Raw genomic sequence first — 72,089 nt, 5'->3', positions numbered from 1 at the left:
AATTGAATGAAAACTACTGACTGAATGAAAAGATTAACTACTTGATTGAAATATAACATGCAGAATGGAAAGAAAAGCAAAGAATTCAGAATGAAAAGGAAGCAAACTAAATTACTTTTGCAGAAATGAAACTAATGACAGCATGTTAGAAGTAAGAAATAGAAGAAAGAAATAAGTAATCACATATTACTTAGCCACCTGCCCAGAAACGGCGCCAAAAAGTGATGAGGACCAATATTGCAACAAGAATGTTGCAACTCTTGAGCTACCATATTTACTTTATCAACCCAGGGTTCGTACAAACTTGGAGGTGACAGTGTTGTGTACACAAGTAAAAGTGATGGTTCTACCTTTTGTCACTGTTCAACTAACGAGAGACCATCAGGGTTTTCAAGCCAGACTTCTATGGATTCAGAAGAAGCTTGGTTCCTTGACGAAAGAACTAGAAATCTATTCTAAGAGAGAGTTGATCTACTGTAACAATGAAAAAGACCGAAATTTAATGCTAAGGCACACCATTTCCTAATTAACTGCTAAGAGCTGTTCTTTGCAATAATGCTAAATTAACATGAAAAAAATGCTACTGTCCTAAGCATGGAAGTTAAAACATCAAACATCATTGTTATGCATGTAAAGGACTGTAATAAATCCATTTTGTCTTTTTGTGCTTTTCATGAAAAATCAAGTGTGCAAGCTAATCTCTTTTGGTGATGTGGCAGGTGGTTTAAGGATGCTGATGGATGGCTGGAAGGTTTAGGAGATGGTTGGAAGGGTTTGGGAGAGCCTTGGGTGACCTTGGGAGGCTTCCTAGATGCTTTCCCTCAATTCGGCCTCAAAACGGGCCACTATAGGAAAACCTACAGGATTTACTAGACATCTATAGGATTCCCTGTATTTCTACAGGATACGGACGAGAGAATAAAAATGGGTGTTGGAAGTGATGGAAGGATAGGGAAGGTGGTTTATGGGTGGAATGGAGTGAGACAAGGCCTAGGATCATTTAGAACCCAAAACCAAGTTTAGGAGATGGTTGGATTCTCTCAAAATGCTTAAGGAAATTTCTATGTAAAATGATGAAATTGGTGAAGGTTTTGATGAAAACAAGGAATGCCTATGGGTGGATGAAGTTGGAGGGTAGTTGCTTGCTATGAGACCTCTTTCTACTTATGGAGCACCTGCCCTGCATCAAACATGTGTAATTTCCAAAAAGTCATGTAAACAAGAAGAATTCTTATGAGCTAGAAAAGCAGAATTTAATGAACTAACTATCTACCTTATGCATGAGGAAATTTCTGAATAAAATGGAATCATGGATAAAATCTACTGCAAGAATGAATATAGAAGAGGTGGAAATGAAATAATACTTTTCAAAACTGATCAAATTCTAGTTTAAGTACAACAAACTCTAAATCTTATGAAAGAAATCGAAATCTGTCTTTTTGGGGCTACATAAGGGTCTTTTCCTCAAATCATGATCCCAGAAGGAAGAAGTGATGCCAAGACACCTACTGACAGCTTTTTGGTGCTTCTTTGATCCCTTCTAACCTGCTACTGAAGTAAAGGCACAAATGGAAGAAAAATAATAAACAATTAATCAAATCTACATTACTTGCAATAAAATACTTTTAAAAGCAGTTTAACCATGAATCTGAGAAACTAAGCTAAGCATAAAAATACAAGAAGAGGACCCTTTGTTGCTGGGGTTGGGCCCTAACCCAAGAGCTTCAGCGTTCTAAGTTCAACTCAGTACTTGATTAATAAAAAGCTCATTCTTATTACCAAAACAGAAAATTACATCAAAGTCTTCCACAAGTCTGGAGCTCGAAAATAACTAGAGTTTTTGCAATAAAAAAAATTCTAATCCTAATGAGGATCTATGCCTCTCTACTTATACAATTGAATTCCCCAACTAATTCCTTAAATTTAGGGAGGCTTGGCTCCCAAACTCGAGATGAACTAACTCTTTGTCTATCACTTGCTCGGCTACCTTCTAATCTTCATGACTTGGCTGCTTGCACTCCGAGCTGGTGGGATTAATGGAGGATTATTCGAATGGGGGAGGAGTAAATGAGGAGGATTTACCTCCTACAATCTCTCTCCCTTGTCCCATCCGAGTTTCAAACCTTAGTCTTGCCAAAATTCCTTGATTCTCTCTTCCAAACCTATATTCAATGCATATTAGTCTACTAGGCATAATATCTCACTTTAACTCATCTCATTAAACAAAATATAATCAAAACATGTAATAAGTTGTGAGAAAAGTTGGTTTTACTAAGCTAGGTGGTGAATTAAGGCCCATATAATTATCCAATGATGAGGCTCATCAATTATTATATGATTCTAGGTTCAAATATTTTAAAGGAAAACTGATGACAAGATGGTTAGGCCCATACCTGATAGAAAAATGTCATGACAATGGAGTTGTTCAAATCAATACCATTGATGAGGAAGGGATCCCCTTTCTTGTCAATGGTTACAGGCTGGAGTTATACAGAAAACCTATGTCTAAGGAAGAATTCATCAATATAATCAGCAGAGAAGTCAATGTGATTGGGAGTGTCATAGCTCCCAGTCCACGACACTCATAGATACTTTTGTTGAAAAGAAAGAAAAAAAGAAGAAGGAAAAAGTGTTGGATGAAAACCTTTGAGGCATCTGAGGCCAACTCCTGGGTTGAAAACCTCTCTTGAGGCACCTAGGTCATGCCTAAATGTTGAAAACCACCTCTGAGGAAGTCTGTGTGTCTCAAGAAAAAAATAGAAATAAAAAAACACAAGAAAAGGATTTTTACCATGTTTGCTAACCTTTTTGTCATTTTGCAGGATTATATACAGTAGCATATTCCATGGCTACAAGGCAAAAATTCTCAATATTTCTTTCATTCTTCCATCCATACACTTCCTATCCATCATCTCCACTCATGTGATCACCTCTCTCCACCATCCCATTAGCCCAAAATTCAAGTTTCACCCCCTCTCTGGACTGCTACAGGAAGGACCTGTAATTACTACAGGAAGATCCTGTAGTGCTATAGGAGGGTTTTGAAAAGCTACAGGAGGGAGATCTGAGGACAAGGACAACCCAACAGGGACCCTATGACCTTGAAAATGATGAATAAGGTTCCCCCATCATGGTCCATCATCCATATATCACTCATCCATCCCATTTCACAAAAAATCACTCACTATTCATTCTTTGTCTTACCCCTATTAGAAATTTAAAAAACACATAGAAGCCATTATCTTAATTTCTACAAGTCTACACTACTCCCTCATGGTCCTAACATTTTCCTCAAGACTTGTTACAACTTACTATAACCCTTTGACCAAACAAGTACTTTTCCATCCACAAAATCAACCCTATCTCCTTTATCTTCTAAACAAGAAACAAAGACAAGATTATTTTTCATACCTGGTACATAAAGGACATTGTTGAGATGAACATTGTTACCAAATTCTAGCTCTATGGATGCCTTCCCAATTCCTTTTACTGCATAGTTATTGTTTTCTCCCAATTCAACCCTTTGAGACAACTTATTTTCCATCATTCTTGAAAGATTCCTATGCTCTCTGGTCATGTGTATTGATGTTCCGTTATCTACCAGTGACATGTCATAATCATCTACAAAAGAACCTGTCAAAGTAGAAAAGTAGAAGAAATCTTTGTCGCCCTTGGATCTCTTTGGTTTTTCGTCTTCTTCAACTTTTTCTGTGGAACCATGTTGCTTCCCTTTTCTTTTCTTGTTAGTCATATTAGGAAAATATCTCTTGAAATGTCACATCCATAACATTATATTTTAGATAAGTCTTTCTTATTTCTAGAATAATAAGTCCCTTTTCCTGACTTCTTATGTTGAGGTCCAAAATTCTTCTTTCCCTTGTTCTTGAAGCGTGCTGCAAGAGCTTGAACTTCTTCATCGTGACAACCTATATATATTAATATTAATTCTTCTTGAGCACATTATGTCCATAATTTCTCAAATGAAGGAGCTTATTTCCAACTACTTATGCCTACTACAAATGCATCCCAAGATCTAGGGAGACAATTGAGTGTTGTAATCACAAGTTCTTAATCAGAGATGGTTTCTCCAATAGTTGAAATTTGATCTCTGATTTGTGAAATCCTTGAGAAGTATGAAGCCATAGTATTGTCATTAATCATCCCTATATTTCAGAGCTCATTCTTCAAACTCATGGATTGACAAACATTTTTTATAGTATAAAGATTTATTAGGGCATCATATGTATTCTTGGAGGTGCCATGCTTTGTAGTGTAGGGAATGAGATGATCTCTAATGGAGTCGCCTATTAGACTCATGTCAATGATATCATCTTCCTTTAAATTTTCCTTTCCAACGACATTAGATGGTTCAATAGTCTCTCTTGTCACAATATCCAATACTTTGTTCTTCGCAAGTATAAGATCTATTTTGACTTTCCAAGCTCTAAAGTTTGATGCTCCCTCTATCTTATTGTCAAATTTCATGCAGGAATCGATATGAACCAATATACAAGAAGGAATTTAGTAATATGCTCTCTCTAAGGTTTCTGCAAAAATTATCTCAATATGTGTTCCTTTCATCACCAAAGCTCAAATACCATGTCAATTTTCTAGTTCAATTAGGGTTATCAAAATATTTCTGAAATTCTAATAATTAATTTTGATGTAGATCTTCTTTTATATTATGTCAATATATCATTCAGCAATTATATTTCATAAATTCAACAGTAGAAAAATAGAGATCATAATGCACAAAAGAGTGACAAGATTTACCCTGGGAAAACCCACTATGGGGAAAAACTCAACAACCTTTTCAATAGAACAAATATTTCTATTCAATAAGAGACACACCTAGACCTATGGTCAAACCTAATCTTCTCCTCCAAGTTAAGTCACCTAAACTAATCCTACATTTCGTTTGCCTGCCTAATCGAGAAATTACAGCCTCCCAGTTGTTAGAAAATAGGAAAGGAAAAAATATTTTATCTTGTTAATAATTACTTGTGATTTCCTTGAGTTATTATTATCTTTCTTATGTTCTTCTTTTATCTTAGTTCATCGAGTAAATACCAAAACCAAAATACGAAGATCAAGGATACCAAATGTTTGCACACAACCAAGGAAAAACATATGTATAAGGGAAAACCCAATAAAGAACTCTTCCTTCAATAATTCAAATGAGATAGACCAAGACCCTAGACCAACAGACCTTCCTCCTCCACCAAGTCAACCTTCCAATGAGATACAACAACCTTAAATAGTCTTTTCTTGTCCAACAGCTTCAACCCAACACCAACCTAGAAATTTTGGCCTAGCTTCACCAAAATTTTGGCCCAGCTTCAGAATTTCAGCCTCCCTAGCAATTACATAATTTTGACCCCTTTAGCAACTTCACAACTTCACATGTGTTGGAAAACAAGAGATAATTTTAACTTTTTATGCTTGTGAGAGACATCATTCTCTTTCACTATCATTTTCATATTCTTCCTTAGATATTCACACTTTTTCTTGCCCAGAAACTGCAAATCAAACTTATTGAGTGTGTGTGTCAAATGAGGTCGAGTTGGTGCCTTTATATAGTGATTATTCTGCCCAGTTTAGGACAACTTGGTGGAGGAGGTCTAATTAACCTATTTTAAAATAAAATAAATTTCTTCTTTGACAAATAAATCTTTACAATATGACATGGATAAGGACACTTGACATCAACCCTAGAAGCATTCAATGGAGACTTTGAGCTAAAACAAATTGACCCAAGCATGAAACCCGTAAGTCAATTTATAAAATAATAAGATTTCTTTTTCTTTATTTGATAAATACATTTTATTATGACTCAAGTAAAATTATGAAGATTGACACTAGTTACATTCTTCAACACTCCCTCATAACTAGGGATGTATTAATAATTACCTATATCTATATAGGTATAAGGAAAATCTCCAAAATTAACTACGAAGAGTTCTAGCACACTCAATGCTATAGACTAGATTCCTGGCCAGGGTAATCTATCCAGGTGGGACTAAGATGGACTAAATATTTCATCCACTATAGGTACAATTAGGCTTACTAACTAACCATCAACCCAGGGATCTAAGTGTGTATCCAAGGTCAGAGCTCCAAGACCAACACAACCCTCCCTCTTTGGGATCTAGACATCAAACACATAGGCCATCGAGATGTCCTCCCAAGCATCTTCCACTAGATTATTCATCTCCCTCTAATAAACTAGATATATTTGTTTGTCCAAGAATGCTCCCAAATTGTTCAACCTACTTATGGAGAGACAAACACAAGCCCCAATTAGTAGTAAATTTTCAAATATACATATACAAGTAAATACAAACCTTCAAGGTCCTTAATCATCCTAACGCCACTTATATAAAGTTATTCATATGCAACTAGTCAGAAGCTTTTCTTCTTTCATTTATTCAATAGCACCAAGACATCCTTAATACTTTGTAGTTCATTCATTCATTATCCAATTTCTTCTTCAAGGTATCCATCATGACTATCATTATATGCCCTCCCCCTTAACTAGGTAACCATGTTTCTTCTTAATTTAGAGAGTTTAGAAATTTTATTTTTCTATAACATCAGAGAAGCTTCAACCTTTCACAACTTTCATCAAGGTCATGTTTATCATCCTCGTCCTTATAGCTTTCTTCATCATTCTCATGATTATTTTTCAATTATGAATATCTCCAACATCTTGAAAATTATGTACCTACAAAACTTTAATAGAAATTACAACCAAATACAAAAAAATGAAGTTAACTATATCAAAATCAAGTCATTATAATGGAAACATAGAAAATTCAAACTTTAGACATCATATACCTAAACTTAGTTACTTTCATAATCAGCAAGAGACACATACTTCTAAACTTCAACTTCTTGCTCGGGTTTTGTCACAAACCCTAGACTACAACATAAAGCAACTTGATCAAGAAATCAATCTCATTCTATCTAGGGCCTCAATATTATTTTAAGACATATATGACAGATTCTACCCATGATCCATTACACACCCTAGATTCCATCTTAGAGACACACATCCTTAGATATCAACAATTCAATTATATAACAATTCTACTATATATTTTCAACTCTACTAGGCTTTGTTTCAAACCCTATATTTTATCATCATATCCTAGAATATCAAACTTCTACTAGGGCTTTGTTACAAACCCTAGAATTCACAAACTATCAAAAATTAGGTTAGCATACTCAAATATACATATCTAGGAATTCATGCACTAAAATTTCTCATCAATGTCTACTAAGTAAATCCAAGACACAAAAAACAAAGCATCAAAGATAGATAAACAACAATTTCATATAGACTAGGGTTTCGATCATACATAAGAATATATGCGTAGGGTTTCATTCCCAGGAAATCATCTTAGATAATATAAGGGTATTTCTTATAAATCTTAATTCACCAAACCCTAAATATCTAGGGCTTCAATACAACAAACCCTAAAGGACTAGGGTTGCAATCAAAACCATAAACATCAAAAGACTAGTATTTTATATATTTCATCAATAAACCTAAGTAGAATAGGGTTTCACAAATATCGATATACCCTTAGGTTAGGTTTTTACAGTGAACCTTTTAGGGTTTCACAAGAATGATAATATAATGAGAGTAGATTCAATCTAATGATTAATCACCATAACAAGAATCTTTTTTATTCAAAACACTAGACATAACGTTGTTAGTAATGTAAAAAAAAAAAAATGAATGAATATACCTTTATCATAAAGAGAAAAAAGCTTATGGTCTAAGACATACCTCGTGTTGTTCCTTACAAACCTTGTAGAACATTAAATCTTGAAGGGCTTCCTTTGCAACAGAACTTCTACCATGCTTCAAGTTTGTCCTTTGAGGTCTCCTCCATAACCCTTGAGCATTCAGCAAGCTTTCTTAAACAAGGAAATATAAAGAGAAGGGTTATTAGCATATAATACAAACACATCTTGATACTTATAGAGGAAACCAAACATAAAAGATAATATAAGGAGTAAGATACTTATCTTTGGTAAAATGGTGAGGGCTCCCTCTTAATCCAATATTGAGGGATACCTACATCTTATCAAAATAATTCAAAAATGTTCTAACAAGATGTTAGACCTATAATTTCTAGAAATAAAAACATAAAGGAAAATAATTTAAAACTTAAACAGAAGACTAAGAGCGATAAGAGAGAGAGGAATTAGTAGTATAAGTCCTTCCGATTATTCAGTCTTTCTCTTCTTAGGTGGTGCTTCATTGACAATATTTTTTTGATCCCTATCTCTCCTTTTATTCCTTGGGTTCTCAGGACAATTGCTTTTATAATGATCCATCTTATGGCAATTATAACATTCGATCTTGGATAGGTCAATCTTCTTCTTTGGTCCTTTGAACTTCTTGAAGGTTCCCTTATTTTTGTGATGAGCGGAAGAGGCATTAGAGATGCTTTCTTCTTCATCCTCCTTCTTTTTTTTAGTTATTGATACTTGAGATTCTTCCTGAATGCATGCATTCCACATTTGCTCGAATGTTGGAGTGTCCTTCCAATTGTTGATTCCTGATGCAAAGGCATTCTATGATGTTGGTAGTCCTAGAAGGGAAGTAATCACGAGCTCTTTTCAAGTACAATTTCATCTATTGCTTGGAGTTCATCTCTGAATAAAGATATCCTTATAAATAAGGATGCCACAATATCGTCTTTTGTCATCTTCATAGTTATTAATTCATTCTCGAGGCTTTCAATTTTACCAATATTCTTGATTGTATATAATTTGGATAGAGCCTCATACGTTTCTTGAACGGAATCTATGTTGGATATATATGGAATGAGGCTTTCTTTTACTCCATCCACTATTAGTTTCATAGCCAATATTTCCATTTCTATGAACTTTTATTTCTCTACTTCACTTGATTCATATGTAGGCTTCTTGACATTTCCTTGAACTAGATCCAAAATTGTATTCTTCTCGTAGATGAGATCTATCTTCTTTTTCCATGCCCTATAGTTGGAGGCTCCTTCTAATTTGTTTTCTCCCTTCATTGAGTTAGACATAGTTCTTGTAGATAGTAGGATTGTCTCCTTATATGATTCCTTTTAATAACCTTCCTTCAATCTCCTTTTATTCAATAGACCTTCAGGTTTCCTTTTTCTTCCTTCTTCACCTTAGCTCTGATACCATGTTAGAAAATTGAAAAGGAAGAAATAGTTTCTCCTGTTGATAATTTTTTGTGATTTCCTTGAGTTATTATTATATTTCTTATGTTCTTCTTTTATCTTACTTCATCAAGCAATTACCAAAACCAAAATATGAAGATCACAGACATGAGTTGTAGGTGCACAACTAGGGAAAAACCCCTATATAGGGGAAAACCTAGTCAAGAAGTCTTGTTTCAGTGACTCAAATGATATAGACTAAGACCCTAGACCAGCATACCTTCCTCAACCAAGTCATCCTTCCAATGAGATACAATAACCTTCAATAGTCTCTTCTTGTCCAACAACTTCAACCCAAAAATTTCGGCCCAGCTTCACCAGAAGCTTGGCCTAGCTTTAGAATTTTAGCCTCCCCAACAACTGAAGAATTTCAGCCCCTTTAGCATCTTCATAAGTGTGGGTAAACGAGAGAGAATTTTGAATTTTTGTGCTTGTGAGATACCTCCTTCTCCTTCACTACCATTTTCCTCATCTTCCTTAGAAATTCACGTTATTTCTTTGCCCAAAAACTGTAGCTCAAACTTGTTGAGTGTGTGTGTCAAATGAGGTCGAGTTACTCCCTTCATATAGCGATTTTGCTTCGCATTTTAGGCCGACTTGTTCATTTTAAGGTCAACTTCGTGGAGGAGGCCTAATTGACCTATTTTACAATAAAATAAATTTCTTCTTTGACAAATAAATCCCAAGAAGGGTTCTTTACAAAATGACATGGACAAGGACACTTGACATAAACCCTACAAGCCTTCAATGGAGGCTTTGACCTAAAAACAATTAACCCAAGCATGAAACCCATAAGTCAATTTATGTAATGATAACAATAATGAAATTATTTCTTTTGATAAATACATTTTTTTATGACTCAAGTAATATTATGAAGATCAACACTAGTTACATTCTTCAATACCAGCAACTATCCAGTATCCCAAAATTCCATCCCCTAAAGTTGTCCAGTAACCTAGAAAATTTTGGCCCTCCTAAAGTTGTTGCCCCAAAAAAATGTGAATCACGGAGAGAGACTTATATCCACACGTGCAAGTTGGTTAGAGAGAAGAGAGAGAAACTCAGACTTCTTTCTTTATCCTTCTTCGTCCTTCTTAACCTCCTTTGCTTGCCTCGAAGTTGCCTTGAGAGAAGAATGTGAATTTTTCAAATGAGGAGCTCAAGCTGCCTTTATATAGTAGTTTTTCTAGGGCGAATAAATGTGTCTCCTGTCCAAGGCTGACTTGACTTGGAGGGAAGCCGACTTCTCACTTTTTGGAGCCAAAAATTACATTTCAAAAATTCAAATTTACATCTTTTAAAAGTTGCAATTGGAATTAGACTCAAGGTACATTTCTCTTCATTTGGGAATTTTGAGGTCTAAAATGGGCCTCCTAAGGAAATTATAAAATAATAGTGGAAACAATAAAATAATATTAGATGACACCGTCAAATTTTAAAGGGAAAAAAGGAAAAACTATTTTTTCAATTTGTATTTTCAACTTATCTCCCTATGGGTTTACTCAAACTTCGAGCAGAAACACTCACTGGATGCATAATTTGATTCCTCATCCAAGGAGTACCCATGTTTCATACTTTTGATGTACCCTGCTACACGAAAACTAAGAAATACATGAAAAATGTGATTGCAATCACATTTTTTTATGTATTTCTCATTTTTTATGTAGTAGGGTCCATCAAAAGTATGTAACATGGGTACTCTTTGGATGAGGAATTAAATTTTGCTTCCAACAAGTACTCCTACTCAAAATTTGAGTAAAACCTTAGGGAGATAAGTTGAAAATACGAGTTAAAAAGGTAGTTTTATTATTTTATTATTTTTAAATTTTTTTACTTTTTTACTCCGAAAATGGTGAATCATCCCCCATGGTTGACATCATCACCTTGAATTGTATTGATTTTTATAAAGTTATTTTGATTGTACATTTTTCTTAGGAGGCCCATTTTAAACCTTAAAAGTCCCCTAATGTGACTCAAACATTTATAAATATGTTTTACAATGATACATACAATTACATCAAGTGGCCTAAAGTACATTATGAAGACTGACCATAGTTACAAATTCAACACTTATAAGTTACGAACCTTTCAAACCCTAAATTATAAATTGTTTGGATGACTTATCTTTGAAATTTGATCCCTTCTGAGTCTATGATTTTCTCCTATAGTACTCTAATATGTCTTCTATACAATTACATAGCTCTAATGAAGATTTGGTGTTCCAACTAAAAGTTATGGTAACTTTCCCAAAAGTAGTTGATTTTGGCTTCTTCCCAAAACTGAACATGTAAGGCTTGTCCCATGTCCAATTATTCAAAAATGATTTTGAAATTTTTAAGACATACTTCAATGTACATCTCCTTAGATATATGAAAATTTCACGATCTAAAGTGTCTTGGAGAAAAAATTATAGAGAAAATGATCACTCATTTGAAACTGATTTTAGGACCATTCACAAACCCTAACATCCATAGGATATGTGTTTGAAATTATAACAAATAAAAATATAAAAATTTTACCAGACATAGCCTGAGATTTTTTCTAAAGTTATTAAAACTTCATGGTTTAAATATTCCAAAAAAAAATTATACTAAAAATGCCAAAATAACTTGTGTGAAATTGATTTTAGGACCATTCACAAACCCTAACTTCCACATAGTACATCTCTAAAATTATGGTGAAACAAATAAAAAATATGTACCATAGGTACCTTGAGATGTCTTATTAATTTTCTACAAATTTCACTATCTAAAACATCTCCAATAAAACATTATAGTGAAATTTCTAGGATGACAAGTTTGACACTAATTTTAAGGCCAATCACAAACCCAACTTCCACAAAGTATATATCTAAAAGTATAGAGAAATTGAATCTAAAATTTTAACGAAATTTTCCCAATATCTCATCTCATATGCTCAAAATTCAATGTCTAAAACGTCCTTGAAAATCGTTATAGCAAAAATGACAAGATGCCCTATTTGAAGTAGCAAGACCCTAAGTTCATATGCTCTTATACCAAATGTTGGTATGAACCATGCACCTTAAAAATGATAAGAAATCAATAATTATAGTCTACTTCAAGAGGGAAGCCTCCTTTTACAATGAATATAATGTATAAGACAAGATTTGACAAACCTAAGACTAGGTCTCCTTAGAATATATATATAGGAGACAAAGTGTACAATTATAATGAAATGGTATGATGAAAGGTTCTAGCTAACATAACTAGATAACAATAGAAATGTAATAACTCAATATCTAGGACTTAATAATGGGTTTTAGGGTTATCATGTGGCTTACATATGGATTAACACTGAGACATGCACAATTATGTATTCATTCATGAGCGTACCTATCCTTCCTGTTTTGTCCAATACTTCCTTGTTTTCCTCACTTTGCTCGTATTCTTGGTCATTAGGATTATTTCCATCAAAATAAAATGGGAAAATTTAGTGTTATAGAAAATCCATTTGACAAATAAGCTTATCTACAGTAAATTGGAAATAAATAGCATAGTAATCAAGCATTCCCATGATTTATCCTTTTATAATTCAAGATTAAACTTGATTCAATATTGTAGAAATCATATATGGGCTTAGCAAGTTGCAAAAGAAATAAATGGTTGCATTGACAAGTGATTGATCATATTAATACCACATTGGTTAGGTGAGGTTAAAACACACAGTTCATAATTTTTTCCCAACACAATGAATATTGTGGCTTAAAGTGCACAATGTGGCTAATAGGACAATTAAATAAAATTTCACCTCAATTTCCACAAAAAAGCATAAACGCGTAGGATTCTTATGAAGGTGTCTAGATACATTACAACGATCTAGGTATATGGGCATCCAAGTATTAGGATTACTCAAATATCACTCACAACTTAATCCTATATTTAGATGTATACATAAGTAAAAACTCATCCATGGTCTAGATATCTAGACATTGAAGAGTTATGCTATAATGGTTCTTGTTGGATCCAGACATCTAGAAATTAAATAGTTATGCTATAATGGTTATTCCTAAATTCATAAAAAGAGCTAAAGTGTTCTAGCATTCAAGCATATAGGCATTGGTAAACATTGATTACAAGGCAAGTCTTAGATCCATATGTGATCATTCATTGTTAAATGGATCGAACATCTTGGCATCCAAAGTGTTTAATGGTGTTTCATAATATATTGATTCCAAACTCCAAATGTGATGTGCCTTATCATCAATCCAACTTAGCATTCACATCCACGACTCAATAATCAATGCTAAGCGGAATGACACCTCATTAGTGCCACATTAGTAGTCCAACTTATTAGCTTGTTATACCATCAATGAATGACAAAATGTTAATTATCATATATAAATGAAAAATTAAAAGAAAATGAGACTTAGAACTGATATCTTGTATCCAGAAGAAAAAAATCAAAAACTTGAAGATTACATATGTATTTTGATAGAAAAAAATTGATATCCACTACTTGCTAAAGGATTTTTTGTGAATGTATCCAGATCTCAATGATAGCACCTCATCCAACATCTAACGCAACCTAAAGAAATGCACTTCTTCTTCATCCAGGTCCATATTAGCCTTATTTGAATATTCGACATCCAACTTCAATAGCTCTAAAAATCATAACTTAAGTCCATATTTTCTTTTGAAATTAGCTTGTCCTTTCAAATCTTTGACATTATGCAAAAATAAAATTGAGATTGAATTGAACAAATAAATAAATTTTGAAGTAAAGATCATTGAAACAGATTAGAAACCTTGTGAAAATTTGTAAAACAAAATAACTTGAATCATCCACAAATGTGATAAAATCAAATTTAAATAATTACAAATCACTGAAAATTCATAACATAAGAAAAAAGCTAGAAGGGTCCCCATTATTTTGTGAAGAATTCATATCACAATGGCAAGAGGATTGTTTTGTAGGCTGCAACAATATGTTATATGAGCCACTTACATTTGACATGATGTGAAAATTGTTGAACAAAGAGAAAGGTTCATCACAAGGTTGATTTAACTTATTGAGTATGGGATCATAGAAGTTAAAGGGTCCAATCAGGGGAGAGTTAAAGCATGGTAGTGAACGTTCATCCATCAATTTGTCTTCACTACGATCATTATCCCTTGAGTCCTATGAATTTATTTCAAGGTATATGGGAAGAGTATGTTTTACTATAAACATCGTTCACCGAGTAGATGTTGGTTCTTTGTCTAGTGAAAAAAGATCGCATTATCTTCGTGATTAGCAAAGAGTTTGGTTAGCCATAGTGACAAAATAATTTTCAACACCAAGAAATAGGAGAAACTATGTCCAACTGGACATAGACAACCAAAAATCACACCCCTAGCAAATCTAAGATAACAATAAAAAACCAGAGGATAAAATTTCCTTCCACAAAACAACCCTTGAGGTGATAAAATCCCCAAGGACTAGCTAGCAATGGTATGAGAAACAATTATGCTAACCTCCTAGTAATAGCCCTTCCCACTACAAGTATTTCATTTAATTATAGCGCACTTCCCAAGGGTATTAATATAGTGATGTAATGTTTATCTCGAGTATCACACATACTTCCCATCCGTAGTCACATGTGTGATTCCTTAGAATTGGCCCTTGGGGTTACCATTTTGCAATCAAATCGCCAAGTGGAGCATTTTTTGGTTGATTTCACACATAAGGGTAGCATAGCTAAGCCTAAAATCTCATTGAAGCAATTCTCCACAAAGTACCATGTGCCTAGGAGGTCCTCATATGCATAGTAGTCTGTAAACACTCAAACAAATAGAGAGGGGATACCACCCCACTTTCCCAAATGTGACCTCATACTTGACTCTTATGTTCAAGGATATTTTCTAGAAAGCATTCTATGCCACTAATGGATTTTACACTCTTTAGCAAATTATAGTTCCAATTTAGGTTGCCTTGGAGATTTAACTCTCTAACCTTCACCAAGGCCCTAGATCCTAAGCTAGTTGGTTTTCCATAAATGAAATAATTCTAATAAATTTGAATTAACATCTATTTAGGGCTATTAATTAATTAAAAAGGTATGACATGAAACTAAAGTGATGGTGTAAATACTCTTGCTAATCCAAAAAAGTATGCAAAGAACAAATGCGAATTTTTTCCTTTCAATGAAAAATAGTTAAGGAAAAGAAAGATAATTTTACTTTTAGTTTGTATATTTAGAAGCAACCTCACCCACTCTTATTAACGAGTGTACAAGGATGGACATGATTCATTGTTACTTTGCATCAATATTCAAATGGTCAATAGCCTACTATTTTGACAAATCCATTCCCTTCCCAGCAACAAGAACAAATGGTTTCCCACTATCTTGCTTCTTTACGTAGGAACATGGTAGGACATAATTGAAAAAGAAACCTATCACCCGTGAATGTTTTCATGTGTGAGGAGGTAATGCATTTGATATGCAAGCCAAGAACTATGAGACTCCTAGGAGTGGTTCTTCTTCTAAGGACTTGAAACTCCCTATTCCTTCTAGTATACCTCTCTCCATACATAAGCCTTTGGAAATCATCATATGCCCTCCAAATTATTTCCTCCAATATTTGACTCAAAATCCAAAAGCATGGGTTTCCCATAATTATAGTAATATGGAATAATTGGCCTAGGAAGCATGTGCCTTGTGAAAATGTTGCAAAGTTGTCCTATGCAATGCAAAGCCTTATCGATTATGATAATATGGGTAGATTCCTTGAAGTCCAATCTTAATACCTTTTATATGGATGTTAGCTAGTATAGGATTTCCCATTATATTTCTTTCTAGATCTAGGTCCAGAAAGCTTGGAAAGAACATATTCCACTCTTGTGGATGAAGGATTCTTCACTTTCATTATGTCTACATCATGCTAGCGAGATTTTTCATTCCTTTGCATTTTTGTAGTCAAAAACTACACTCCAAACCTTTGACAAACACACTTTTTATCCACGGGGAGTTCTCCTAGAATTTTCCATTGAGTTTTGGGAAAAACGTTATCACTATCAAAGTCAAAGTAGTTGATCCCCCACTCAATTATAACTTTCTCCCTCAGTGCAACTAGTTTTATCCATGATGGCTATTGCTTCATCAATGATTCACATTATTCTCTTTCCACAAGTAAGATAGTTATGATCAACCAGCTTAATTTATGCACAATGGATAAGACAACCACTGCTAACGCTTGTGTGCCGCTTGTTATTGATACACCTTCCTACTACTCAAATTTAAATGTGAGACTATTTAAAAATTAGTTTGTGATTAGTGTCTCCCTAATTCTCGTGCCTAATAATAATGCTTTGGTCACTCATGTTAACATGATCTCTTTTATCACTAGTGGATCCCCTAGGCCTTCTAAGCCTTTTGTAGCGGCTGCAACACCCTCCAAAATTTTGGCCTATACTTAAATTTTAGAGGCTATTGTGCATCATGTGATCGATTGTTCTTCAGTCACTTATTTGGTAAGCTCATGATCTCAAGATTTCCTCTTCGATCTTAAGATTCGTTCATGCTTTTATCTTTATACAGTATGTGTCATCTTTGGGCATGGGGATTATCGTTTGTTATGCAAAGGGAAGATTGTTTTGCTTCAAGGGGAAATCTTTGTGAGAATGGATTATCCTCACCACATAGACTTGTTTCACAGTCATTTGACACACTCTTACACAAGTGTCACCTTTATCCTCCCAAAGTCTATCATCAGAGCCACACTTGCCTTAAGCTGCCACAAAGGTTGTTGAATTAAGCAAAGTATGTGTTATATGTTATGGATGTTCTATGTTGTATCAGTAAGTGTTCAAGTGTGTGATTGTAGTCAAGTTATATCACTGTTCACATCAGTTCCACTAATCCCACACTTAGCCAAACTCTATATTTTCCCTGACAACCTAGGCTCATCCAGCTTTCCTGAACTGCACACTTCACATATGTAACCCTCAATCTTTTCCCTTTCCTGCTGGAACTGTACAATGCGCAAAAATCCTAGCCTCCCTTAGCATTCAAAACTGCACAGTGGTTTCCTCCAGTGTCCTTCCCTCAGCCAGAATCCACTATCTCCAAAAACTGCACAGTTTTGTCCCTCAAACATTTTAGCTACCTAGTTCACCTCTCATCGTGAAACTGTGCAGATGTGTCCTCACAGGGCCTCATCCTAAAACAGTGCTTTGCATCCTAAAACTATGTAGTTTTTTCCCTCAACTGCATAGTCTGCCTTGCATCCTGAAACTGCACAAATGTGTCTTCTCAAGGCCTCATCCCACAGCAGTGACTTGCATCCTAAAACTCTGCAGTTTTGTCCCTCTATTTCCCAGTCTGCCTTACATTCTAAAATTGTGCAGATGTGTCCTCCAAGGGCCTCATCCCATAGCATTCATTGCCCGCTGAAACTACGCAATTATGTCTCTCAGGAGCCATGAAGAAATATGATGTGCTAGATGACTCTCAAGCAGCTGAGGAGAAACATAAGCAGACCAAGGAACCCAAGGTATGATAGAATATCAGGATCACATGAAGACTCCATCTGATGCATAACCCTTTGGAGGGTAGGTATGAAAAACAAAGCACATATTTCTAAATACACCTCTTAGTGTAGCTTCAAGGACTGCTTATCATTTTCATATCATTCTATCTTCAATGAAATGCATGATTGCAAGCACTGAAAGTCATTCCATGTGTTTACTCTACATGTCTTTCCCACTTTCTCTTGTTGGATCAATTGTCGTATTTTGACATGTTTGTTGGTTATATCATGTTTTCGAACCGTTCTGGTGACCTTTAAGGTTGGTCTTTGTGTGTACAAGTTTTCCTATCCATGTAAACATCTATTGCACTCATATACAAAGTTGTAAGAACTATCGCACAAGTGTCGTCACGGTCATCCAAAAGGTCTACCCCAAGTGTCGCACTTGTCGTTTTTAACTCTAGACAATCTTACAAAGGGAAATACTTTGTCTTGTTTTCCCACTGGTCTATGTTGTCATGATGTCAAAGTATTCTAAGTGTGTGGACACAATTTCGAGTCCTCACAAGTTCACTTGCCTCCCACACTCTACCATTTTCCTGAAAATTCCTTCTAACTGAACAACTCCACTTCACTGGACGCCGACTGAGCTGCATTGCACAATCTCACCCCTCAGTGATGTTGCTCTGTTGCTTGGAACTGTGTAGTGCTTGAGGCTGACCCCTAGGACAGTTGAAATGCGCAATCCCAGAGGTGATCATTTTTCCTTCCTTCTTAGAATTATGCAAAAACTACCTCAAAGCCCGACTTCAACTACGCACTTCGCAAGATCATTCATCAAGCCTCCTCCCTACCTGCTGGAACCCCGCAATGCACAGAGACCTAAACTTATTTGCGTCCCTATTCCTGTGCAGAGGTGTCCTCCTAGTGTCTTCCCTCAGTCGGGACTCACAACTCCCATAAATTGCGCAGAACTATCCTCTTTGGTCCCATTATTTCCCTATCTTGTCTTCCCTCACAACATTATACAAAGGTGCCCCAGGGTCCCACCTTACAGCAGCCACTAGTGACCTCAACTGTGCAATCCTACCTCCCAATAGTCACTGTGCATTCTTCCCTAACAGTGAAGATTGTGCCACGGAGTTCCTCAGTCAAGCCTGAGCTACGCTCTGCGCTGTCTCAGTGACCAACCTCCCTCACTGTCACCTGGAACTGCGTACTGTGCAGTCACTGGGCCCTCTTCCCCAGCCTGTCATCTGTTCTGGCCCTAGTCCATGGAAAAAAATGCATCATCTTAGACTAGGAGGTTTTGGATTTGATGCCATCCCATCATGAGTGAATTGTAGGAATAGGTACACTGATAGATCATGGCAAGACGACGAACGAGATGGAGAAGGAGCAAACATGCTAGAAGACTTATTTGCAATTGGATGGATGAAATAATCTCATCAAAGAACTAGCAAATGGAACACATGCATGAAACCATCTTACAAGACCAAGATCATTGAATACCCCGCAGCATCAAGCCATGTAGAGGAGAAGACAAATCACATCCAAGAACACATCCATCACTTAGCAGCAACAACAGCTTGAAATTACCACTACATCCAGCTACTCCATGTCAAGAGTGTCATGTCAAGTTGTGTCATGGGTTGTCAATGCCACATCACTACCATGAGCCATATATGTTGTAACTGAATGTAATGTAAAGTGAAATTCCAATGGACACACAATGAAGATGAAGAGTCGTGTGAGTTGAAAAGTCGTAGGAAGTTGAACGGTCATGAGGGTAGTCCAAGATTCACAAGGGTCAAGCATTACCCTTGGCTATATATAGCCCTCCCATTATATGAGCGAGGACTTTTCACCTTGCCTCCTCCCATGAAGCATAGAGAGTTTTTAGTTAGTTCTTTGAGGAGTGAGGAGTGGCTCCAATGTCCCACTATTGGGGCTAGTGATGTATGATGTACATATGTGTCTTGGAAATTTTGCTTAATTCAGAAGCTTGTTCAGGCCAGCACGTTTTCATGCATGTTTTGTAGATGTTTGTAAGACTATTCTTTCAGCATTTGTAATTCATGTTCATTTCACATGTACTAAGATAGTTGAACTATTTTGGTTGTTTTAGTACTTACCTTGTTGGGAATGTGTTGTATTGATTATCACTGTTGTCTCATCCTTGTGGACTACTCCACAAGATATTAGACATACCTTCCTCTCTTACTGGTTATAATGACCATCACATCTGTTGTGGACTACTCTGCTGGATGGTGGATGGGTCTTCCCTTGTACTTTGGTTTTAACAATTGTCGCGTCCATTATGGACTATTCCGCTAGATGTTGGACAGACCATTCCTGGTTCACGTGTGTCTCTTCTTGGGTGGTACTATTACCTCTCACTTAGAGGCTCATTTTTCTCCCCCTTTTTCAGTAAGAGAACCTTGACATAGTTACATTATGCACTCACCAGGCACACTTACCTTGTTGTTTGAAGATACCAGTGTAACACTCTCATGTACTAACAGCTAGAGCGAAGTCAAATCTTTGAGTGTATGGCAACCGGTCCTTTATACCATATGGGACTCCTACACCAAACAGTGTGAGGTCTAGTTGGGACTTCATATCGGTGAGATCCCTTTGGTTGATGGATTCCCAGCACTGTCAACATACCCTCAGGTGGCGCCTATAGAAGATAAATCCATGGTATCCTAATGTCGCTTCTAGTGGAATAGACTATCTCTCTAGTGGTATCGTTGCCTCTTGTTGGCGCTAATCAAAACTTCCAACACAATATGCAATTATATCACCATAATTTTCCTAAAGGAGTCGTCACCCCACCCATTTCACATTACTCCCTCACTATTTAGTTTCCTTCACCAAAGGCCATATTGGAGGTCATGGATTTAATTGATAAGCCATAGGAGCATATACCTCATGATTCCTCTATTATCCCTTATTTGGAAATGATGGAGCTTAGCACAAAAAATATTGAAATGGGCTAGGGAGAATTTCCTAGGTCATCTATTGAAATGCCACCCTCGCACTGATTCAAGTTTTATATTTCTTCTTCTAAACTTGCCACTAAATTGACCACTGCAAACACCCCAATCAAAAATTGTCTCATACTCTATTCATGCCTTAATGTCCATCATCAAGGAGTTGTACTAGCTAATGAGACCACTCACCCTTTATGTCTTTAGGTTGTCTTCATAATAATATTATTATAAGCTCTCACTGGAATCATCAACCTTTAGAAGGGTGGAAATGTGATTTTATGTGGCATGGTCCTAGCATGGTGTGTTGTATTTTACCAATAATGACCCACGAGTTCATACATGTTAATAGGAATCCTTCTCCTATGCCCAACAATGGGCACTACATGGTGTAACCTATTAGACTGTGTCATGCCCTGTATATTATGTATTTTGGTCTTGGTTTGATGTGTCATGTGAATGCATTTTATTTTTGTGTGTGGGTTTTTTTAGTTTGATGTTTATCATGGTTGACGCTTGATCGGTATATGTCAATAAGATTCCCTTGACTTGTCATAGGCACCCCCATGGCGAGAGGAAGAGGTTATAGATGTTAGTCCTACAGCTACATTGGCATTTGTCACACTAATTGAGCATTAATACAAACATCCATGTATAGAAAACATCGATTTTGAATCATATTATTTGAAATCGCAAGAACCAAATCATATGTAAATAGAATATCATATTAAAAAAATCAAGAAAAAATTATAAAATACAAAAATCCACAAATATATCAACCTATTCTTACCTTCTCCATGTGTTACTGCTTTCACTATGTAATTTAACCATGGGTGTAGTCTTTGTAGATGGTTTTTTCAAGGTGATTTGGCATTCTTATCGCAACATCCACAAGATTTGAGGAATGTATCTTGAACATTATCTTATATGGATAGGTATTTCCTTTTGTTTTCATTGCATTATTGATCATGTGTTTCCATCATTGTGCCTTAGGTTTGATCTTGTCAAGTTGTGACCTTAGCCTTTCCTCATTACACATTGAAACTTAAATAATAGAGCCTATTGAGATGAAATTAAAAACTTAAAGGTTTCATACAAAGTTTGAAAAAAAAAAATATGCCTTGTGGGCAATGAACTTAGTGTTTTTAGTTAGGTTTTGTAAAAAAAAAAAAAAAGGAGAGAAAAATAGACCATGAACAACATCACACAAACAACAATTTGATGACGAAGTTCACCCCTCCTGGGCTACATCTCCAGGTCCAGCTTCCAATGTTGGGCCTTTAAATTATATGCTCAAATATGAAATTACATCAGTTTGCATAGCTCAAATTGCAAAAATGATATTGTTCAAAACACCCAAAAACCCTTGTCTAGGCTCTTCTTGGGCTCAAAAAGGCTGAAGAATGACCAAGTTAGGCCTCTTTCTCCAATTCACTACTATTTGTCCTGCAAAGTAAAAAAACTAGCTAACTGTGCTACAAAATCCACTTTTTCGCTAATCGTCGAGCAACAATTTCACCTAGGACCAGCGGGATTCCCGTCATAATTGGTGCAATTTTTCACCTATTTAAGTGCACCAAATAGGCCTTAGCGTCGATTTTCTAGCCCTTAAAGGTGGTAACATGCCACATAGGGTTGAGGGGCAAGCTAACCGCCCACCCCTATTAGCTAAGCCCTCCACTTCACTGGTCTGGGTCACGTGGACATTAATATGGCTAGGGGCCAGGCTAACTGCAAAACCTCGCCAGCTTAGCTCCCGCATAATCTTATATGTTGCTGAAAGTTATGAGGGTCAGGGTTTATCCATCTTTCCCCTCCATTGTAGCTTCACGTCAGGCATATGGGTAAGTAATGTGAATGTGCCAACGGTTTGGGGGTAGGGGCCTGCTAGCCCGGCCCCTCCCCCCAAACCATCGGCACATTCACTTTAAATAAAACCAGCAACCATAATGTATTAAGAAACAAAGTTGTAGCATGGTGGTAAATCGTTAATCCGTTGTGCAGTAGGTCGAGGGTTCGAACCCCGCCGAGGTCGTTCGGGCGGCCTATAAAATTTTTGGTCAATCACATTAGGCCACGTGGTGCCCTCTCACTGGGCCACGTAGCACCTCCTCATTCGGCCACTTCAAACACCCAACCACCAATGAAATGTTGACAGGAACCTCGTACGGAACTGCCACATATCAGCATAGGATTGACCCATCTAACATCATACCCTACACAGTGAACTGATGATGTCATCATACGTCCTACCCAGTCAGCAGCCCAATCAACCCTGCAAGTTAACTTTTAACTATTTTCCAACAACTTCAAAACTCGATAACTTTTGCATACAATGTCAGATTGAGGCGATTCAAGCGACGTTGGAACCAGAACAACACACATTACCATTTGGCACTATTTTTTAGATGATTTTGAGCACTTCAATTTCTTAACATATTTTTTATCCCCTAGATCATTCCTCCCCAGTGGAATATTTTGGACCACCAAAACTCTGTTTTTATTTAGCATGTAAATGAGGTACAAATCCCTCACTTTATCGATCTCAATCCACCTTACTTTACTTGGATTAGTTCCTTTGAGCCCCACTTGAAGATACTCCACATCACCTCTGCGTCAAGTCTGGATTCTCCTGTCAAGAATTGTATCTTCCTGCAACTCATATAAATATTCAGGGGAAAAATATTCAATAGATGGAATATGAACATTCTCTACATGATCATCAATCAAAGGAGACTCATACAGTCTCAAATTTTCCACATTCACAACAGAATAAATTTGCATGTAAGGTGGAAAATCTAAATGGAAAACATTGTTACCAATCTTCTCCAAAATCTTGAAAGGACCATATCTGATTGGCTTGAGCTTTTTAGCTTCACCTTGAAGTCTTTCCTTGTTGATATACAGCCAAAATTGATCTCCCACTTGGAAATCATGATCAACTTGATGTTTGTCATGTCTTGCCTTGTACTTGGCTATTATTTTCTCAAGTTCTTCTTGTACACTTTTATGCACTGGTTGAATTTTTCAATGAAATTATTGGCTTTGTCCACATCACTATGTCCCTCTATTCCAATATCCTTACCAAAGATAAAATCCAAAAGAGACTTTGGAAAATAACCCAGACAAGATTCAAATGGAGATACTTGCGTAGATGAATGTTTACCATGATTGTAGGCATGTTGGAATTAATGCAAATGTTCATCCCAAAGTTTAAGATGCTTACCACAATATCCACGAAGGAGATGCACTATTGTTTTGTTTACCACTTTTGTCTGGCCATCAGTTTGTGGATGAAATGTTGTGCTCTTCTTCAACTTGGTGTCCATGAGTTCCCATAAACTTGACCAAAACTTCCCGACAAATCGAGAATCTCAATCAAAAATAATAGAAGTGGCCAACCCAAAGTGTACCCATACATTTTGGAAGAACATATTTTCAGTCCGTACAATTGTAACTTGTTTCTTACATGGCATCAACACACACATTTTGTTGAAACGATCCACAACAACATAAATATAATCATGACCTTTCTTTGAAATTGGTAGTCCTCCTACAAAATCCATAGAAATACTTCCCAAGGATGAAAAGGAATATGAAGTGGAGTGTACAAACCCAATTTCCTATTGCTAGGCTTGCTAGTAGCCTACACCAAATACCTCTGAATTTGTGCAATTGTTTTTTCTACACCAAAGTGACCAAAAATAAGAGAAGTGTGGGCTTCCCTTATGACATTGACTCTTTCACCCTGTGGAACACATATATTGCTAAGATGATACAACAACTTATTATGAACATGATAATCCAACACTTCAACATGATTGCCTTGAATCAAAGTTGCATAAACATCTTTAAAATCATCATCCTGAGCATATTGTTCAATATAACTTTCATGCATGATTGAGTTATGCTTAAGAATGACAAATGCTAAAAATCCTTAATAACATATCAGAAACTTTGTTATATATACTTTTCTTATACCTGATTACCAAATGGAAATGTTGTAGAAATCCCATCCACCTAAAATGCCTAGCTTGTTATAGTTTGGTTTGCGATTGTAAATATTGCAAAGGTTGATGGTCAGGATGAATAATTGTTTCCTTACCCATCAAATAGTGCTTCCATTTCTTCACAATTTGTACCAAAGCATACAACTCTTTATCATAACCTGGATAGTTAATTACTACATTGGTGAAGGTTTCAGAATGATAACAAATAGGCTTACCATGTTGCATAAAAGTTGCTCCAATGGCATAATCACTAGCATCGATTTGAATCTCAAATGGTTTCTTAAGATCTGGAAATGCTAGAACTGGTGTTGTACTGATTTTCTCTTTCAATGTATCGAAGGCTTTATACTGCGTGCCTCCCCACTGAAAGACATGTTTCACACTTTTCAGTGTATGTAATGGTGTTGCAATGAGTGAGAAGTTAGCTATAAATTTTCTCCAATATTGGGTTGCTCCCAAAAAGCTCCTAACCTTTGTTACATAGTTGGGTTTAGGTCAATTCACAATGACTTCAACTTTTGAGGGATCAATTTTAAATTCACCTTCCAATTATCACCTTCAACAATCCTTATCTGGTGATAACTGCTTCTCAAATCCAACTTAGTGAAATAAACAACATCCTTTAACTAATCTAGCAAATCATCAATATGAGGAAGAGGATAACGATTATTTACCGTGATTTTGTTCAAAGAACTAAAATCCACACACATGCGCCATGTATCATCCTTCTTTGGAACCAAGACGATAGGAGACCCACAAAGAGATGTACTAGCCCTAATGACCCCTTTGTCAAGTAGCTCTTGAATTTGCTTCTTGATTTTTGCATTATCCAAAAATGACATTCTGTACATGCCAATGTTTGGAAGAGGTGCATCCTGCTGCAATTGAATCTCATGTTGGATTACTATTTTAGGAGGCAACCCTTCAAGTTACTGAAACATTTTATCATATGTGTTAACAACTTCAACCAAATCATGCTTGAGTTTTGAATCACATCCTTGGAAAGCTTCAAATTCAACAGTATCTTTGGGTTTGATCATCAACAACACAAAATTCTTACTAGCATTAACAAGCCTTTTCATTTGACCAGCACTCACAAGAGATAAGTTCATCTTCTAGCGATGTGCTCTAACAATATACTCGACACCATCTTTAAAAATATGATATTTGTTCTCATGACAATATAATATGGATTTTTTGTCATACAAATATGGACTCCCTAAAACAACCCCGCGTATGTCAAGTGGTACAACATCAAGCTCTACCTCATCAATAAAGTTTGCAGTGATGGTGAGTTTTAGTTTACACTTTCTTGTCACTTGGAATTTTTCATTTTCACATACCCAACCCAAAGGCTAAGGTTTAGGATGAGATGTAGTTTCTAAGTTTAGTTTCTTGACAATAGCTTCACAAATAAGGTTAACTTGGGATCCATTATCAAACAAGGTATCAACTTTGGTATGTTTTGTAATGATCCTTATATGGAAAAGGTCAAATCTTTTTTTATCATTTGAGACTCAATACGCTTACTAGAAGAACTTGTACTTGCAATAGAAGATTTAACTTTTAATCCCATGGTTGCAATTTTGGTTTCACCCCTTGAATCAGATCCTAGATCTTGTTGAGTTGTTGCAGTAGCCTTTTGTTTCTCGTTGTTATTGAACTTCTTTGGTCTCATTTCTAGATGTAGTTTCCAACAATGGTCTTCATCATGGCCTTCTTTAGAGCAATGTTTATAGGTAAGTTTCTCTCCCTCTTTCTCAATTGCAGCATTCATTTTTCCTTTACCTTTAAAATTCTCCTTTCCTTTGTCTCCATATTTGAATGGCTTCTCGCTAGTCTCTTGAGAAACATTATTCCCTCTTGCTTCTAAATGAGTTTCCTAAACACATACTTCATCTAGATTGGTGGGATTAAACATAAGAATTGTATGTCTCAAATAATTATGTAATCCACCTATGTATTTAAGGAGAGTGTCTTGTGAAGACAAATCTACACCCAAGATTAAAACACTTCTTCTAAATTCTTGTGTGTAACTTAGAACACCCTAACCTTTGGCTTGTCTATAAATTTTCCAGTTCATAATTGATATTTGCATATAAATTAATAGATAAAATTACCTTCTTAATGCAACTTTAAAATCATTCTAGGAAGAGATAATTTTACCACTTTTCTTCAAATCTTCTTGAGTTTTGGCCTCCCACCAGATGAGGGTTGCACTTTCCAAACAAAAAGAAGTGAGTTGGATCTTGGTCACATCATCCTTAATCCTTTGAATCTTTCAATAGATTTCAATTTGATGAACCCAATTATCCAACTTTTCAACATTTACTTCCCCATTGTACATAGGAAATTCAAACTTGACATCAATCTTAAGCAAAGGAGGAGGTAGTGGTGGAGGCGTGCTCCCATCACCACCATTACCTTTTGGATGATTTGAACTCTCTCCTTGCAACCTTGTTGTCCTCTCTTCATACAAAACTTTCACCATTTCAGACATATCATAGAAACCCTTTCTGAAAGCTCTCTCATCCTTAGACATCATCTCATGTCCTTCTTCATGTGCCATAACTAGTGGAGTTTGAGGAGTTTGTGACTTCCTTGAGCCAATTTGAGTGTTTGGCTCTTCAAGCACTCCTCTTTTCAACTTTAACATTGTAAGCATCAATAAAACACTTGAAAACACAGTTAAACCTTCAAAACAACCATGCTCTAAGACCAAACTAATCTAAAATTAAAAACTTGGGGGTTTCATAAAAAGTTTGCGCATAAGTTTATGTCTTGTGGGCAATGGATCAATTTGCAAAATCATATAAACTTGGAGTTTTTAGTTAAGTTTTGTAAAGAGAAAATAGAGACATAAAAATCATGAACAATATCACACAAACAACAATTTGATGACAGAGTTCACCCCTCCTGGGTTACGTCCCCGAGTCCAACTTCCAATGTTGGTCCTTTAAATTATATGCTCAAATCTGAAATCACATCAATTTACATAGCTCAAATTGCAAAAATGATATTGTTCAGAACACCCAAAAACCCTTGTCTAGGTTCTTCTTGGGCTCAAAAAGGCTGAAGAATGACCAAGTTAGGCCCCTTTCTCCAATTCCTTAATATTTGTCCTGCAAATTCACAAAATTGGCTAATTGTGCTACGAAATCCACCTTTTCATTGACCACCGAGTGACAATTTCGCTTGTGACCAGTAGGGTTCTCGTCGTAATTGGTGCAATTTGTAGCCTGTTTAAGCACGCTGAATTGCTAGCCCTTAAGGGCAATCACATGCCACATAGGGTTGGGGATTGGGCAAATTGCCTGCCCCTGCTGACTAAGCCCTCCACTCCGCTAGTTTAGGTCACATGAAGAGGATGTGATGCCTTCTCATATGATCTAAGAATTTGTGCCAAAGACTAACATCTTTGAGACCTAAAGGTCATTCCTAAGGGAAGATAGTTGGAGAGAGAAATATCATAAGGAAATGCTAGTGAAATTATGAAGGAGACTTCTTGCATGTTGTGGGAAGCCTTACTATTAGCCGAGGAGTGAAGGCCAAGGTATTGGAATGGATTTCGTACACCCAACGTATAATTATAAGTCAATATACTCTTTTTAATGTGGATTTCATTATTTTCTCACAATGTTTATCATACATTGCACCCTAAAGGAGTGACATCACTACATTAAAGAAGCTAATCACAAAAAAATTCTTGTTAATTTTATCTTAAGTTAAGGAACCATTTCTTTTTTATTCCTTGTGAACAAAAGAAACATCCAATCACTCTAACTTTGGAGATGGTACAATTGTTGAAGACCCCTCCTAATTTTTTGTGAGACTTGCCTTGCTAAGTCTACTTGAACCTTGATTTGACACCCCTTTTCATCATTCAAATATTTGGAAGAAACAACCCTTAAGGTTGCATCTTTATCCCATAGCACAAACAACATAAGGCATTGTTCTTTCCTTTCATCCACCATTGAAAAATATAAAATTCTTTCAAAAAACCATTTCCATTATCTAAGCCCCTTATAGACTAGAACCCTTCTAGCCTAAAATGAGAAATGATAGCTACTAAGTTAACAATGGATAGTTTTCCTAAGTCTGCCGTGGGGTTTCACTACTTGTGATTAGGGGATTTTGTGCCAAGTGAGAACCTAGGAGACAACCAACCCTACTTAAAGTTTATAGAGGAACACTCAATGAAACCATCAAGCACTCAAATATAGAAACAAAAATCCTCTTTATTCAAAAAATTGATGTCATGCTAGCGGAGTGTCTTCCACAATTTGAATTCTTACCAATAATCTACTACCTTCTAGTTATCCTATAAGGCCTTAATCTTAAATATAGAAACAAAAATCCTCTTTATTCAAAAAATTGATGTCATGATAGTGGAGTGTCTTCCACAATTTGAATTCTTACCAATAATCTACTACCTTCTAGTTATCTTATAAGGCCTTAACCTTTGACTGAGAATTAAATAGGTACCAATACTAATACCATCTTCAAACTATATCCTATGAGCTTCTTTGAACTTACTTTATATGTGTTTCCCTAATTCAAAATGGTAATATTTCCCTCATTCAAAATGGTAAAGTTGACCATCCTATGTACATATAGGTCTCACTACCCACTACTTATGTATTAAGTACATGTCATTGCCTACTTTCAATTTGACCAAAACCTTCATTCAAAGGTCCTCCTTTCAACAACTTATCTAGTGCCCTCAACGAATATATACACTATTCTTCCATACACAAATCCCATAGTTACTTAAGTTAGCCTTCGTCTAGTTTGATAACTTTAATTGATATTACACCTATACTCGATAAAGAGAAAGTATGGTTGATCATACAATGTCTATAATACATCAATCTATTGATATTACACCTATACTCGATAAAGAGAAAGTATGGTTGATCATACAATGTCTATAAAACATCAATCTATATCGTGCTTGAAAATTTGGCATGGACTCCTTAAATCAGTAACTTAATTTATTATGACATCATTTCACCCTTGGAAAGTACAACATGTCTTTAGCTAAAACATATAGGTGTCATCCAAGGAAAGGTAGAGCTACCATGACTTACAAACAATAATTCTTAACATTAACACTGGAGATTGTGATAAGATTATAAATGAGAATAACTATTCATTTGGTAGAAGATAATAAAATGGAAAAGGAAGTGTATGTTAGGATGGTTGATTATTACTTGGATTGTAAAACCTCTTTGGCCACAAAATACACAATTCAATATCTTATATTCCCTAATTAGCATTTTAGTACAAGTTGAATAATTTACATAATTTCCACATCTCAATCATATTAGCTTTCCTTTAGTGCCTTTAGCTTCCCTCTAGTCCCTTTTGAGTACTCTTATAATTGACTACTTATTTTTACCAAATATATAATCTTCATTTCTTTAATTATACTACCCACTCCTTTTGTCTTAAGGTCATTTGACATCTAACTATATATGTGACAATGATGAAAACAATTCATTAGTGAATAGCCTACTTGTTTTCTAGTAACAAAATTATTTTGTTCCCAAATTTAAGAAGACCTGGAATGACTTAGTTAAGAGGGCCAAGAATGACTTAATTTTGTGATAACAAATAAATTTAAGAAGACCAAGAATGACTTAGTTTTGTGCTATCTACCATTTTGTTCTCTTATTTATTTTATATGAAATTTACTTCTACACCTATATTGGTGTATATTTGGTTTTGGTTAAGGTTTATGTTTTATAATTAACTCTTATTTTCAGGATTATCTTTTTACAGTTTTATACTTTAATTTTCATTAAAATAATTAGAATATATTTTTTAATAAAATTAAAATAAATTTTCATTAAAATAATTAGAATATATTTTTTAATAAAATTAGAATATATTTTTTAATTTTTATTAAACTAAATAGATTAGGGATTTTTTTGGGATTGACTCATTGAACTTCCCATGAAGTATATAATTTAATTTTTTATTAAAAACTCTTTTTATATACATTAGTCAAGTTATAAATATGATATAAAAAGTATCAGTGTATCCCATGAAGTATATAATTTAATTTTTTATTAAAAACTCTTTTTATATACATTAGTCAAGTTATAAATATGATATAAAAAGTATCAGTGTATCTTACTGCTTTTTATACATCCTTGATCGCACCCATTTTATGGAATGCATAAAGCCTGCCATAATGTCAAGAGCTCAATTTATCACCTTTTAATTCAATCGATTATGTTTCCCACTTGTTGGGTTTGATCAAAGTTTTAGTTATAATGTGTAACTGTTAAAAAATCAGAATAAATCATTGGGTTATAGATATAGTAGGTAGGCCATAATGTCAAGAGCTCAATTTATCACCTTTTAATTCATTCGATTATGTTTCCCACTTGTTGGGTTTGAACAAAGTTTTAGTTATAATGTGTAACTGTTAAAAAATCAGAATAAACCATTGGTTTACAGACATAGTAGGTAGGAATACGATAAGTCTATAGAGATAACATGAATAAGAAACTAAAATAAGGTCAAACAACAACTTATCCTTGCATGTGCTCTGATCTTGGTCTCTTATTTCTCTTATTCCAGAAAATTATTGCCAGATTTTTCACAATCTTTTGACTATTAGAATAAGGGACATTATGCAAAAAAAGACATTACGAATGCCAAAAATTAAGATAACTTCAGACCATGTGCAAACCTTTGAAGGGAGAAGGATTTCACTCAAGTGAGGAATTTTCATAATCATTTGACTTTAGCACAGAGGATACTATAAGTACATTACGAATGCAAAACTGTAAAAAAAATATTCAGACCACGTACAGGATTTCACTCTTTTCCTCGCACATTGGACTGTTGGCATAGTTACAAATACCATAATAACGAAGAGCAGTTAAAACCCAATAATGACTATTAGAATAAGGGACATTATGCAAAAGGACATTACGAATGCAAAAAATGTAAGAAATCTTCAGACCATGTGCAAACCTTTGAAGTGCGAGGATTTCACTCAAGTGAGGAATTTTCATAATCATTTGACTTCAGCACAGAGGATAGTATAAGTACATTAAGAATGCAAAACTGTAAAAAAAAATATTCAGACCATGTGATTTTACACTCTTTTCCTCGCACATTGGACTGTTGGCATAGTCACAAATACCATAATAACGAAGAACAGTTAAAACCCAATAATGGTTCTACTTCATAATAGTGCCTGCTTCCACTATTCGGGTTTCACCAATTTTATTTTTATGCGGCAAAGTTACTGCCACTCTTTGAGACGAAACTCAGTCAAAAAATGGCTAATTGAGATATATGTATTTACAAACCATTTCAGTGAAGCCCACACCATGACTTACAGAGTCATAGGACTGGAAGGAAGATACACAATAGGAGCCTTTGACATTGAAATGTTACCTGCTAGGGATCCCATTGCGTATGTCTCGACGGGTTTAACTGTCTCAATCTGCTGTAGATTCAAAGGTAACAATTTGTCTCCCTCAAGCTTTGCTATCATCTCAAACTGCAACCTTTCAAAAGAGGGCTTTGTCCTCCACTCAGGCCATGTATCTGAATTGAACATGTCACTGCCCAGTTTCCTCTCTAATTCAAATTGGACCTTGACAAAAGTTGCAGCTGCAGCTCGTGCCTTTATCAATTTGAAAGATTCTTCCTTCTGTGCAACAGAACGCAATATTTCCCTCAAAAGCTCATTAAAACCCTTTACTTTAGGATGGGAACTATTCAGTGAGGGAAGAGGCCACATCCACTGATCATTAGGTCCTAGTGAATCGATGGAGGACTCAAATGACACAGGGGATGTTTCCTGCTGTTGGCGAGTAATCAACTCAACTGATCCTGGAGATAGCCTCTTCACTTTCAACCTGTTTGATGCTGAATCCGGCTCGCTGATGGATGAAGCAACAAGTGAACTCGGACCTACAATTCTCAGAGACAAGGGTTTTCCATCATTGGCAGAGGCATGCCTCAACTTGGAAGCCAGTGCAAACAGGCTAGAAGCCAGGTTGCTATCCTCTGTGCTACTACCTAGGGGTAGAGGTATCTGGAGCGGCTGCCTTAGATGGAGCTCCCTTGCACCTTTAACAGTCACAACGGCTCCATCTGCTAGCATTACCTTCTTCAATATTCCAGCTTCAACATCATGCTGGAGAAAAGGAAACCATTGTCATCATAAACATTGAATTCTAAACTTTCATTAATATCAGAAACCCTAAATTTAGAAATTGTTGCATTACAAACGGTGTCAGACTAAATTTCAAAATCAGGGCGTCAGTTGATGCAAAGTTCATGTGGCCGCAGCCAGATTTGAGAACGATAGTGACTGTAATGTTACTTAAGAGGGATTAAAAGGAACATTGGCATCTTCATGACTTGGAAAGCATTAAACGATTTTCTTCCAGTGCAGTGTCTGTAAGCTGTAATAATCAGAATCTTAAGCTTTGATATTTTAACAGTTTCTGCATAGGTCTGATTCTTTGTTGTTGGGATGTAATTTTGCTCTACAAAATATTATTTGACTTATGTAAAGTATGAATGAGAGCCGCGTTGTATGCTAGAGAGCAATTTCATATGACATAAGACCGATTTATATCGCAAAAAGATTATGTTATAATACCATTCAATAGGGCATTCAATAACCTGTTAGAGAGAATTGATTTCAGTCACATTCTGATCAATTTTCAACGATGGTCTTTGCACAGAACTTAAAGGTGGACCAAGTAATAGAACAAAAAAGTATAAGAGAAACATAATTTTAATATATGGAATATAGAAACTATATTTTGATTTTGGCTTTTGTAAAGGGCTCTATAATCTTCCACTGTAAAGATCATATTTAGAGATTGTACTGATCATGTTGTCTATATTTTACTTTCGTTGCACAGAGAAAAGAGAAGTTGGAGAAGATCTATTAGATAAATGTACAAACTCGTTTTAATGCGGCTGTGGTAAGCGCCTTGAGGTTGCCAAGCCTGAGGATGCATATCTTGAATACAACGTAAGGGCCTAAAGACGGACCACGTGATAGAAACAAAATGGAATAAACGAAACCCTATTTCCATTTTTTAGAACAAAACTGTATAAAAGAAACTCTGTTTCAAATTTTGGGAATGGAAAACATGGATGCCTTATAGACTGAGTAGTAGAAAAGGATAAGAGAACCTGTGGATGTAGAGGATTCTGTCCATTGTAAAAAGGATATTTAAGGTCCATATTGATCAGTATTTCAAAGATAGGCTAAGCGTTGGAAACAAAAAATCATGAGGAAAACTCAGTTTCAATTTCTGGGAATATAGGACTCTAACAAATTATAAAGATCATATTTAAGGGCCACTTTGCACATGGGGAAAAGTTGATGGAGGAGATCCATCGATGTAGACTGAGAAAGAACACTAGCAAAAGCCCATTTCAATCCGATTCCGAAAACGCACATTGATGTTGCTTAACTCGAGAAGGCATTTCTTGAATTCACACTATTTTATAGTGTTGGCTTATGAACCTTTAGGTGCATATCAGACATGGGTTTAAATTGGATCTATGTCACGTTAGGCTATGACTTTTGGCATCCAAAAAGCCCAAGTACGATCAGAAAGGATTAAGAGAAAATGCCCGTAAAAACTGAAAATTGCACAAATTGGGGATCTGAACCTAAAACAGGGTTATTAAAATTGTAAACTAATCATTACATAATACTTACCGGCACAGAAAGGCGCATGTGATCTGCATCCTGTATCCACAACTCTAAAGGGCCTGCCAGCTGAAAGGGAGCTAAAACCGGTGTAATTTGCGGACGACGTTCAGCAACAGTGATCTCAGACCCCTCCGTTTCTTGTTGATCCTCATTTACAGAAATATCTTCCATAAACTGCCAAGAAGCCACGTCCTCAGAGAGTCTGAGAGGAAGAATGGCATTACCAATTTGAAGATCGAATTCGTAAAGTGTCGCGTGGCCAACCATGGGGTCAATCGAATTAATATTCGAAATCTTGACTTCCTCAGGTTTCCATCCCATCTTTTGCACAATGGAGTCTTTCAAATCCTGAAGAAAAGAAACAATTAATCTTCCATTACAAACCCTAATACAGAGACAGCTGAAGACATATCCGTCCAAACAGAAAAACAAGACTTACAGAGATAACTTTGATGGTGGCAGGTTCCGCTGAAGCACCTGATCCACCGATAACCACGAAAAGAAACACCATGAATCGAAACAGCCAGAACCTCGAGAGGCGTGGCGACGCCATAGATCCGTTGAACACGAACCTTAAAAAAAAATTCTACCAAATCGAACCGATATCGAACCGATAAATTAAAAACAATTGAAAATCTGTGACAAGATTCGATCCGGCTGTGGCACGAGCAACTGAGCGAAAAACAAAACAAAACCCTCACGAGGAAGGATCGATGGGATCAAATCCGTCAAACTTGATCAATGCAAGTGACAGACACGGTGTGAGGATAAATGATGGAGGAAGTGCTTCCAGATATATCTAATTTGGACGGCCGTGACGTGGCAAAACTAACGAACCCAATCAAGAAAAACACGGAACCCTCACATCCTATTGGCTGGCGCTTCGTGGAGGGGAGATATGCAATTTAATTTGCCAGGTGTCATCTGAACGTCCACTCCACGGCAACCTGGCAACGATCCATATCCAATAAACGCTTAACACATGAATATAACCTTTAGTAATGGGGAATGTTTAGTTTATAAATAATAAAACGATTAAAAGGTCAAAGGGCTTTATAGTAATGAGATTTGAATATTGGTGGTTTGTAAAGCGTCCCATGACCATCCTATACATTCGAGGATGTTTCTAAAGTTTTGTTTTTCTAATTTTTTTTTGGGAAATGCAGTTAAAAAATTGTTGAAATTGTAAATTATAAACTTCTAAATTTATTCATACGTTTTAGGTAATAAAAAAGAATAATCTTATTAAAATATAATTTTGAAAAAAATAAAAATACAATATAATTAAATTTTATTACTTAAAATTATTAATAATTTATTAAATTAAATTAAATATTATATCAATAATATATTTTAAATAATATTATTATTAAATAAATAATAATATTTTAAATATTATATTACATACCAGCTTTAAAAGCTTCTCACTTTTGTATAGAGATTGAGCTTGAGGTTGAGATGATGAAATAAACTAGGTTACACTTTTTTTGGGAAGTATATTTTTAAGGCATGTTATATACATTTATTTGACTGTAGATAAAGAAGTGGTTGTTTCGGATGGGTGGTGGAAATGTTGTGGAACTCTCTTGTTGTAGATAAGGAAGTGGATGGTCTGCATTGGTGGTGGGAATGTTGTGGAAACTCTCTTGTCATACAAAAGCTTGACTATATATGGTGCTTTATTTGGAGAACAAAATCTCCAGGTGGGACAATTTAGTTGGAGAACAAAATCCCCACGTGGGACAATTTTCAAAAAAGAAAAAATAAGGATCAAATTGGTGTATACTCTGCAAGAATGATGAGGAATCAAGTGCACACTTGTTCCTAAAGTTTTTCTTTGCTAGGCATATGGGATTGTGTAAAACAGTCTTTGAAACATAATTTAATTTGGAGAGGTGACTCTTTAAAGGAAGCCTAGAAGCTATGGTGGGATTCCACTACGGAGGAAGCTTATCGGTGTATCCCCCCTTGATTTTTTGGGGCATTTGGTTGTCAAAGGAATAGGGCAACCTTCAAAGACTCTTCTTTTGTCCCTAAGCTAGTAGAGACACAAGTATGTATTATTGGGATGCATATGCCACATTCTGAGCCCTCTCAATTTGTCAAGTTGGTCAGGGAAGAAGAAAACAACCAAGAGATACCTTGGGCTTATTCCGATGGTGCTTCTTTTACTAATGACACTTGTGGAGGGGGCATAGTTCTTCATATAAATAATTAACGCTCCTTCCATTCTCATATTAGTCTTCGCAGAGGCATTAACAATTATGTTGAACTTCTCTCCCTTAAACTGCTATTGTGTTTAGCTATGGAAAAGGAATGTTGTTCTATTCATATTTTTGGGGATTCGATGAATGTAATCAATTGGTTCAATTCTACTCAGAGATGCCACAATCACACATTGATCACTATTCTTGAGGAGATTCTACAATTAAAGCACTCTTTTGACTTCATTACTTGTAGCCACATCTACAGGGAACAAAACATGGTGGCAAACTCTCTTTTAAAGGCTGGGGCACTATAGGTTATAGGCTTTTGGAGGATCATTAAACGTGTAGGTGATCTGGTTCGAGAGTCTGTTCAACCATCCTTCACAGTTGGATAGCTCCTCTACACTTGATGGGTGGTTATATCTACTTTGTCTCTTTCCTTTTAACGAGATATTGAAGACTGACTCTTTTTGATAGATAAAGTTTTTGGTCATGTTTTCCTAGATGTCTCCTTATGTATTTTGATAACAATTTATATTTGTATATGTTTCATTGACTATAATAGACTAAGATGAGGGTTTGCTCTCTTTTTTGAGTTCAGTTTAAAATTGGACATTAGTATGTGGGGCTTATTTTTATATTATCTATGTCTTTTTATGTGGGGCTTATTTTTATGTTAGCTATGTCTTTTTGAATGCACTATGTGCATTTGTGACATGTAATGAGCTTTGTTTATCTGATGGAAGTTATTTTTATATTGATATGTGTGTTTATTTTTTAATAGAAATTTTTAACAATTTTAATTTAATTATTAATAATTATTAGGTGGATGGTGGGATTTAACTTCCACGTGATATTTTATAATATTCTTAATAATATTCACACATTAAAATTTAAGTAGTTATGTCTTTTTTGCCCATTTAATTTAATTAATTAATTTTAAAAAATGTCATATGAATATGAGGTATAGTTTGTTGGGTGTGATATTTTATAATATTCTTAATAATAGTCACACATTAAAAGTTAAGTAGTTATGTCTTTTTTGCCCATTTAATTAAATCAATTAACTTTAAAAAATGTCATATGAATATGAGGTATAGTTTGTTGGGTATGTAGTATTGATAACCCATAATATTGTAATAAAGTCTACTTACAAGGTACAATCTGCATGGTAAAGGTGGGTTGAATCTTCATGGTTTGTTACATGTATTTTTAGGGAGATACGTGTCTATTTTGGAATAGGGCTTCCAAAATTTTAATTTTAATATCAAAAATTATTGTTAGTGGTAGTCTAGACATGGTTTTGCCCATAAAACAAAAGAAAGTATGGCAGGGTTTTGATAAAACCTTGAGGAATTTTTTGGAAATTCAAGTTACAGAGGTCAATCTTCAAGATTTTGGGTGCCCTAAGGGTTTTTGATCGTGCCGAATCCATTTCCACCATAAAAAACATGATTTAAGCACTACTACTATGAGATCATCTGGGCAAAATTGACACTTAGATAGACAACACCACAACACCATAACCTGGTATCGTAGAGATGTTGTAATGTAATGTGAACATTTTAACTCAGTCAAAATAAAATAAAAATAAAAATAATAACAACAACAACAACAATAATAATAATAAATTAAAAGAAAAATAAAAAATAACCTTATAAAAACAAAATAAAAATGACCCAAGGTATTGAGAACCCATGGTATTGACACATGGTATTCATGTGGAATATAACATATTTAAAGGGGGGAATTAAATTAGTCTAGATCCACTCTAGATCTACCAAGCACCGAGAGAGATCATATCTCTTGAGATGCTAGGCTAGTTTTACACTTAATACTCTCTTCATATTGTTTTACACTCAATAATTATTGTTAGGTAGATGGTAGGGATTTAACCTCCTTAGAATATTCTAGAATATTCTTAATAGTAGTTATAGATTAAAAGTTGAGTATAATGTCCAAAATAGTTATGCCATTTCTTCCTATAAATTGATTGATTAAATAAAAGGTCACATGAACATGAAATATGGTTTTTTGGGCATGTGGTATTGGTAAGCCATGATATTGACCCATAATATTGTAATACAAATTAAAAATCTTCATGGTAAAGTGGGGGTGAAACTCCATGGTTAAGAATCTTGTCACGTGTATTTTTAAATGCATATGTGTTTACTTCTTATACTACTTCAGTCATATAAATTAAATAGATGATAAATGCTCATAGACACCCATTCATAATCTAGTAGTCTTTAAGTGCGACTTTTTGAAGAAAAAAAATCCAGTGTATTTTCCGAGTAGAAATCCCTCAGAAACTTTGAAAAAGTCGCACTAAAAGACTAGTCCATTCATAATAAGCATCAAAGCCTTACTACATGATACATCTAAGTTACCAATATTAAAAAAAAAACATAAAAACTAACTAAATTATGCCTTTATTTTAAATTATTATTGTTAATAAATAATAAAAAGAATTAATATATAAGTTAAACATATATATTTAAAAAAACATGGAACAAGATTCATAACCATGGAGATATATCTCACTTTACTTTACTATGGAGATTCTTAATATGTAAATAGGCTTTGTTAGAATACAATGGGCCAATACCATGGTTTATCAATATTCTACAATACTCTGTGGAGGTTAAATCTTTACCATTCACTTAATGATTAGAGATAGTTAAAGTAATATTCTAGAAGACCTATTCCAAAATAAACATATTTAATAATTCTTTTTATAATAATAAAATAATAGTTTAGCTAATTTTTATGATTTTTTAAACATATTTAATAATTCCTTTTATAATAATAAAATAATATTTTAGCTAATTTTTATGATTTTTTAAATTTTAATAAAGTAATATGTTTCATGAGGTAAGGTTTAATTATTTCTTTTATTATCATAATAATAATATAGTTAATTTTTATTATTTTTTTATTTTAGTAATGTAAGATTTTTACTAGATAAGTGTTTTGATGTTTATTAATATTTACCAATTATTTAATTTATATAGTTAATATATTTTTTAATAAATATAAATAGTTTTAGATCTTAGGTTTTTGTGATCCATAATGTAGTAAGCATATCTTTCGGATTAATCACATCACTATTATTTGGTCAACGTTTCACTATTATTTGGTCAACGTTTAGAACCAGCGAATGTAGTTCATCCTCATGACAAAGGTTACATTAGCTAGTTCAAACTTCAACCAAATAATATTAATATAATTAATCCCAAAATACATGCTTACTAAAATATAAATAGTTTCAATACCAATTAATAATATAATTATTAAATACCTAAATAATAAAAAACGCTTCTCATTAATTTTAGTTGGTTGTAAAATAAAAATTAAGATGATTTAAACGGGTAATTAATTTGATTAATAACTTACGATAATTGGTTAAAGAAAACGGTTTGAAATTTGTATTTAGAAAATTCAGTTGAATCAAACTTTTAGGAGTAATTTTATTATCAAATGGATTGTAATTTGTGAAATTTATGTTTCGAGAAATTTATGTTTTGAGATCATTTTCAGGAATTATTAATTAAAAGGTTTTCCATGTGAATTACTAAAGTCCAAATAAATCACTTTGATGGGGTGTTGTTTTGGCTATGGGGGAGTTTTTAGATGGTATGTCATTTTTCAAGTGTTATGTCTTTTTAATGGAGTGTCATTGAGAGGTGTGAGAGAAGGTTAGTATTCAGGTCTAAAGCTTTAAATTGATAGTTATGAAGAGAGTATGCCAGAGATACGAGGTATGTGTGAAAGGAGGTGAGATCTGCTCCTTGTCCTCCCTTTTGTGTTTCAAGTTGGTGAATTTTTTGTTTAGCCTCTATTTTCAGGAGTGGCACAGTAAATTTCTTAGGCAACTGGTGTGTATTAGGTTGTGAAACATTGTTCAGGTGATATTGTTGCAATTTGTCAAGTTCGTCACTTCTCCTATGCTTGATTGGTGTTATGGTTTAGGCAAGTTTGTCTTTTATTCTCCTTGTTTGGTTTATTGAAGGTTGATTTTCCATTTTTGTGGTCTTTAAAGGCAATTGTTGGTTGGTGGGTAATTTGTAATTGTACGCATGGTGTTATCTCACTAGAGGTTTTAGTGTTTGGGTCTTATGTGTTGGGGTCCTACTTAATTTTTCTATTTCATTTTGGTCAATTTGTTCACAGTATGGTATCAATTTATATAGTTAAGGGTTTTGGGTATTTTCATAGTCTCTTTGAATTCATACTATTGTTCAAAGAATTCCATTGTTGGTTGTGGGGTTATGTCATATTTCTGAGTTGTAGGGTGATTGAAAATTTGCTTGAATTTTCTCCTGTTGTATGGCATTTGGGGGATGCTTTTGGTAGTTCTCAGGTCGGGGGTTCAAGGTGTTGTATATCTTATTTTGATGGCAGAGGTTCTTTACATTCTTGTTCTTAGTGTTCTTTGGTTATTGCACTCATGCCTCCTAGGTAGAGGATGTGTAGTAGGAGAGGTGGAGGAGGCAATGTTAGAACTAAAAGAAGTCGACCTTTTGCCTTTGACTCTATCTCCACCTTATTTGATGATGTTCCTTTGGAAGTTAGGAAGGAGATTTTACTATTGGAAAGTAAAGAGGCTGGGGACTGCCTTATCATTTAGATTCTGAGGTGATAGGGGAGGATATGAAATGGGCACTAGACCCTGGCAAATTTAGGAAAAAAATGCTTCATTTTATGAATTCGTTGGCCTTACACTAGTAAATGGTCCCTCTGCTACGCTTGATATTCAAGGACAAACAAGTGGAGACCTATAATATATTTTATTCACTAGAGGATGTCAAATGATTGATTTGTAATCTCGGGTGTTGTTTGGATAGAGTGGATTCTCAATTAGCTTATGTAGAAGGCTTCCTCGTGAGTGACTCTGCCTCTGGAGACCTCATTGATCCTCCAGTTGATCATGGGAAAACTCCTACTATAATTTCCTCAGATCAAGATTAGTGATGGCGGGCTTCAAAAGTTTTGTTGTCACTTTTTGGTCATGCATCCTTCAACTACAATTTTTATGGCAATATTCTTATCTATTTGATTCTAAAGTGAATTGTGCTAAAATTATGCTTATTGTCTACCTGATGTGATCTTGAGAATTGTTTGGGATCTTGCTTCCTTTCTTATGGATTTTTCAGTGGTGAATTTGGTTTCTTGTGCTTTCTATGCACTTTGGAGGGACTCTTGTTATAGACATTCTACTTGTGATTTAGAGGTGGATGGCCCTCATTGTTTTGTTGTTGATAAGATTCCAATGCTTCTTTCCGAAGTGTTGTGTCTGCTCCCAGATTTTTTGTGGACAACACTTTGTTTCGATGAATATGACTCTTTTTTGGGTTGGGGTCCCACACGCACTTGCAACATACTTTATCTTGGCTCTGGTTCTGTCGTGTTATGAATTATGGATGGTTTTCCCTCCTATGTTTTTGTCTTAGGGTATGTTGATGATCGTTTTGTGCTAAAGACATTATACATAGTTTTAGTTGATGAACTTTATGTTATTTAATGCCTCATTCTCACGGTTTTTGGACATCTATGTACACACCTTGGTATCTTTCTAAAGCGAAGCGTAGTTGGGCATCATTTGAAGAGGTCATTATGGAAGAGGTCATTGGTTGGTCTTCCTTGGATTTTCTTGGTGGTCTCGTTCATTTTGGTTTCATGGCATGCATTTGATAATGTAATGGGCTCATACACAGTCTTTGTAGTCTTAAATATAATTTGTGTATCAGTTATTGATGTGGTAACTTATGTGTTGATGAGCATCTTTTGTTTGGATTGTTGAATGGAGGTGTTTCAGAAGTTTAGTTTCTCTATTACTTCTAGGGGGACCTGAGGATGATTGTGATGTACATAATGTAACTCGTTATTTTGATTATGTATACAAATTGCTTCAATTCACAACAACAAAAACTCCAAATAAACCAAAAAAAGGCCACTTTTTGGTCACTAGAGCCATTAGTTTTAATAAAATGGTTTCATATATATTTTTTCTTTTCTTTTCTTTCGCAATATTTTGTCGATGCATGTGTGAGATTGCAAATATGATAATAAATATTGAATACGTTGTGTCTATCAATTTGTAATAGTTTTTATAGTAGTAATTATTTTTAATGTCATTGTAGTGATATTAAGAAAGAAAAAGGATTTACCAACACTTTGTGATTGCACTCTTTATGAAGAAAAGTTGAATAAACATTAAGAGGGTCTCTAATGTAGTAGAAAATTTGGTTAATCAACTTGAATTGTGAGGTTTTTTAAACTTTTTTATAGATTGATGGTCTTTACATGGTCATTAGTTTTCTAGACCATGCCTTCTCAGAAATAATTGGAATCATTTAGATTTAAGGATGATACGTGTAAGAATTTTGGATAGATTGAGACACTCCACCATATATTTTGGAATTGTAGTGTCATTCATCATGAGTATTGGAGCATTATTTGGTCTCCTTGCAAACACAATTTCTTTAGTAAGATACATTGGAAAGTAGCCCTTTTAAATAATGTTGGCCTTGTTAAACCTCATATTGTATGAGGTTCTACATTGTGATTTTCACCACATTAGTGGAATTTGTTGTTGGTTCCTTGAATGCTTTTAGCTTGGGGAAATCTTATTTGTCCTTGGTTGGATGTTTATACTTGCTACTTATTGGTCTTCTTACATGTGTTTTCCTTGCTAATCACCACCTGATTGCATATTTGATGATTGTGGAGCATGTTGTTTCATTATGTTATAGTTGATATGGTTATCTCAGGTATGGATGATGGTTCTAGCCCCTTAAGGGGTTAGATGATGATGGTGGTATGAGGTAAATGTTTCATGACATTGTTGTTGATGTTTCATAGTGACTTGGTGGGTTAATGTATGATGTCGGTGTCACTAGGATGCCCTTGTTTTACATGGTCATCATGTGTTAGACGTGTAATAGGGAACACAGTGATAATTGGATGGGTTAGCACTTCTTTATTTCATCTTCTCTTAAAATGTCATGAATGATGATGATTCATGTTTCCTTTGTGTGATTTTCCTAGGCTATTTAAATTTATGATGTAACCTTTGCTAGACATCACCTAGGGGGGAATGTGTTTCATGATGTCATTACTCTCATTGATATGTTATTTCCTAAGTTTTTTTTAGAAGGTCAGAGTTCTACGTATGACTTGATGGTGATTTAAAATTTTCCTAAGTTTGGATAATGATTTTTGATGTAATAATCCTTAACTTGAGCTTAAGACTTATACCCAAGTAATATGCCATAGAGACATATCATAGCAAGCAATCTTTTACAATTTCTAAAAGAAATCATCTTGGTTTCTGTTCAGGATCCACTCATCCACCTTGAGGAAAATTAAGCCATATATATATATATATATATATATATATATATAAAGAGAAAGAGAGAGAGAAGGTAAATGCTTGAGAATTGTTTTGAATAATGGGGACATATAGATATATATATATATATATATATATATATATATATATATATATATATATATATATATATATATATATATAAAGAGAAAGAGAGAGAGAGAAGGTAAATGCTTGAGAATTGTTTCTTGAATAATGGGGACATGCAGGTAACTTCATCGAGGCTATGGACACTCACTAGCAATGAAGCAATGCCTATGATTTCTAGTGATCCTATCAAGGCTATGTTTGATGGCAGCAAGGAAACACCAAAAATTCACTCTTAGATGCTTGAACTTCTAATATCTCAAAACATCATTGTCTCTATGGAATGTGAGTCCAAAGTGAAGGCATAGAAACATGTAAAAGTTAAAACCTTCCAGTCTTCTCAAGGTTGCAATCAAAATTAGGAAAATGGAATTCATGCAACTCGACATTCCTTGGTTCTTTGTAGTGGGACCGTCGAAGTAGGAAAAATATATATAGTAACACAAATTACATTATTCAAGAAATATTCTTAAATAGACACAAAGATTCAAGGGTCCTACCTGTGTTATGCTAGATGTTGTAGCTACTATAACACCCTCCTTAATTCCTCCCAGTAACTTCTAGTTGGAAGGAATTGAGGGGCCCACTATTTTAAGGATAAAAACACCAAATTACCCTCTTTTATACTCTTGTCAGTCCTTAATGGAGCTCTCTAGCTTGAGTTATCAATGACCAATTATTTTTTACACAACACTTGATATGAGGCATGAAACACCAAGAGTTTCTTAGTGACTTCACCTTCAGAGGTAACTCAAAATAATGTTCTTGATTGCATACACAAATTTTAATTAACGATTTCCATTGCAATATCCCTAAAACTCTCATTTTCAAATGCAACAAATTCAAGCGTTTACAATAATAAACTTGTATTTTTCAAGGGTTTCTTCACAAGTGTAACATTGGGTTAACCTTTAACCCAATGCCATACACCCCCTAAATCAATGATCATTGATACATAATTGTTTGGGAATGACAAAGAGTTTTATGTAGCGTCCCCTTGTTGGGTATGCTAGCATTATAGTGCCAAGCTAACCCTCAAGGCAACAATGCAACAATACAGAAGGTCCCAGATTTTTCTTTTTAACCGAAATAAGATTTTCTAGGGAATCAATGACTTCAAAATATCTATTGCCACTATACACTAGATATAACTATTTCATAAATGCCACAAACTGGCTAGTTAGAACATGTCTCTTGAGACTTGAACCCACAAAGTTTAGGAAACAAAGTTTTCACCAAACCACTCAGAAATGATTGGCATTGTTTGGATTTCAGGATGATATGTGTTTGAATTTTGGATAGATTAAGACACTCCACCATATATTTTGGAATTGTAGTGTCATTCATCATGAGTATTGGAGCTTTATTTGGTCTCCTTGGGAACACAATTTATTTAGTAAGATACATTGGAAAGTAGCCCTTTTAAATGATGTTGGTCTTGTTACACCTCATATTGTATGAGGTTCTACACTGACTTTCACCACATTGATGGAATTTGTTGTTGGTTTCTTAAAGGCTTTTGGCTTGGGGAAATCTTATGTGTCCTTGGTTGGATGATTGTACTTAGTACTTATTGGTATTCTTACATGTGTTTTCCTTTGCTAATCACCACTTGATTGCATATTTGATGATTGTGGAACATGTTATTTCAGTATGTTATATTTGATATGCTTATCTTAGATATGGATGATAGTTTTAGCCCCCTCAGGGATTAGATGATGATGGTGATAGGAGGTAGATGCTTCATGACATTGTTGTTGACATTTCATCGTGACTTGGTGGGTTGATGTATGATGTCGATGTCACTAGGATGGGGTGATTTACATGGTCACCATGTGTTAGATGTGTAATGGAGAACACATTGATAATTGGATGGGTTGCACTTCCTTATGTCCTCTTGCCTTAAAATGTTGTGAATGATGATGATTCATGTTGCCTTTGTGTGATTTTCCTAGGGGATTCAAGTTTATGATGTAACCTTTGCTAGACATCACCTAGGGGGTGTTGTAACTCTCAGAGACAGTTCCTGGCTGTGGGGGAAACAGTGCCCGAGACATCTTAAAAATCAATAAAACTTTTAGAAATTGTGGTCGGAGGGACAGGCCATGAATTCTACAATGAATTACCTAATTCAAGAAACCAAGCCTAAGAACTAGAATGGCCAGAAACAATGAGTGTTGTAGAGGCCTTAGATTAAAGATGTGGTCTAGAAGAAAGCAATTAAGACAAGATTTCAACACAACCAATTAAGAATCTAGACCTCAATCATGTAGAGAGAGTAGTGAACAAAGAAGGACATTGTGAATAAATGTTTGGAACATGGAACACTCATTAAGGACTTCAAACTTAAAGCATACGAGTACAAAAGTAAATTCATGAGTTTAAATTGGAGCAACTTGTTGCATCATACATCATTCCAAAGAGGAAATACAAACATAGAATCACACAGATTGAAAAGTAAACAATACTTGCAATCACACCCAATGTTAGAATCAAGCTGACTTCTATTAATGATTTCATGAAAGATTTTCCATTACAATTTCTTCATGAAAAACCTCAGATTTACCAAAGACTCCAAACCTCCAACCCCTTGAAAATCTAGCTTTTATTTTTGCCTCTAACCTAACTGTACTAACTGATTCTTGTTAATTACAAACTGATTTTTCGAAATAGGTTTGCGACTGTCTTTTAAGGGTTTTTGTAATAACTAAATTACAAAAAGTATATTACTTTAATATTATATATAAACTATATATAATATTAAACTTTGACTTTTTTTTAAAAACAAGACTCACACTCTTTTTGAATTTACAATATAAATATGTAAATGTTGGTCATTTAAATCGAACGCACATACTAAAAGGAGCGGGCCCAAATATTTGTCTTCACGCGGAGGTTGGAATGAGCCATGCATAAGTTTGCGCGCGGCTCCCAGTCTTATCGTCATGCATAAGTCGCTGACTAAAACCATAAACCATTTACGACGGAACTTTTGGCGGTTTCAGAAAATTTCGGTGGGTGATGTCGGAACAAAGATAGACCGTTGATCTCTAGATGAGTGGTTTCAACCAAACTACTCCCGGGGGCACTCCTTTGCATAATCTTCGTGTAATTTATGTTACGGGGATGACATTGTTGTGAAGTGGGTGTATGAAGGACGGTCGATAGCGTTGGTATCTGCGAGAAATTTAATCTTCGAGGAAACACCTTTCTGGAGTGGAGATGTACACTGTCACAGTATACCCTTTTCACCGACCACTGAGACACACATTTATTCCTGCAATGGTATTCTCCAAATATAAAATCTTGATTACCCACTTGGCTGGTTATGCAGAAATATTTTTGGTTTAAAAAATTGTTATACGATAGCCTTATCATTTTGAAACATTGGTCAATAGCAGCGTTGTCTTTAGTGAGTAGTGGAATGAACAATGGTATCCCTCTCACTGTGTTGTGGGCTCCCATTCTTGATAATCATGAGTGCGTTGGATTTGGTGGGGCGTGGATATTATATTAGTGAAATTTAGTGTGCTCCGCTTGTGACTCGACACGATAATTTTTCCTTTTTAAAAGAGAACAACCTCTCTGTTTTAAAAAAGAAGACCGAGAGTCAAATTGCCCCAAATCCATTGTTTTCATTTTAACACCCCAGATTCATAAAAATCTGTCATCTAGAGTCATGAGCCCCAATGTAACCACTTTCCTCCCTGGCCAGATTAAGCTACAACAAGGGGAATGTGTTTCATGAGGTCATTATTCTCATTGATATGTTATTTCTTAAGTTTGATTTAGAAGGTTAGGGTTCTACTTATGACTGGATGGTGATTTAAATTTTTCTTAAGGTTGGATACTAATTTTTGATGTAATAATCCTCAACCTGAGTTGAAGACTTAAGCTTGAGTAGTATGTCATAGAGACATATCATAACAAGTAATATTTTACAGTTTCTAAAAGAAATTATCTTGGTTTCCATTCAAGATCTACTCATCCACCTAGAGAAAAATTAAGCCATATACATATATCTATATCTATATCTATATATATATATATATATAGGCTTGAGAATGATTTCTTGAATAGTGGGGACATGCAGATAACTTCGTTGAGGCTATGGATGCTCATCGTCAATGAAGCAATGCTTGTGATTTCTCGTGATCCCATGAGGGCTATGTATGCTTGTTGGTTGCAAGGCAACACCAAAAAATCACTCTTAAATCCTTGAACTTCTAATCTCTCGAAGCATCATTGTCTCTATGGCATGTGAGTCCAAAGCACGGGGTCTTCACTTAATGAACCTCTAACATAGTACGTGCGTTCGTGGCATACTAAACAATACCCTTAATTTGACTAAATATTGGAAAATACCTCTAAAATAACATATTTTAACCCCCTACCAATACGAGCCCAATACAACTTCCCAAATTTAAAAACCCCTACTTTCACTAGATATTGTAGGTTTCCATTTTTTCATTAGCATTTTTTATACCCTTTTATATTCTTTCATTAACTTTGAGCTCCATTTTTTATACCTGTCAATATTAAAACCCATTACCCCATATTATATGCACAATATATTGTGTCAGTTTTCCTTCAATATATATCCCCCAATATGAACCCACATGGTATGGTATTGCTACCCCAGTGAAGCCCCCGTGGTCCAAAGTGAAGGAATAGAAACATGTACAAGTTAAACCCTTGGTCTTCTCAAGGTTGCAATCAAAATTAGGAAAATGGAATTCATGCAACTCAACATTCCATGGTTCTTGGTAGTGGGAGCCTCAAAGTAGGAACAATACAGATAGTAACACAAATTACATGATTTGAGAAAGATTCTTAAATAGAAACAAAGATTCAAGGGTCCTACCATTGTTATGATAGATGTTAGAGCTACTTTAACACCCTCCTTTATTCCTCCCAATCACTTCTATTTGGAAGGAATTGAGGGGTCCACTATTTTAAATATCCAAACACCAAATTGCCCGCTTGTATACTCTTATCAATCCTTAATGGAGTTCTCTAGCTTTAGTTATCAATGACCAATAATTTTTGACACAACACTTGATATGAGGATGAAACACCAAGATTTTCTTAGTGACTTCACCTTCAGAGGTAACTCAAAATTATGTTCTTGATTACATTTGCAAATTTTAATTAACGCCTTGAACTCTCCTTTTAAAATGCAACGAATTCAAGCATTTACAATAATAAACTTGTATTTTCAAGGGTTTCTTCAAAAGTGTAACATTGGGTGAACCCTCACCCAATGCCACACTCCCCCCTAAATCAATGATCATTGATACATAGTTGTTTGGTAATGACAAAGGGTGTTATGTAGCATCCCTTTATTGGGTAAGCTAGCATTATAGTGCCAAGCTAACCCTCAGGGCAACAACACAACAATACGAAAGGTCCCAACTTTTTCTTTTTAATCAAAACAAGAATTTCTAAAGAATCGATAACTTCAAAATATGTGTTTCCACTATACACTAGATATAACTATTTCATAAATGCCACGAACTAGCTAGTTACAACATGTCTCTTGAGACTTGAACCCACAAAGTTCGGGAAACAATTTTTTCACCAAACCACTTGAGCTAATATCCTTTGATATGGAAGATCCCAACTTAAAGTTTAAAATAAAACTTAGAAAAAAAGGTCGATCACTTCCAATGTATGTCATTGGCTTAGTGGCTAATCTAGTGCTATGGCATCTAGCTAACCACTAAGTTGGAATTGTGGTACAATGGAAGAGATTAACATAAAGTTTTAACTTGTGATATACCACACTCGTATCAAGTGTTTCTTTCTTGGTATTTAAGTCAACACTATAGCGCTTGGTTGACTACCAAGCTAGCGATCAATGTAGTGATATATGTAAATTAAGCTTCAAACCTCAATTGCAAGGCTTGCACCTTGTGATATGGTTGGTGGATAGGATATTAGATTAGCACTACAATGCTTAACTAATAGCCAAGCTCATGCTGTGCTGCTTGGTTATGGATTTAATACTCACGATTCTAAACTTAAGATTCCCTCCCCCCCTTATAACAAATCGCTTAACTAGCACCTAAGCTAGTGCTATAACACTCATCTAATGCATAGGCCAACACCATAGCGCTAGCTTAGGCATCAAATTAAAATGCCAATCTCTTTAAAAAATAAAATTGCTTAAACTCACAATCACGCATGAAACTCACTCACTCTTTAGCAATCTAATGCATTATTTCAACTTGAAGGACACATAGAGTGCATTCAAAGCCACTTGACCCCACTCAGTGGATAGTAAGATTGATCCACATGGCCCCTTAGTGAACCAAATCACTTGGAAAAAATAAATCCTGCATCTTCACTGTTAATTGTCTTGACAACTTACCCTTAAGGTAATTTTTTACACTGTTGCATTAGATAAGCAAGAGTTGTTGATGATGTTACATGAAATGGTATTTTCATAGCATAATAAAGGAAGAGGAAAAGGATTCTATACTAGTCATTCATGCCACAATATCAAAGGTAACTCCATAGGAGTGTTTATTCCTTGTATATGCATTTTTATAATTGAAGCAAAGAGAGAAGATGATAGGAACCACCTTCTAGATATGTTTTCTCCCATATTCAGTTTATAGGATAAATATTGTGTTTATTTATGCGGATGGTGTGTTTATGTGTCCGTTCTTTTTGTTTCTCATTTTAGTTATTCTGCCAAGAGGCACTCCACAACCCAATATGAGGGAGATCTTGTAGTGTTCGTAAATTAGTGTAAACATTTACATTTCAGTTCAATATGGGAGAGATGTTGTAGTGTTCATAAAATCAACATAGATCCATCAAAAAATAATAATAAACAACATAATGTTTGCTTAATTTAAAAAGTAAAACTAATAAAACAATGTAATTTTGTTTTTATTAATAAAATTACAAACAAATTTTCATAGAGAAAAAATCATAATATGCATATCACATTAAAATAAATTTAAATAAGAATGATTCGTATTTGTAACCATGCTATTTCAGAACATATAATCAAGAAACATATAAAAACTTGTCAAATTAATAAACATATAAGAATTCAATATTTAGAACATTTTTCTTTTTCTCTGAATTATATACATATAATCAATGCTATGAATATCATATTAAAAATGTATTAAACACATTAAAGAAAAATGCCACATGTATATATAATTATATGTATTATTGTGATTTCAATAAAATTAAATTAAAAATATGTTTATATATAGAGGTGTGAAATTTATATAAATATAAATAATATTATCGGGAACTAGCATAGATCCATCTCAACTCAGGATCTACAAAGTGTCAAGAAGAACTAAATCTCTCGAAGTGTAAACATTTTCTCAAGTTTTTCAATCAAAAAATATTTGCATCTTGAGATATTTGATCCTTCTTGGTGTTTGGTAGATCTAGAGTTAAGATGGATCTACATTGGTTTCATACAATTCATGCAAAACTAGTAAATAATTAATTTGGGATGTAAGGAAATAAATCTATATAATCTAATATTTTCATAATAATATAAGATTTGTTGTGACTAATTGTTCCATTGGAATATCCACCAAAGTTTATATATCATATTGGTATTGTTGGGTAATTTAATTGACTATTAAATTATTTGCATTTATATGTCAATCCGGGTACGTGAGCTTGCGAAGTATACATGCACTGTATGTGCTAGGAAATTTACTTTCAATTCAAAGAAACTAATCTAATTAAAAATGAGGATTTAAACATGTTTATGACTAAGTTTTGATAGGCATATGCACATCTTTTGTCTTAAAAGGCCAATGAATTCAAACTCAAAGCTTCGAAATTTAAATGAACATTTAAAGTAAACTATACTATCAAAACTTCGAGATCTATTCTAATTGGACAAGAAATTAAAATCTATTATACTCAACAAAAATTGAAATCTATTCTTTTAAACAATGAAAGGAAATCTAACTATCAAAATAAAAGCACAACTATTCTACAAAACTTGGAATTGGAAATTATTCTAGAAAGTAGTGAAAAACAATGATATGTTGACAAAATTTCAAGTGCAAGAGCCTCCATGTCTTATCAAAATGATGACTAGAAAAAACATGAAAATGAAAGCAATTCTTGGAAAATACTTCAAGGAAAGTGTTTTTGGATTTTTAAGTTTATATTGAGTACTCAACCTGTAACAAACATAAAAAAACAAGTAAGCAAACTATATTGAAAACAAAGAATTCAAACATCTAAAGAGATTAAAAACTAAATTGAAGCAAATATTGAAAAAATGAGATTAAAATGACAACTATATTATGTCACAACTCCACATGGGGCCCTCCTGGTGAGTGTGAGGAATTATGAACTCAGATTACTGGTTTAAATCACCAATTTCATTCAAAGTTGCGCCATGTCGAAGATTACATTCAAAAATAATAATAATAATAATAATAATAATAATAAATAAATAAATAAAAATTACAAGTTAATATTCATCATTGACATATAATGTCTCCTCTCATCAAAGAGACTGCAATTTATAGAGTTTTGAGGCAATTAACAAACTTATAATTTTCTTGCTTGAGTTCTGGTCATCAGATCAGTTTTGAAAATAAAATTCAATCTTATTTGATGGATCATTGAATCAAAGATCTACCCAGATTTGATAAGAATGATCTCCTTGCAATGAATTTACTAAAGAACAACTCGTTTCAGTCCTTTTGGTGATTGTGCATTGAATGGCAAATTGGAAAACTGTTTATCCATGTAAGCTGCAAAATAGGGCTCCAAATAACCTGAAAAATGTCCCAAATGGTAATGAATATGAGGAAATATCTTGTAGAGAACCTAATTGGGCCCGTGCTAGAAAAAACCCATGTTTTCGTTTTCTGAAATTCGTTTTCATTTGCTCAGAAAACACATTTGAAGTTGACTGGTCAAAACTGCTATGTATTTCCTTTGATTTCTTGTTGGAGGTTCACACGTGTGAGATGGGTGGAATTTGACCAACATAAATCCATATTGGAGCTTCTAGAAACCAAGTCCAAGTGTCGAATTTCCTTCTAGAGTGGTGCTACTACCTCAACCATGGAGATAGCTATAGAAACTTGACTAAACTGCAGAAACTTGAATTGGCCAAACTATCATTAGTAAACCATGCATAATTCTTCTTAATCTATTAAAAATAAAGGAAAACGATGTTAATTAACCACTTAGACATATAGAGGCACATCATGAATAATTATGGTAAAAATGGTGGCAAGTAAGTGAAATGGTGCAATGGATGGTTGGAAGTAATGGCTTAATGAATGACAAAGACAAGTGAGGATGATGACAAATCAGTGGCCCAACATCTCCCCCACACTGAGATCTTTGCATGTCCTCATGCAAATTGAGTCCCAAAAATGAAATCATATACCTATTTTCTTTATCCACACAACGATGTCCTATTTCATTCTTGGAGAGCGTTTCTTTAAAAGATGTTGGTTGATCTTATCAATGAATTTCTTCTTATATCACCTGTCCTTTCTCCTTGCTAACATCATGAGAGCATGAATCCTTGATAATTGCTTGATTGCTTCCATAAAATAAAGATTTTTTTTTCTTTACACTTTACTGAAGTCCACACCAAGTCTCATCTCCATGGAATAAAGCTAATTTCCAACACCCCTTTCTTTGATGCCTAAATATGAAAGTTGAATGTTTCAATGGAAAAGGAAACATAAAAAAAAATAAAAGAGGAATGCACACCATGGAAAATACAACTCCCAAGAAGTTATATCTAATCCAAAGTAGCTTCTCCCAAAATATACTATTTTTGTATTTTCCTTCTATTGTATTCATCTTAGAATCCACATCACCCAATTGTGTTGCAATTAGACCATAAAGTGTCCAAGAAATGGAGTTGAACCAATAAAACCATCTCCACCGTACAAGAATTTTCCACCAAAGAACAATGAACCCATAGAAGAGATTCCAAGAGGAATAAAAGGTTGATGAAATGATTGAAGCAATGTGGTAACTTGGAGTAATAACAACTGACATCATCCCAAAGTAGGTGAAGTAGAGGAAAGTGAAAAATATGAAGAAGAGGAACCAAAAAATTTTGGCAGATGTCCACTCAAGAGAAATCATGGAGCAGACTCAAACTGATTTGCATTAGTAAAAAGGAGTAACAACATACCACATCCAAGGCTTAACTCAATTCTTTGCAATGTGAATCATGTTTATTACCATACTTTTGGAGGTGTGCCTCAAATCCTTCTTTATGCATGCTGAAATAGGGTATCAATGTCCTCTACATGAGCCTTGATGAATATGCGTTGAATATGTAAAGAAAAGAAAGCATTTTGTGTTGTTGCTAAACTCCTGTTGCATTTGCTTTATGATATGAAAAGAACTTGCTGTCAATTTTTTTCACTTTGTACTCAAATCTTGTTCTTGTTTGCTGCATATATTCTTGCAAGGTAGCATCCTTGTGATCTCATACTCATAGAAGGAAAAAAATGTGCAACAATTAATACAAATGTGCAGACCACAAAGCACTTTGTGGATCTCTTTTTTCTATTAAAATATTTGTGAATTGAAATTGCTATACATGCCTTAGCTAATTCCATCTTTTGCTTAGTATAGGAATGAAAACAGAGCATCTCTTTTTTTACCTTTGTTGTCTTCAACATATAATCTGAGAAGGTAGGATTAAAGTGTCATAATGTTAGGCATTGAGATATATTGCATAACATATATCACAGAAGTGATGGCCACCAACCACTGCCTTCATTATTTCATAAGCACATATCATCAATTAGATTTTGCTCCAAACCCTTCAAATTCTGACTTGAATCTAGCTCTTAAGCACATCATATTCAAATTTCCAAAAGCTAGTAGATTGATATCAGATTTCAAACTCAAGGACTGTAAGACATTCATGATGACTTCTACTATGGATCACTGCCATGCCAAGCTTTCATACTCATAATATTTGCATGATGACTTTTGAATATATTGCACATTGTTTCTTGATGACAAAGCTTGTGGATGGAGCATGAATTTGGTATGAGGGATAGATCAATGATGGAAAATATGGTTGAGTGGTTAAGTCAATGATGAAAAAGGTTGTTGAGGGCTAGGTCAATGATGGAGAAGATGGATTGCATGAATGGTAATTGAAGTGGTTATTTATCACATTTTCCTGAATTTTTAATAAATTAAAAAGTCTTATACAAATTTTTACCTCAAGTTTACCTTTTGAAGAACTTGGTGGAGAAGAGAACATGATCTGAATGTTGATTTGGCTCAAGTACACTGCTCCATCACTTTGACCTTGCTCCACAAAATGTACCATTTTCATGTAGCAGACTTGTTTTTGCAATTTCTCTCAAATGGTAAATCAGATTCTCCTGAAATTTTTTGAGGTTGTTACCATTAATATTATGCATATTCCCACAAAAATCTCATCCAATGGGTGCACGGATCTCGAGAAAAATGAGAAATGGTTGTAGGTGAAAGCGGTCAATTTCTTGAAAACTACACATTGGAATTTCTTGAAATTTTGTGTATTTATTTACCCTACCTCAATGCATTTACCATAAAAATTTTAGGACCAACAGATGCACTATTTTCAAGTTATGATCAAATCAATTTATGTCATGTTTCACCCTTCACGCTGCCCAACGTTGCAACAAAAACATATGCCACAAACTCATTTTAAGGCCAAATTGAGTGCTTCAAAAGGGAAACAGTGTATTTTTACCTTTTTTAATGCCACATGCCTTCAGAATCCACTTTTGATGATGAAAAAGAGTTGTTGTACAAAAATACCAAATTATGTCTTGATGTGCGCACAATGGTGAAAAATGAAAATTTGCCTTAGAAACCCACTTGAAATGTCCTGGAAAATTGTCCTTTTTGGAATTATGCTTGTGTTTACTCAATTTATCATACTCTGAGAAAACCCAATATCTTAGAATTTTTTATTTCTGCTCCAATTTCTTGTAATATTTGTGCCAAAACTGCCTCTAGAACAAGCTGCTACAGAAAAAAACAGGTTGCTACAACAATAGCTGCAGAAACTGCAACTTTCCGTAGTTGTCTCTATTTTTCTTTGGAAAATTGTTTTCTCTGAGTCTAATCTGCCAATTTGGACTGTGTGATGTATGCTGAAGTAGAAACCATGAAACATAATGCATGATGACTTGAAATTAATGTAATTTGCTTGGAAAATGAAATGAAATGAAGAAGAGTTGTAGTGGTGCCATCATGTTGCTGTTGAATGTCAAAAAGATGAACATGCTACTACAAGAAACTAATAAAATATACTACTACAAGTTGTTTTTGATTCCATAAAACCATATAGTCTTCATCAAAACCAAAATTCATAGTACAATTCTTACCATGTGAATGAATGTGCCAAAGTTGAGCATGGAAAGAAATCATTAGATTATCGATCAACGATGAAAAGTGTTAATCAATGCAATACAACTCATTGATAATGTGAATGAGTGTCAAGGTACTTGAGTGCATCTTGATAGGGACAAATGAATGTGTTGAGTTGCGTCCCCTGCAAGATTTGACAATCAAGAGACATTGTTGTATTCCCATTGTTGTCAACAAAGAGGCTTTCCATTGATGTATGCAAGTTCCAAGGCACTCCAAATAATCTTTGATCTTGATCCCAGATAAGGTGTTGAGGTCAATGGGACAAGATCTGTTGGAAGGTGGGCCTTAAGGAATCTCACATCAACCAACTCGAGCATATAACCAAAAATGATTTGAAGAACCATAATAAAAGATTGAAGCCATCATGAAATTGTAGAACTTATTGTGAACATTGCTCACTAGTTGTCTGGTTTTCAAGTAAAACTCATGTCCAATTGCACCAGCAAGCTGGTTTTCACAATAGGACTTATTTTTCTCTTTACTTTGTTTTTTTATATGTCCTACTCTACTTGAAAAATAAATCTCGTTCAAGTATATGAATACTTCCAATGGAACCATGTGTGTAACAAGATGATAGATAAACTCATATGCAGGTTTGAAAGATACTCTTTGATATGTACCAGTATATGAGAGACCAACTACCTTGATTGAGACGATGTCAGAAGACACTGAAGAATGGAGTACAGGGATCTGATGACTGTATTGAACCAAGATTCAATGTAATCTCATCTTCCTTGGCTTCCTGCTATCATGCCATGCAAGTCTTCAGAGATGTGATCCTCGTTCATAGAATCTAGTTATAGGTATGCATGAAACTTTTCAACCTCAAGTTCCAACAACTACTCTTCTTCAACGGGCATCCATGATTCTTGTACCTTATCCGAATCTTCTTCTTCTGGTTGTTGTTCTTCAATGGTAGCTAGTGAATCATTTTTCAATACCTCAACATTGTAAGTGTATTGAGGTGTTTTGTTATTGGGGATCCGAAATGGTTGTGCAAGTGGTTGAGTGGGAAAGGATATTTGGGGTTCTTGTGTGGTTGGTAATGGGAAAGGTTGAATTGAGGTCGATTGAGGATGAAAATGATGTTGTGGTGGGGGTGAATGGTGTGGATAACATTGATATTGGTAGTGAGGATAGTGAGGAAAATATTGAGGATATGGTGCATTTGCTCTATAAGGCCCTTACCAACCTTATTGTTAAGATTGGTTTTTAGGTTGGGATTGAGATGGCCAAGGTTGCCAAGGCAAGGTGTTTGCCAATTTCTTTGAGATTGTTTTGCATAACCTTGAAATTGAGAATTAAGACCTTGAATCATACCAGGTTGATGAGGCTGCCATGGTCTTCTTGGAGCTACATAACATGATTGTTCCGGTGTTTGATTTTCTCCCTGGTAAACTTCCTTTAAACCTGGTAATGATGGGCAACCTTTAGTAGCATGTGATCCTTCACATATTTCACAAATTTTAATGTTGTCAAGTGGACATGCAAAGCATGTTTCTTTCTATATTTAGGGCAAAATATAAATGAAGTAGCATTCTCAACTTTTTGCTTGTTTTGCATTCTTAGCATATTAATTTTTTCATATAAATTACCAAGAATGCCTAGCAAATTGTTAAGTTTAGTTTGACTTACCAATCCTAATGCTGACTTACTTACTCTTTCCATAACTCGACCCTGAGGGGATCTTCCATACTTTGCTTTTGCTCTTGATATGTTTTTGCACAGTTCACAAATCTTTTGAAATGACAATTGAGAAACATCTCCTTTGCCCACTAGGTTAAGAAGATCAATCCATTCATCCCTTATAGCTTTTAGTAGGAGAGTTTTTAATGTGTCTAATCCTAAATCATGCAATTTAGATCTTTTAACATTATAAGTAAATCTCTCCACTAAATCTTCTAGGATTTCATCCTCTTTTTGGTTCATCTTAAAGACTTCATTTCTAAGGTCATGGTGTATGCAATAATATTTATATTTTTCCAAAAATACTCTTTTCATATCATCCCATGTCCTTATAGAATTTGTTCCTAAAGTCATGAACCATTTAAGAGCTCTATCCTTCAATGTTGCTAGAAACAAATTCAATTTTTAAATGTGTAATGAGTACTAGCCATAAGATCTACAAATTATTTCAAATTGAAACAAAAAAGTTTCCAGGTCTTCTGATCTCATACCTTTAAAGTTAGGAAGTACGGATGGAGGCATGTTCTTCATATGAACATTAATATCATTTGCTTGAATGGGAAACCCAAAAGGATCTCCATCATTGTCATCATCTCCAGCCATTTCTTCTACCTCCTTTGTCACCTCTTCTTCTACCTGCAAAACTAGGAATTCATGATGTGGATGTGTGGCACTTACTGCACCACGTGATATAGTGGGGGTGGTAGGTGACTGATTTTTTTTGTTTTGGAATCTACCTCTATGATGTACTAAAATGAGATTAATCTTATGCAACTAAATGGATGCAACTAAGAATGAGATGCAATTGAAATCTAACACCGATGTATACTTTCCCGGAAACAATGCCAAAATGTTGGGTAATTTAATTGACTGTTAAATTACTTGCATTTATATGTCAATCTAGGTACGTGAGCTTGCGAAGTATACATGCATTGTATGTGCTAGGCAATTTACTTTCAATTCAAAGAAACTAATCTAATTGCACATGAGGATTTAAACATGTTTATGACTAAGTTTTGATAAGCATATGCACATGTTTTGTCTTAAAAGGCCAATGAATTCAAACTCAAAACTTTGAAATTTAAATGAACTTTTAAAGCAAACTATACTATCAAAACTTCAAGATCTATTCTAATTGGACAAGAAATTGAAATCTATTATACTAAACAAAAATTGAAATCTATTCTATTAAACAATGAAAGGAAATCTAACTATCAAATTAAAAGCACAACTATTCTACAAAACTTGGAATTGGAAACTATTCTAGAAAGCAGTGAAAAACAATGATATGTTGACAAAATTTCAAGTGCAAGAGCCTCCATGTCTTATCAAAATGATGACTAGAACAAACATGAAAATGAAAGCAATTCTTGGAAAATACTTCAAGGAAAGTGTTTTTGGATTTTTAAGTTTATATTGAGTACTCAACCTATAACAGACAAAAAAAAAAGAAGTAGGCAAACTATATTGAAAACAGAGAATTCAAAAATATAAAGAGAATAAACACTAAATCGAAGAAAATATTGAAAAAATGAGATGAAAATGACATCTATACTATCTCACAACTCCACAGGGGGGCCTCCTGGTGAGTGTCAAGAATTATGAACTCATATCACTTGATTTAAATCACCAATTTCATTCATAGTTGTGCCATATCAGAGATTACATTCACTGAAAAAACATAATTCTTCTTCTTCAAATAGTAGCAACAATTACAAGTTAATATTCATCATTGACATCTAATCTCTCCTCTCATCAAAGAGACTGCAATTTATAGAGTTTTGAGGCAATTAACAAACTCATAATTTTCTTGCTTGAGTTCTGGTCATGAGATCAATTTTGAAAATAAAATCCAATCTTATTTGATGGATCCTTGGATCAAAGATCTGCCCAGATATGATAAGAATGATCTCCCTGCCACGAATTTACTAAATAACAGCTTGTTCCAATCTTTTTGGTGACTGTGCATTGAATGGTGAATTGGAAAACCGTTTATCCATGTAATCGGAAAATTAGGTCTCCAAAGAACTTGGAAAATATCTCATAGGGTAACGAATTTGAGGAAATCACTTTTAAGGAACCTAATTGGGCTTGTTCTAAAAAAAATTCCACATATTCATTTTCCGAAATTCATTTTCATTTGCTCAGAAAACGCGTTTGAAGTTGACTGGTCAAAACTGCTGCGTATTTCCTTTGATTTCTTGCTGGAGGTTCACACATGTGAGCTGGGTGGACTTTGACCAACATAAATCCATATTGGAGCTTCTAGAAACCAATTGTAGAAATTATGATTGTAGATTAACCTGATAATGCAATATAACTAAAGCAAAATACTTTAATCTACTTCTACAATCAATTAGCGGAAACTTAAAAGATTTGAGCAAGATCAAGTGGAACACATATAACCAGAGAAGAATCAAAGTACATGAAACACAGAAAATACTCAGGGGAAAACCTTAGCTAAAAACCCACTATCTATATTATCCTATAAGGTGGAAATACATCAAGATTACACAAAGCCTTAGCTCTCACAACTAGCTAGCTCTCAGTACAATCCTCCTAGATGCTCACAATCAAACAAGGCTTCTCACAGACCTTCTCCTCTTCCCTCCAAGCTCCTATTTCCTTGCGTAGTTTCTCTGGGTGATCCTCCTGTTACCAAGTGTAACACTGATCACTCACACTGATCTCACACCCTGTAAAACTATGCAATCCTCCTGTGCATTAATCCTTCTGCATGCATAAATTTCTTTTATAGGAGAAAACATGCAACTGATAGTACAATGTCCCTGTGTTTAATCTCAATTGGGTCTTTCTCAGAATAGACATGCATGAGTTACCGATGAGATAATCTTCAGTTATCTTGAGTACACTAGTTGGATGCATGCATGCATTAATTGACTGAACTCACAATTAGTTCCTCAAACAATTTGGAACTAATTTAACTGGAATTAACTCAGTAAATTGAGCTAACTAATTACAACTCAATCTTATCTCCTTAATTAAGGGATAATGTCCTTAATTTAAGGGATAATTGTTGCATGACTTCACAAAGACTTCTAACTTGAATTTCTCCAAATAATTAACTCAAGATGAATTAATTAATTATTTTTCAAGCAGCTGGTGAGACTAAATTCGAATTTTAATTCTCAATTTTAATTCAAGGACAAATTAAAATTGGAATATTCTAGATTCTATTTTTAAAATTTCTTGTTGCTATTTTCAACACTCACTCTCAACAAGAAAGGAATTCAACTCGATCCCAATCGTGAACCTTTGGAATGTTATGCATGCAACACTTCTCTCTAGTGTTGTTGCTCCAGCAATTTCAGAAACAAAAAAAACATCCAACCTGAATCAAAATGATGCCTCTGTCATCAAAGTCTCCGACTGTTATTGCCTCTGTCGACTAAAAAACTCTGCGCTTCTACTGACTCAGCATTTCTACACTGTTTTCAATCCTTCTCTGCGCTCTTTAGTATATGACTACTCTAGTCTCTGTCACTTTTATCTCTGACTGCATCAATCCCATTGATTCCTCCCACTACTATGTACTTTGGGCTCTCGTAGCAAGGTACGATCCATGAGATAAAACTTCTCAATGGACCCTGCCCAATTTCAACCTTCTTGAGACTATCACTTCACATCGCCCCACCTCACACCTGGAGGTATCGCTGCATGTGATCCCTCTGCCCACTTGGCTAGAAATTCCCCCCCACTGGAGGTCTCTACATGAGTGGATGCCTCCACTCAGTCTTCTCTCAGCATCTCCAATTATGGCTCTTCCATAATTGTCTGGGATTTCTTCTGGGGCTGTATGTTGAGAGGTAATTTACTCTCCCTCTCAACCACCAAGTCTCTAACATTTGCCTTGTTCCTCAAGGATTTGCATGCATCTTGAACCTCAAGAGCATACAGGTTCTTGACTCGTGAACTGATCTGCTTCACCTATCTCGTGGTGATGTGTCTAAGGAAAACCTTTCCCTTACTAAAGACAACATCGTAGCCTTTGTCCTCCAACATCGCGACCGATACCAAGTTCTTCTTCAGTCTAGGCACATACTTCACATCGGTCAGGGTGATAGAAGCTCCATGCTCCCTCTGAAAAGCAACCGTGCCCACTCTTGAAACACTAAACCTTTCGTCGTCACCCATCTCTATGCGCATCTTGAGGTCTTTCTCCTCCAAGGTACTGAATAAACTTTTATCGTTGGTCATGTGGAATGAGGCTCCACTATCAAGATACCAACCACAACCCATCATTGATGACACCATGCATGCGATGACGGTGAAGTCCATTTCGAACTAAGAGGCTAAAGCCTCACCTTCCGATCCTTCCGAGGATCCCTTCTTAGACTTCTTTGATGGGCAATTAGTCGCATAATGTCCCATCTATATATATATATATATATATATGATATGAATTCGACTTGCACCTGCAACCCCGAACTTCAAACTTTGAATTCTCTTCTCCGTATACTGTTCACTACTTCGATAAACTTGGCTTTATACCATGTAGAAATTTCTCTATAGATCAGCTAGCTCTGATACCATGTAGAAATTCTGACTGTAGATTAACCTGATAATGCCATATAACTAAAGCAAAATACTTTAATCTACTTCTACAATAAATTAGTGGAAGCTTAAAATATTTGAGCAAGATCAAGCGGAACACATATAACCAGAGAAGAATCAAAGCACATGAAACACAGAAAATACTCAGGGGAAAGCCTTAGCGAAAAACCCATTAATTGTATTATCATACAAGGTGGAAATACATCAAGATTACGCAAAGCCTTAGCTCTCACAACTAGCTAGCTCTCAGTACAATCCTCCTGGGTGCTCACAGGCAAACAAGGCTTCTCACAAACCTTCTCCTCTACCCTCCAAACTCATATTTCCTTGTGCAGTTTCTCTGGGTGATCCTCCTGTTACCAAGTGTAACACTGATCACTCACACTGATCTCACACCCTGTAAAACTGTGCAATCCTCCTGTGCATTAATCCTTCTGCATGCATGAGTTTCCTTTATAGGAGAAAACATGCAAATGATAGTACAATGTCCCTGTCTTTAATCTCAACTGGGTCTTTCTCAGAATAGACATGCATGAGTTACTGATGAGAGAATCTTCAGTTATATGGAGTACACTAGTTGGATGCATGCATGCATTAACTGACTGAACTCATAATTAATTCCTCAAACAGTTTGGAACTAATTTAACTGGACTTAACTTAGTAAACTGAGCTAACTAATTACAACTCAAATACAACTCAATCTTATTTCCTTAATTAAGGGATAATCTCCTTAATTTAAGGGATAATTGTTGCATGACTTCACAAAGACTTATAACTTGAATTTCTCCAACTAATTAATTCAAGATGAATTAATTAATTATTTTTCAAGCAGCCGGTGAGACTAAATTCGAATTTTAATTCTCAATTTTAATTCAATGACAAATTAAAATTGGAATATTCTAGATTCTATTTTTATCATTTCTTGTTGCTATTTTCAACACCAATTCCAAGTGTCAATTTTCCTTTTAGAGTGGTGCTACTACCTCAACCACGGAGATAGCTACTGAAACTTGACTAAACTATAGAAACTTGAATTTTCCAAACTATCATTAGTAAACCATGCATTTTTCTTCTTAATCTATTAAAAATAAAGGAAAACGATGTTAATTAACCACTTATACATATAGAGGCACATCATGAAGAATTATGGTAAAAATGGTGGCAAGTAAGTGAAATGGTGCAATGGATGGTTGGAAGTAATGACTTAATGAATGACAAAGACAAGTGAGGATGATGACAAATCAATGGCCCAACAGGTATCAAAGTAATTTTCTTTGGATTATTGTGGGAAATTACAAGAACTAGGAAGTGGATTAAGAAAAAATCCATAAAACCTTAGCCATGGTAGATGAGTCTATTCACAACAATCCTCGAGATTAGTAGAAGAGAATTTCGTGAGGATGGAATAGCAAGTTGTTGATATCTCTAACAATATGGCCTCCTCATGGAAACTCTAACAAGCAAGCTCGAATTTTTATGGGAATACAAAGGCTCTAACTCAAAGACCATATCAAAGGGTAAATTAGGAGATCGTGAAGACTCATAAAAGGAGTTATGGAAAGAGTTTATAAACGAGTGGCCAAGCTCCAATGCCATTAACACTTCATAGTACATATTTAAAATGGAAATGGAAGTGGATATCAAGCCATAACAAGGTGAGATCAATGTAGTAAATTTGAATCATTGGTTGCAATAGTTAGAAGTCTATTTTAGTGTTGACCATGCAAAATAAGAGTAAAATATTTCATTTTCTAGACTGGAATTAGAGGGGCACGCATTAACCTGGTTATAAAGTCATACAAAGACACTTACGCTATAGAAAAATCTACTAGTAATTAAGTGGGAGCATTTCAAAACTCTCATTAAGTTTTAGTTCACCTTATCGGGTATGTAGAGGACCATTGGATCCATTGGCATACTTCATGAAAAGGTAGGTTCAAAGTGTGGAAGAGAAGACCATCGAACTCAAGAAGATGGCTATTATGTTGGATATTTATCCCAATAACCCATATGTACTCCTCTATTTTGGGGGTCTATACAGTCATTTATGAAAACAAACGATGCTCTTCAAGTCCATAACAATTGATATGGCCTGTAAGAAAGCACAATGTCTAAAAAATATAGGCCACAAAAGGGTCATCCAAGTGGTCCCAAATAGAAAGAGCAAAAAGACACTTGCAAGGAGGGCAAGAAGAAGTGGAAAGGGAAAGACAAGAAGATAACAACCACTACACATGAATGTAAGAATCCATTATACCATTAAAACCATTGCAATATCGATGGTCACATTGAAGAGGCATGTTAGAAACTACATCTAAAGTTGAATCATTAGAAGGATGCCAAGAAGAAGAACCTTCTGCACACAAAATTCAAGTAATCAAGTAGACAAAAATATCATATGTGGATGAGAAAATTTATTTCACTTCAATGCAAAAGGAGATGAATTCGAGTAGTCGTTGTCATAAGGAAGTGAAGGAGATGAAAAAAACTCTTCCATATCAAGATTTAGATCAAGAAGATCAAGGTAGATGGCCTATTTGATTCTTGTTCGCACGCCAATCTCCTACCAACTAACCTGTTTAGCAAGCTTGGGTTGGAGGTTCATGATCATCCAAGCCCATACCCATTGGGGTGGGTGAACAAGGATGCAAAAATCAAGGTCATGAAAAGATGTAAGATCAAATTTTTCGTCAGTGCATAGTTTATTGATCAAGTTGAGTTAGACATAATACTCCTTGACATGGATGGTGTAGTCTTTGGAAGACCCTACATGTATATGAGGGATGTAAGAGAAAACCAATATTATTGATCAAAGATGGGAAATCCTACATCATCAACATACACAAAGGTAAACCAAATATCTCACTAGTAAGTTCTAATCAAGCTATGAAGCTCATTAGTTTCAATAGAAAATATGTGTTACTTTTCTTAAGAGAGAATCAACCAAGTGATGAACCAATAAGGGAAAAGGAATATTTGAAGAAATGTACTAAAGAGAAAAAGTAGTATTTGGAGGAATTACAATAGGCATACAGAGGGGTGCTCCAGGAGTCTGAGGCGTTACCACCTAAGAGGAAAGTGGAACATGATATATAGTTGTTTTCTAGCTCCCAATTACTAAATATTGGGTTGTAAAGGTAGTCTATTCTAGAAGCAGATGAAGTGAAGAAGCAATTGCAATAGCTATTGTAGTAAGGAGTGATTTGTCTAAGAACCTTGCCTTATTGGCCACTTATCATTATCATGTCTAAGGATGGGGCATGGCAGATATGTATCGACTACTGAGAGTGTTGAATAAGACTACAATCAAGAATAGGTACCCTCTTCCCTGGATTGATCATTTGGTGGACCAATTTCCACATGTCAAGTACTTCACCAAGTGCGATCTAAAATCAAGATACCAATAAGTACATGTAAAAGAAGAAAACACCTAGAAGACCACCTTCAGGGAAAGGTAAGGTTTGTATGAATAATTGGTTGTCATTTGATTTAGATAATGCACCAACTACATTTATGAGACAAATGAATGATGTATTACATATTTAAATTTATTTGTTATAGTATGTTTGGATTATATATTGGTTTATAGATCTACCTGGAAGGAGCACGTCTCAAATCTCATTTAGGTGTTAGAAACTCTAAAAAATCCCCAACCACTGGCAGACCTATAGGAAATGTGAGTTTGCTTGGCAAACATTGGTTATTTGGGGTATGTGAATGGTTAGGGGGGTACTTAAGATATATCCTACAAAGATGGAGGTCATCATAAAATGGTCAACTGCTGCAAGTGTTACTAAAGTTAGGAGCTTTATTGGAGCAACATAATATCTATGGAAGTTAATAACATATTTTTTAGTGGTAGTTGCACCGTGACTCCACACCATAACAATAAAAAATAAGAGTTTCCAATGGGGAAGAACTAGCAGAAGGACTCCGAAGAGCTAAAACATATGATCAATGAAACACCAATTCTCACATTTTTCCAAACTTACAAAAGCCTTTCAAATTGAAGATAGATGCGAGAGGGTATGTTATGGAACCAATCTTGATACAAAGAGGTACATTGATTTTCTATCATTCGAAAATGTTCCATGGGAGAGTCTTGAACTACTCTACTTATGATAAATAACTCTTTGTCTTGGTACAAGTTGTTAAGAAGTGGAAGTACTACTTGATGGCTAAGGAAACCAACATCCACATAGAGCACCAACCTCTATAGTATTTGTAGGCCTAGAGTAATATTCAACAAATTAAACATTACTAGTGGATGGGGTTTTTATAGTAGTTTCATCTAGTCATCAAGTATAAGAATTGCAACACTAACAAGTTGGCATGCATGCTATCAAGGTCAACCACTGCCAAGATTTCATCTTTGAGAACTTTTATGCACATGGAGAATTTTACCCATGATGCATATAAAGTGGCATACATGGAATATCCAGGTGGCTTCAAAAATAAAAGTGGCCTTGAGATAACTAAAAAATAAAAGTCATCATATTGAAGTGAAACCAAGACTAGATTGTAGTGTTCGTCGTCCTGATTCCAACAGCGTGAATGCCACTCAAATCCGAGTTGGTATGATCAAGTTATAGTAGGTCAAAGTTCTTGTCAAACTAGGCCAAGTCATAGTCACTAATGAGGTAACAATTTGGTGAAGGGATGACCCACAGAAAATGGAAGTCGGAAAGGGAGAATTTGTCGCCTTTTTAATTTTCCTAATAACCCTTAAAAACCGACAAAGAAAATTTAACTATTATGTTATAAAAAAAATTAAAAAATGATTAAATTTGGGGTGGCGAGCTGCCACCCCCCAACAACATTATATAACGGCATATGTATTAAAATATTATGGTGGATGGGCCACCCCCGGCGGACCTACCTGACCACCAAACAATATATATATAAAGCCATGGTTGTGATATGGATGGCCAATACTCAAAGCGGGACCATCAGGGTTTGAACCCGCACCAACTAGGTGGCCGGCCTGCCCGACGCAGCAGTCCCATCACAACAACCGCCAAAAAATTAACTTTTCCAACCATAAAACTTAATTCTGCTCCAACTTTGGGGTGTGGCGGGTTTCAAACCCGGTCCACCCCCATGTTATTTTCCACCGCCACCAATGGGCCAACAACCCAACATTGGTAGGTCGGCCGAAGTTTTTTATTTAAACCTTAATCAATCACCATTCGAATAGCCGGAGCTGAGGTCCATAAGGAACCAAGAGCGGTCCAGGGGACGGAACCCTGAACAGGGTATCTTTTTTTATGCTGATAAGATTCCTTTGGGGTCCATAAGTTCTAGTGTCATAACAAGGTAAATTTAGTCATTTTTACACGATTTTGCGCTACAAATCCAATGGTGATGTCTGTTTCAGCATCTGAGCTATGAATTTTTCATCCATGACTGATATTGGAGGTATAAGGATCATTTATGTAAAGTTGATTTTAATTCATTTTTGTTGACATTTAATGAAAGAATGTCTCCCCACTTTGAGCAGGGCCTAGAGACGTAGCCCACATTGGGTGAACTCTGTAATCAACTCGTTTGTGTGTCTTTTATCTCATGGTTTCTTTATGATTTCCGCTTCTTTTTCATGTGTTTAAGTTACTTGGTTACATGCTCTTTTATATGCAATTTTGTATGCATCCTTGAAGTTAAAAGATCTGGATCAAGTTTGGTATCAGAGTAGGTCTTCTTGATGCGAGTTGCATGAGTGAATGCTAACCAGGAACAAGCTCCAAAGAGGAGAAGGAAAACTCAAATCATTTGATCCCAAAGTGGGGCATGCATCACGAAGATGGAACATGGAAGATGATGATGCAGGAGCGGAAGAAGAGCGAAATTATCACAAGATCTTCTTCACCATGGCAGAGAAAGTTGACAAGTTGTTTGCAGAATATGAGAAGACAATCAAGCCTAAGAAGAAAGAACCAGATGACCATGCATCGGTAAATCATGAAGGTGGAAGAGGAGAGCCTCCTGAACCTCCCTCTCCATCCTCTAGTGACAATTCTTCTTCTTCTTCTTCTCATCATTCTAACATGCATCATAGGAATACATCTAAGAAGCCATTTTTAAGCTAGATGTAAAGTTTGATTTGTCCACATATAATGGAGAATGTAATGCAGAGAAACTAAACAATTGGATTAGACAGATCGAGGTTTATTGTCAGATTCAGCAGATCAAGGAAGATGAGGCCAAGATCCAATTAGCATCTCTTCGGTTGAGTGGCACCACTCTTGTATGGTGGGAGAACAAGTTGCAGAAAGGCAACAAAAACTTGGGTAATCTCCTTTCTTCTTGGTCCAATTTTGTTTCTGCATTAAAAGATCAATTTTATCTAATGGGTTATTGACAAAAGGTTTTAATGGAATGGAAATATTTAAGACAAGTAAAGGGTCAAAATGTACAAAGCTTCACATAAGAGTTTAGAAAACAAGCTTTAAACTTGGGCATTTCACTTGATTCACCAGAAACTGTAACAAATTATATTGGTGCTTTACATAGTTACATCAGACATTCTTTGTTATTATTTGAGCCTACTACTATTGATGCGGCCAGTGTGAAGGTCATTCACCTTGAAAGTAGGGGAAAAATGATAAAGAAGAGCAACCAAAGAAATCATATTTCAAACCTCATAATGGCAAGTTGAAGGGAAAAGGCAAGGGAAAGAACAAGAAGGCAGCTACAACCAAGAAGGAGGAAGAAGAAAATAAATCTTGCACACATGGCAAGAAGGAAGGCCATGATGATGAACAATGTTGGAAGTTGCATCTGGAGTTGAAACCAAAGAGATTTGGTGGGAAGAACAAGCAAAAGACAGTCGAAACTATGCAGCGGGACCTTGGATTCAATTCCAGTGACAAGACATTGATCACAACAATGGGCACACAAGGTACTCTTTCTCTTCATGTTAATGAAAATTCTGAATTGGTACAAGTTCTTCAAATGAGTCTCTTGTTAGTGAACGAAACAGGATTGACTTGTTCCACAATAGAGTTATAATGAAACATACTAAAGTGGAAACCTTGTTTGATCTGGGTTCACAAGAAAATTTTATTTCAAAATCCTTGGTTAAAAAGTTAGGATTATAGACCAAGCCTCATCTGAAACCCTACCCTCTTAGTTGGGTGTGTGATAAAGCCAAATTACATGTAACCAAGAAGTGTAAAGCTAGATTTGTCATTGCATCCAAACTTGTAGATGAGATTGATCTTGATGTTGTACCCTTGGATATATGTGGTATTGTATTAGGGAGTCCATATTTGTATGACAAGAAATAATTTTTCTTTTGCCATGAAAACAAGTATCATATCATGAAAGATGAGGTGGAATACATCGTTAGAGCTCATTGCACCAAAATCAGTGTCAGTCTTGTAAGTGCAGGTCAGATGAAGAGATTGATCAATTCCAACAAGGGTGCATGCTCATGGTTGTGAGAGCAAAAGATGCCGAGACTTCTGAAGCTTTCCAAGGTTTTGATCCCACTCATAAAAATGAATTATATGAAATTGTTTCTAACTATAATGGCCTTTTTCAGGAACCAAGTGGGTTGCCTCCAAAGCATGAGATCCATTTGCAGCATGATGCTAATTTACCCAACATTAGTATGTACAGGTTGTTAGCCATTGAGATGGAGGAGATAAAGAAACATGTGTAGGAATTGTTGAACCAAGGGGTCATAAGACCAAGTTATTCTCCATTCAGTTCACCTATTGTGTTGGCGCCAAAGAAAGATTGCACATGGAGGATGTGCGTGGACTACAGAGCACTCAACAAAATAACGGTGAAGAATCGGTACCCTCTCCCTCACATTGATGATTTATTAGATCAATTGAAAAATGTTGTCTATTTCACAAAACTAGACTTGCGCAATGGCTATCATCAGGTCAGGATTGCAGAACAGGATGTATGGAAGACTGCATTCAAGACGAAACAAGGGTTGTTTGAATGGTTAGTGATTCCATTCAAACTATGCAATTCTTCGGCCACATTCATGAGGGTAATGAATGATATTTTCAAACATTTTCTTGATGATTTTGTACTTGTGTATCTTGATGACATTCTTGTTTTCAATAGGACATGGGAAGATCATGTGAGTCATGTTAAAAAGGTGCTTGATGTTTTGCAAAAAGAAAAATTGTATGTCAAAATGTCTAAGTGTGAATTTGGTAAGACCTATTTGGTTTACTTTGATCACATTGTTGGAGGTGGGCAATTAAAAATAAATCCTTCTAAAATTGACATGATTGTAAAATGGCCTTAACCCACCAATATTACAGAGGTTCGTAATTTTTTGGGTGCAGTACAATACTGGAGAAGGTTCATTGCCAACTTCTTTGTCATTGCATCCCCCTTACATGCATTGACAAGTGTGAAGAAAACATTTTAGTGGGGAGGAAAGCAACAGAAAGCCTTTAATACACTGGAAGAGAAGATCAGTACCGCACCAGTTTTGGCCTTACCTGACCTCTAACATCCTTTCGATATCGAGACCGATGCCAGTGGATACGCCATGGGAGAAGTGTTTATGCAACAAAGGAAACCTGTATGTTACCATTCGAATACATTCTCCCAAGTTGTTGTGAACTATCCCACATATGACAAGGAGTTGTATGTCTTGGTTCAAAGCGTGAAGAAGTGGAAGAATTATTTGATTAGCAAGGAGACCATCATTCACACAGATCACCAGCTCTTGTAGTACCTCCAGTGGCAGACCAAGCTTCAACAAGCACGTCACTTCAGAAGGATGGGATTCTTCCAGCAATTTCGCTTGGTAATAAAATACAAGAAGGGCACCAACAATAAAGTGGAATATATGCTTTCTCGCCCTCCTATTTTTGCATCTATAGTTTTGCAAAATGCTTCTTTGTCTTTTGAAATTTATGTTGAACAGTATGTTGATGATGATGATTTTAAGGAGATTTATGCAAAGTTGACTCATGGATCGCAAGTGGATAATTACCATTTGCAGGGAAAGTTGTTATACCACCTTGGAAAACTTTGTATCCCCACTAATGAAATAATACATGTAATCAAAGAGGCACATACCTCTCTTGTGTCAGGTCATTTTGGTGTAGGGAAAACTTTGTGTCATTTGCAGAGGTTGTGTTATTGGCCTCACATGAAAATTATTGTGACTCGATATGTAAAGGGATGTGTGTTGTGTTTAGTTAGCAAGCCCACTAATATAAAATTGGGGCTCTACACACCACTCCCTGTTCTAAGTCGTCCATGGGAAAGTGTGTCAATGGATTTTGTAGGTGGTTTGCCTTTGTCTAGGAGAGGTCATGACTATT

General features: G+C 35.1%; 1 protein-coding gene across 1 annotated transcript; it reads right to left on the bottom strand.

Annotated features, from left to right (window-relative positions):
- Positions 1–31,699: 31,699 nt before the first annotated feature.
- Positions 31,700–35,170, bottom strand: LOC149259209 (protein TUNICAMYCIN INDUCED 1-like). The gene is made up of 3 exons (XM_089417726.1): positions 34,853–35,170; positions 34,420–34,761; positions 31,700–32,868 (listed from the first exon to the last, which is right to left on the bottom strand). Exons 1-3 carry the CDS (start codon positions 34,964–34,966, stop codon positions 32,059–32,061), a joined length of 1,266 nt encoding a protein of 421 aa, XP_089273852.1. The 5' UTR covers positions 34,967–35,170; the 3' UTR covers positions 31,700–32,058.
- Positions 35,171–72,089: the final 36,919 nt, after the last annotated feature.

Source organism: Pinus tabuliformis, chromosome 6 (assembly GCF_031772625.1).
Source record: "Pinus tabuliformis cultivar Carrire ecotype Pingquan chromosome 6, CPIR1, whole genome shotgun sequence".
Lineage (NCBI taxonomy): Eukaryota > Viridiplantae > Streptophyta > Pinopsida > Pinales > Pinaceae > Pinus > Pinus tabuliformis.
Note: the sequence above shows the minus strand (reverse complement) of the source record. Positions and strands in the feature narration are given on the sequence as shown.

Bases quoted from the DNA above. Each gene is read 5' to 3' on its own strand.
- LOC149259209 (XM_089417726.1), bottom strand. From the start codon at position 34,966: ATGGCGTCGCCACGCCTCTCGAGGTTCTGGCTGTTTCGATTCATGGTG. The intron at 34,762-34,852 runs GTAAGTCTTGTT...TCTTTTCTTCAG, and splicing joins CCACCATCAAAGTTATCTCT to GATTTGAAAGACTCCATTGT. The intron at 32,869-34,419 runs GTAAGTATTATG...CCTTTTCTCCAG, and splicing joins ACATGCGCCTTTCTGTGCCG to CATGATGTTGAAGCTGGAAT.